The 70685-nt window shown below is 42.4% G+C and overlaps 3 protein-coding genes and 1 long non-coding RNA gene across 7 annotated transcripts; 3 read left to right on the top strand and 1 right to left on the bottom strand.

Moving 5' to 3' along the window:
- Nucleotides 1-13844: 13844 nt before the first annotated feature.
- MOCS3 (molybdenum cofactor synthesis 3) lies at nucleotides 13845-16161 on the bottom strand. The gene has a single exon (XM_060620174.3). The coding sequence runs from the start codon at nucleotides 16159-16161 to the stop codon at nucleotides 14752-14754; it is 1410 nt and encodes a 469-aa protein (XP_060476157.3). The 3' UTR covers nucleotides 13845-14751.
- Nucleotides 16143-36650, top strand: DPM1 (dolichyl-phosphate mannosyltransferase subunit 1, catalytic). The gene is made up of 9 exons (XM_060620195.3): nucleotides 16143-16610; nucleotides 19969-20068; nucleotides 25793-25826; nucleotides 27845-27921; nucleotides 28006-28031; nucleotides 29989-30084; nucleotides 33405-33473; nucleotides 34967-35081; nucleotides 35952-36650. The coding sequence occupies exons 1-9, from the start codon at nucleotides 16450-16452 to the stop codon at nucleotides 36054-36056; spliced, it is 783 nt and encodes a 260-aa protein (XP_060476178.2). The 5' UTR covers nucleotides 16143-16449; the 3' UTR covers nucleotides 36057-36650.
- LOC132670082 (uncharacterized) lies at nucleotides 20075-25244 on the top strand. The gene is made up of 2 exons (XR_009606413.3): nucleotides 20075-24247; nucleotides 24295-25244. It is a non-coding gene; the product is annotated as an uncharacterized LOC132670082 (long non-coding RNA).
- Nucleotides 36651-39260: 2610 nt separating the features above from the next.
- Nucleotides 39261-69996, top strand: ADNP (activity dependent neuroprotector homeobox). Of its 4 annotated transcripts, XM_060620150.3 has the most exons (5): nucleotides 40462-42189; nucleotides 43560-43630; nucleotides 62062-62174; nucleotides 63976-64068; nucleotides 65802-69996. In XM_060620150.3, exons 3-5 carry the CDS (start codon nucleotides 62067-62069, stop codon nucleotides 68907-68909), a joined length of 3309 nt encoding a protein of 1102 aa, XP_060476133.2. In that variant the 5' UTR covers nucleotides 40462-42189; nucleotides 43560-43630; nucleotides 62062-62066; the 3' UTR covers nucleotides 68910-69996. The 4 variants fall into 4 exon arrangements, with proteins under 4 accessions (XP_060476117.2, XP_078300077.1, XP_060476133.2 ...); XM_060620134.3 differs by lacking the exons at nucleotides 40462-42189; nucleotides 43560-43630 and adding an exon at nucleotides 39261-39974; XM_060620130.3 differs by lacking the exon at nucleotides 43560-43630.
- Nucleotides 69997-70685: the final 689 nt, after the last annotated feature.

Below are 70685 nucleotides of genomic sequence, written 5' to 3'. Positions count from 1 at the left end.
ACACACACGTACACACACGCCCTGCAAGACCCCGTTAGCCGCTGCCTCCTCTCTTCTGGGGCTTGGCTAAGGCATACACATTCTTTGTGTCTTAACTGAAAGGGCCTTTCCCCCAAGAAGTCTTCCCCAGACTAAGGCAGATCCCCTAGCTGTATGTTTTCATAAAACCCTCTGACTTTGGGGTTGGGTTTTTTTTTTAGACACGTATTAAAATTGTCATTGAAGCGGGACTTCTCAACCTTGACGCAACTGAAATTTGGGGGCGGATAAATCTTTGTCGTGAGTCTGTCCTGTGCATTATGGGACATTTAGCAGTGTCCCTGACCTCTGTTCACTGGCTGTCAATAACCCACGCCACTGTCCATCCCTAGCTGTGACATCCCCAGATACCCTACCTACCCCCTGTAATTGTGCTCCAGGCCAGCCGCAGGTGCAATCACATAGAGTCCCATATACCGTCTAATGCTCCGCTGTCTCCGCCGTGAAACTCTCAGCAGTGTTTGAATAGGGGCCCCGGAAATGATGTGGCTCGTTCCAGGTCTGTGCCTTTTTTTAAAAAAATGTTTCTCTCTTAAGGGCGCCTGGGTGGCTCAGTCGGTTAAGCGTCCGACTTCGGCTCAGGTCGTGATCTCGCGGTCGGTGAGTTCGAGCCCCGCGTCAGGCTCTGTGCTGACAGCTCGGAGCCTGGAGCCCGCTTCGGATTCTGTGTCTCCCTCTCTCTCTGCCCCTCCCCTGCTCACGCTCTCTCTCTCTCTCTCTCTCTCTCAAAAATAAAGATTAAAAAAATGTAAAAAAATATTTCTCTCTCACTACAACACGAGCTTTGGGAGTAAAGAGCATGCGATGTCTACCTTATTGACCGCACCCCCCTCCCCCCAGTGCTGGCACAGAGAGAGTGCTCAAAAAATATTCGAAAAAGACAAGGAGCAAGGCGGAGACTGACTCGAGGCCCCGCAGCCTCTCCTGGCTGCGGAACAGAAGGGAAATAGAACCTCGGCCAAGCCGCGTAAGCTGCTGTATTCAATAGCCTTCCTTCCCAAGGCTGCCGGAACATTCTTCTAAACTCCTCATGCGTGTCAAGCGGCAAGTGTACCCTGTGTGGTCTGTGGGGCTTTCACGTGGCTCTCCATATGCCATGTCAGCTGGAGCGAGCTCTAATCCCCAGATGTAAGAAGACAAGGCCGGGGTGAGAGTCCTAACACTGAATTTCTAAACTCTGCTCTTTTGAAGCAGCCTTTCACTTTGCATTAATTCTGGCCAGTCTAATTTGCGCCCCCGTCCAAAACTACGGGTCCACCAGGGTGCAATTCTTACAGCCAGATGAGCTAACGGCAGTGGGCCCTAGCTAGGCAGATTTTCCTTACCACTAGGAAAAGGCTTTTCATAGTAAGTCTACTTAAGAAGGAGACCAGGGGCACCTGGATGGCTCAGTCAGTTAAGCATCCAACTCTTGCTTTTCACTCAGGCCCTGATCTCACGGTTCGTGGGTTTGAGCCCCGCGTCCGGCTCTGTGCTGACAGCTCAGGGCCTGGAGCCTGCTTCGACTTCCGTGTCTCCCTCTCCCCCTGCCCCTCCCCCGCTTGTGCTCTCTCTCAAAAAATGAATATTTAAAGAAAAAAACAGGAAGGGGGGAAGGCCAAATTTCAGATTAAATAGCGGCAGGGAAAAAAGTTTCCTCGGGGCTTTCTCTTGAAAAATGAAAGTAAAAATTTATTTGAAAATATGTCTATGTATGTTCTTAGCAGCTTTCTTCGTAATAGCCCCAGACCGGAAATAACCAGATGAACAATTAAACCACTGCACGACACGCACCACGGACCCCACTCGGCAGTGAAAGGGATCATCGCAGCAACCTGGATGGGGTTTCTGCCAGTTTCCTACAACTGCCGGAAGCAATTACCATGAATTCGGTGGCTTTACGAAGAGGAAATTTATTCTCGTAGTTCTGGAGGCCAGAAATCCAACACAAGGTGTCCCCAGGGCCGGTTCCCACCACAGGCTCCGAGGGAGAATCTTCCAGGCCTGTCTCCCAGCTCCTGGCGGCTGCCGGTGACTCTTAGAACTCTGGGCCTTGTAGGTGCCTCGCGCCAGCCTCTGCTCTGTCTTCGTGTGGCCTTCCCCTCTGTGGGTCTCTGTCTCACTCCTCCCTCCCTTTTCTCTTACGAGGACACCAGGCGTAGGACTTCGGGCCCAACAGATATCCAACATAATTACATCCCAAGATCCTTAAATTAATTCCATCTGCAAAGACCCCTTGGCCGTATAAGTGTAGTCACATTCACGGGTCCTGAGGGCTAGGAACCGAGGCTTCTCTTTTGTGGCAAAACTATTCTACCCACGAGCGACCTCAGGGAAAGTACTCCGAGTGAAAAAGAGCCCGTTGCTAAAGGTTACGCGCTGTATGATTCCATGTATGTAACATTCTCGAAATCACAGAATTATTTCCTAGTGGTTGCCAGGGTTGGGAACGGGGGCGGGTGGGTGTGGCCATAAAAGGGTAGCTGGAGGGATCCCTGGGGTAATAGCACAGGTTTGTATCTTTACTGTTAGGAAGCTACACTTGATAAAACTGCAAAGATATACACCAATGAATGCACGTAGCTGGTGAAATCCGAATGAACTCTGGATTGTATTGATGTCATTTCCCTCAATTTGATATTGTTGCGTAGTTATGCAACATAGCAACTTGGGAAACTGGGGGAGGGCACATGGACTCTGTAGGTTTTTTGCAACTTGTGGCACATCGATAATTACTCCAAAATTAAAAAAAAAATAATAATTTTATTTAATAAAAGGTGGGTTATTGTGGACTATACTCTCATCCTTGGAACAAAGGATAGACGAGGAATAGGTTTTGGGGATAAATTTTCAACAAAAACCATTCCGTGTTCCAACAAACGACCACTTTACCCTCATAGCCCAACCATAAGGAGGGTTGTTTCTGGAATATAATTTCTTTTTCTTTTTTTCTTTTTTGTTTTTTTTAACGTTTATGTATTTTTGAGAAAGAGAGAGACAGAATGCAAGCAGGGGAGGGGCAGAGAGAGACGGAGACACAGAATCCGAAGCAGGCTCCAGGCTCCGACCTGTCAGCACAGAAGCTTTAATGTTTTATTTTAATTTTTAAAATGTTTTTATTTATTTTTGAGACAAAGAGAGACAGAGCATGAGCAGGGGAGGGGCAGAGAGAGACGGAGACACAGAATCCGAAGCAGGCTCCAGGCTCCGACCTGTCAGCACAGAGCCCGACGCGGGGCTCGAACTCATGGACCGTGAGATCATGACCCGAGCTGAAGTCGGAAGCTCAACCGACTGAGCCACGCAGGTGCCCTGCAATATAATTTCTAGACACTCCTGGAAATGATGTGAAGTTTCGCTGATGTTCTAAAAGACTCCTTTTTGTTTTCACATAATTCTCCTACACAAGTGCCTCGTCCTGGCACTTGTGCCAGGAGCTCCGACGATGCCTCGGAGCATCGTCCTGCGGATTTCCTCTTTGCTGTTGTCTTTCGGATCCTCGTGTGGCGCCTTTGGGAGCTTCGAGCAGTTCTCCAACATCACCTGTGTTAGCCTTGTGACGTTCTGTATCTTTTGTGAGATTTGCAGTAGATTTGATTTGCTGGGTGACTGTCATCGGTCAGTCCCTTGCTGACCATCAGGTGTCCCCAGCATCCAGCCAAGCGATCAGCCAGCCCAGAGCTGCAATGGGTGTGAGGAGGTGTTTACTTCTGCCTGGACACTTCAGCTTCTGCCTCCCTGTGCAACCTTGTGGCTGGGGAGCCCAGGCCGGGGGCGGGAAGGGGCGCAGGGAGAAGCCCCGGCGGGCATCCCTTCCGTGTGTTTCCTAAGGGTCCCCAGAATAAAGTTCCAGAGGAGAAGTTCCAGTACCCAGCATGCAGAAGAAACCAGAGTATTTGTGGAATGCACCAAATGTAATGCAGTCCATTCAGGTAAAATCCAGTGTGAACTAAGACAACTATGTTGTCTAGTCCTCCTTTATATGTCAAGGGGCGCCTGGGTGGCTCAGTCGGTTAAGTGTCTCACTCTTGGTTTTGGCTCAGGTCATGATCTCATGGTTCCTTGGATTGAGCCCCAAGTTGGGCTCTGAGCTGACAGCACAGAGTATGCTTGGGATTTTCTCCCCCCCCTCTTTCTCTGCACCCGCCCCCCTGCTTGGTCTCTGGCTCTCTCTCAAACTAAATAAACTTAAAAAAAATTTTTTTTTTTAATTAGAAAGTAAGTCAAAAACCAAAACAAAAAGAAATGAGATCCTAAGCTTCCATGCCAGTCTTCTTTACATGCTTCAGCTGCCGGAGACATTTTTTTTACATGCTTTCTGGACACCTGCTGAGTGTCAGCTCCCAGGAGAGAGTTGAGTGAGGAGGGGTCCTGGGACGAGAATCTGGGTGCAAGCCATTGATGTGGGAGGAGATCCCAGGAAGCTTTGGTAGTGCAGTGGAGGAGTGAGACAGGGGCTTGGAAAAGTACTAAGTGCTAAACCAGTTCCCATAGTATGCTTGTTTTCAAATCAAGCAACTCAAGTGTAAAATTATATCATAAATGTGTACACAGAGAATCTTAAATAAAATAGTATATGCAACCCATGCATTGGAAATAAAGAATATGTATCAGAAATATCTGAGCTTTGGGGCACCTGGGTGGTTCAGTCACTTAAGCATTAACTCTTGATTTCAGGTCAGGACATGATCTCATGGTTTACGGGTTTGAGCCCCACGTCAGGGTCTGCGCTGTGCAAAGCCTGCCTGGGATTCTCTCTCTCCCCGTCCCCTGCTCACGTGCATACTGCATCTCTCAAAATAAATAAGTAAACTTTATTTTTAAAAGAGAGAGAGACAGAGAGAGACAGAGAGAGAGAGAGAAATATCTGAGCTTAACTAATGGTCTAGGTGTCCTAAGTGCCCTGACCCCAACCATCTCCTCTTAAATTAAGACCCAACAAGAGGCCATCAGCAAAGGACGAACAGGACACAGGTCTCTTTACAGTGGCATTCATTGCTTACAATGTCCCGCCATGGCTCCAAGAAAAAGGTTCTCTGATGATGGTCAGGACACATAAAATATTTGGGAACAGCTGCAAATTTCACTCAGGCTACAGTAGAATCTTTTCTAAGACGCTCTACAGGGACAAGAGAGGCTCATCTCATTAGCAGCAGGACGATTCCACTTTGAGAATCAGCCTCCCTGCCAACTAAATTATTTCAAGGAAATCTATTATTGATAAGAACACACAAGATGACCCTGAAAACAAGAGATAGTTCCCTGTATCTCAGATAAAGAATTGATTCCCTGCTGAAGGATTAGATGAAATAATGTAGGTTAGAAATGCTCTGTAAATGACATGTATGAAGTTGTAAAATAAGGAAGGCAAGCCTCACATCCTAATTACCTTGAGTCCCCAGAACGTAGCCAGCACCTGGGACACAGAGGACTGTCACTATATCTGCAGAATGAAATCATTCAAAACCGTTTTGCTAACGAATACAGATTCCACCCCCCTGCCCCCGTGGTCTTTCTTAATTATACACATATATCAATAAGAATGAGATCACTCAGTAGAAAAATGAGCAAAGAATAAAGAACTTTCTTATTCAAAAACGCTTTTAAGCAAATGGAACACTACTCAAACTTATAGTAAAAAAATGTAAAATAACACAATGAGGTGTTGCTGTTTTTTTTTTAACCATCAGATTGGCAAAGATCTAAAAGTCTGAAAACACTAAGCTGGCAAGGGTGTTGGGAAACAGCCTTTCATAGGCATGTTGGAGAACATGAATATAGCCCCTTGGGAAGGAAATTTAGCACTGCCTACTCAAAATCAGAGCTTAGCACTCTTTTCGAAACAATACCATTTCAAGGAATTTATCCTACACATATACTCTCACAGGTGTTCCTAGAACCATGCTGGGCACATAGGAAGCGCTTGATTGTTTGTTAAATGTATTTGTACAAAGATATAAATATCAAGATACTCTTTGAAGCACTATTACTAATAGCAAAAAAAAAAAAAAAAAAAAAAAAAGTAAAAATCCTGAATGTCCTTCAATGGGGGAACTGGTTAAAGAAAGTGTAGAGCACAAAAGTAAACTCAAAATGGATGAAAGACCTAAACGTAAGATAGGAAGCCATCAAAATCGTAGAGGAGAAAACAGGCAAAAACCTCTTTGGCCTCGGCCATAGCAACTTCTTACTCGACTTCTTACTTGTCCAGGGACAAGGGAAACAAAAGCAAAAATACACTATCGGAACCTCATCAAGATAAAAATTCTCTGCACAGCGAAGGAAACAATCAGCAAAACTGAAAGGCAACCGACAGAATGAGAGAAGATAGTTGCAAATGACATATCAGATAAAGGGTTAGTATCCAAAATCTATAAAGAACTTCTCAAACTCAGCACCCAAACAACAAATAATCTAGTGAAGAAATGGGCAAAAGACACGACTAGACACTTTTCCAAAGAAGACATCTAGATGGCCAACAGACACATGAAAAAATGCTCAACATCCCTCATCATCAGGGAAAGACAGATCAAAACCACAATGAGATACCACCTCACACCTGTCAGAAGGGCTCACATGAACAACTCAGCAACAACAGATGTTGGCGAGGATGCGGAGAAAGAGGATCTCTTTTGCACTGCTGGTGGGAATGCAAGCTGGTGCAGCCACTCTGGAAAACACCGTGGAGGTTCCTCAAAAAACTAAAAATAGAACTACCTTACGACCCAGCAATACTGCTACTAGGTATTTATCCAGGGAATACAGGTGTGCTGTTTCAAAGGGGCACATGCACCCCAATGTTTATAGTAGTGTTATTGACAATAGCCAAAGTATGGAAAGAGCCCAAATGTGCATCGACTGACAAATGGATAAAGATGTGGTATATATATACAATGGAGCATTACTTGGCAGTCAAAAAGAATGAAATCAAGGGGAGCCTGGGTGGCTTAGTTGGTTAGGTGTCTGACTTCGGCTCAGGTCATGATCTCATGGTTCATGGGTTCAAGCCCCACGTTGGGCTCTGTGCTGACAGTTCAGAGCCTGGAGCCTGCTTTGGACGCTGTGTCTCCCTCTCTCTGCCCCTCCCCTGCTTGTGCTCTGTCTCTCAAAAATAAATAAAAGCATTAAAAAAAAAAACAAAGAATAAAATCTTGCCATTTGCAACAATGCGATGGTACAAGAGGGTGTTATGCTAAGCGAAATTAGTCAAAGACGAATATATGATTTCACTCATGTGGAATTTAAGATAGAAAACAGATGAACATAAGGGAAGGGAAGCAAAAATAATATAAAAACAGGGAGGGGGACAAACCATAAAAGATTCTTAAATACAGAGAACAAACTGAGGGTTGTTGGAGGGGTTGTGGGTGGGAGAGATGGGCCAAATGGGTAAGGGACATTAAGGAAGACACTGTTGGGATGAATCCCTGGAATCTACTCCTGAAATCATCATTGCACTAGATGCTAAGTAATCGGGATATAAATTAAAAAAAAAAAAACACAAAATTTAAAAAAATTAAAAAAAATTTAAAAAATTGGTAAAAAAGAAGTAAATGTTCAAAAGGATAATAAAAATCTCTTTTTCAGATAATTATTATGAATCACCTATCTTTCAATTTTTTTTTTTTAAGAAAACTTAACCCATTTAACCATACTCTTTTTTCCTGCTGTTATTAGAGGTTAATTTATGGGTCTAATCTGGCCTAAACACTATAGGGGGCAAATCTCCAAATATATCATGTAAACTCTCATTTCCATCACACGTGCCCATCTCCACTCCGATGATCTATTATGCAGGTACCTTTTTCTAAGAAATTAAATGCAATTGGGGCACCTGGGTGGCTCAGTCGGTAAGCGTCCGACTTCGGCTCAGGTCACGATCTCATGGTTTGTGAGTTTGAGCCCCACATCGGGCTCTGTGCTGACAGCTCGGAGCCGGGCGCCTGCTTCTGATTCTGTGTCTCCTTCTCTCTCTGCCCCTCTCCACGTCTGCTCTGTTTCTCCGTCTCTCAAAAATAAACAAATGTAAACAAACAAAAAAAGAAATTACATGCAACCACCAATTCATCAAAATACTAGGAAAAGCAGAGCATAGATTGATAGTGCACAAAACACCCCAATACCAATTTTTCAGTCTTTGAAAAATATCAATCTCAAACCACTTTATGTTATATTAAATTTACAAGGCATGAAAATGAACAAAAAAATATACTTGCCTTCAAAACTTGAACCACCTAAGATGACCAGCTTATGAATACAATATAAATGCAAAGCATATAATACAGGTGTTAAAATTGTTAAACTGCTGTAGGCTACTACCACCAACACTTAATTAACTTAATTAACTCCAAATGCACCAAGCTACATAAGACTCAAATCGTGTTTTGCTGTCATCTGTGTTTCTCTTTAAACCTAAAGCCTTTATCCAGCCTACAGGTATGTTTCCATTGGTAAAACAGTTTCAGAATTTTAAAATCCATCCTCAACATTCCAAATCAGGAGATTTCACAGAAAACTCCAAGGATCCAAGTTCGGGTCTCCAAACAGCCAGATTTTCTTCCTAATACTGAAAGATTTCGCAATACCATACCTGTATTCCTGCACAGGCAAGTGGGCTGAAGCTGTTTAGTGGTTTTAGACGTGCTGTGTAATCCTAGACCGCCAGGGTCCCTAGCTGGCCACCCTTCCTCATTTTCTTGGCTAGCCCCTGGAGTTATGGAGTTTACAAATCACTTGACGCTCCGTGCCAGATAGATATTTAACTGTTGTTCATTATGTCAAATGAAACTTGTGATCTAAAAGTCCTATTTTCCCTCACAGCTCTCAAGACTACCAAAAGGATGCTCCCATTAGTATAAATTTAAGGCAGTAGTCCCTGCTGTACAAAGGTACATTTAAAAATATTTTTCTAAGTGTTTATTTTTCAATATATAGGCTTTTTAAAAATAATTTTTCATGTTTATTTATTTTTGAGAGAGAGAGTGTGAGCAGGGGAGGGGCAGAGAGAGAGGGAGACACAGAATCTGAAGCAGCCTCCAAGCTCTGAGCTGTCAGCACAGAGCACAGAGCCTGATGCAGGGCTCGAACTCACGAACGGTGAGATCATGACCTAAGCTGAAGTCGGACGCCCAACCAACCGACTGAGCCACCCAGGCACCCCTGTTTATGTTTAAAAGAGAGAGAGGGGCGCCTGGGTGACTCAGTTGGTTGAGTGTCCGACTTCGACTCAGGCCATGATCTCGCCGTTTGTGTATTTGAGCCCCACGTCGGGCTCTGTGCTGACAGCTCAGAGCCTGGAGCCTGCTTCAATTCTGTGTCTCCCTCTCTCTCTGCCCCTCCCCCACTCATGCTCTGTCTCTCTCTCTCAACAATAAACATTAAAAAAAAAAATTTAAGAGAGAGAGCGCTAGCGGTTAAGGGGCAGAGAGAGGGAGACAGGATCTGCAGTGGGCTCTGTGCCGACGGCAGGAAGTCCAACGTGGGGCTCGAACCCATGAACCGTGAGATCATGACCTGAGCAGAAGTCGGATGCTTAACAGACTGAGCCACCCTATGCCCCCTTCCTTTTTTATTATCTTAAGACCTGAGATGAGTAGCACTCTTTGCCCTCAACAGTGCAACTGATGGTGTGTGTGTGTTTCTTAACAGTTACAAAGTTGATGGAGAGATGTGGCATGACTATGGTGAACAGATTTGAACCATATTTGATGGAAGAACGTGTTTAGAAAGGCGCGTTCCTCAAAAACTGCAGGGGAGGCTAAGAAAGGATATTTTCAGCCCTGCCAGTGTAGTGGAAAGTGGAACTGGGGAGGCTGTTGGGTAGACAAGCCAGAGTTCACCCGAGGGGATGATTAAGTCAAGATTGTAAAACACCACCTCCCCTTGTTCCCCAATTAAGCAAGCCTTGCTTGGGAGTTTTACTGGACTTAAGAGTCCCCTGTTTCAACTCACCTGAACTTTGGACTGTTCTATTCTAATACTTTGTCTCTGGCCTCCCTCATCTGGAAGCATTGGGTAAAGCACTGCTCATTTGAAAGCATGCCCAGGGGGTGTCTGGGGGGCCCAGTCAGTTAAGCTGCTGGGACCTTGGTTTCGGCTCCTGTCCTTATCTCACAGTTTTGTGGGTTTAGTGCACAGAGCCTGCTTGGGACTCTCTTTTCTTTCTCTCTCTGCCCCTCCCCTGCTTGCACTCTCTCTCTCTCTCAAAATAAATAAACTTAAAGAAAAATGCCCAAAATATCTTCCATCAATGTCACCCTACCCCTGGTTTTATAACCAAGGTGCCATCGAGGAGGTAAATTTTAAGACCTGAGACTTTTCACTTTCCCCCCCTTCGGCAGCTTGTTTGACAAATAGCATTCTGAGTAAGGAACGAAACACCTAGACAATTCACCATTCATTGTTTCTTACATTCTGAATAATTGGACTGAAGATTAAAAGCCAGAATCGGTACCACTATATAGAACTTCGTAATAAATGATATCCTATCTATTACCCCAATTCTGGGCTGGCTTAATGAGCTTTTCTCTCATATCCTGAGTGCTTCAGAGATTATAGTTCATCGAAGGTATGAATTAACCCTTTTTACCGTTTTATTTGCGAAAGACTTTACCACCCCTGCACCATTTTTTTTTTTTTTTTAATATTCCAAACTGACTCCAGAATTATCCTGAATCTTAAGGCAGGTGCACTATTTCAAATGATGAGATTTTATTATTACCTGGACAGGGCTACCTCACTTTACGGATGAAATCCTGAGAAGATACAACCTGTAAAAGCAAAGAAATCTTCTCCTGGGTGAAGAAACTAGGCTACATACCTGACCTCAGGCTCTGAGGGGGCCCCTCTGCTGCTGTGGGAGGGAGCAGCTAATTAAAAATAAACAACATTGGGGGAAAAAAAGTTGCTCCTCTCCTATGGGAACATTCTCAGGAGACTTACTGCCCTTTTTTGACCCCCCTCCTTGGCAAGCCTTCTATTTACCTTCTGTGACTCATGTTGAGACCTTATTTCTCAACTTCCTTGACCAAAGTGGCTCATTATTAACCAGACATTACCTAGGTAACCCACTGGTGTCAGAGGATTTCCAGGCTTTCCTCCCCTAGAGAGAAGTGTGCAAGCCAAGGGCATCCGAGTCCATTTCTTCTGCATCTGAAACCCAAGCTCTTCCCTTCTCTCAGGGCATGGATTGTTTTTCAAAAGTGAAACATGAAAGTTACAAAGTTCTCACTGAGAGGCAGTATAACATATTGCTTAGGGCCCTGGCTCTTCAGCCAGACCATCTGGGTTCAAATTCCAAATCGCAGTGTAAGTGCCCAAGAAATGTTAAGCTGTTATTTTACTTGGACTAAAAACCAAACTTCTGGTCTACTACCTACTTCATGTGTTCCCGATCTCCGTAAACCTTGCCCTCTTATACTCTCAATTGTTCACAACCCACTTGCTTCTTCAGTTCCTTGAACTTGACAAGTTTATTTGCCTCAGGGTCTTTCCACTTGTTTTTCTCCCGGTCAGGGATGTTCTCCCAAATCAAAACGGCTCATTGTCACCATTTACATTTGGGTTTCATGTGGACCCTTCTGCAAAGAGCTAATGATCCAAAATAGCTCTTCCTTCCCCACCCCCAAACAGCACTTTTCATTTCTTTTATGACACTCAACACAAATTTACTTGTTGATTGGTCTCCCCCCATTTACATGTAAATTCTGAAACAGGAAATCTCTTGTTCTTCTTTATCCCAGAGTTTAGAATAGTGACTGGTACACTTGATGTTTGTTAAATGAAAAGGAAAAAAGTTACAAATTAAAATCCCGTATGAATATTAAAAAACTGGCCACAATCCCCACAGAAAACAAAATTGCAAAGAATAAAAAAATCTGGATCCTGTAACAGATACCTGTCATGTCAGCAGCCCATCTTTTCCAAACAAAAAACCCAGATTGAGTTCTGCCTCTGATTGCAGACGTCAAAACTCACATTCCCAGCCGCTCTTGCCACTAAGATATAGGCATGTGACTAGGATTTACTCTAACAGACACACCTCAGAAGGCTAAGAACAATCGATGGAGGCGCCTGGGTGGCTCAGTTGGCTGAGTGTCCGACTTCGATCTCACGGTTCATGGGTTCAAGCCCCGCATCAGGCTCTGTGCTGACAGCTCAGAGCCTGGAGCCTGCTTTGGATTCGGTGTCTCCCTCTCTCTCTGCCCCTCCCCCGCTCATGCTCTGTCTCTCTCTTTCTCAAAAATAAAGATTTAAAAAAAAAAGAAAAAAAAGAGCAATCGATGTAAAGCCGATTCTGCTTTCTGTCCTGAGCTGTGGCTAAAGTGCTGGGCTTTCTGGGAGAGTAGTGGGGCCAGGTCAAGTAAGATCAGTGAGGTACCCTAGCAGTTTCCCCTAGTGCTAGATGGGGCAGCATTGCACAGCAAGTGGTCTCCGATCAGTTCTGTGCATGGCTTTGGCCATCACTCCTGGAATGAATAGCTCCCAGGCTCTCACCCAGATACTTACAAGCACCGTATCTCACTTTCATAAGCCCTTTTCCCACGTCAGCAGCTAGAGTCACCTGTGCTATTGACAACCAAGTTTGCAGGGACTACCAAAACTGCTTAACTTTAGGCCATCACTCTTTAGAATATCAAAGAGTTCCTACGTCCACTTTATTGTTTAATATGGATCAGAAGCAGCTTTTGTCCTGGAAGCAAGAAGCTGAGACACAGGCCTGCTATCTTTGTTCTCTTCTCCTGGCCTCAGTCATTCATTTCCACAACTCCTTGGGGAAAAAGCACAAGAAACCTGCTCCTGTAACCTGGGTTACCGTATTTCACGGTTAAAAAGTTAAGGGTGGGGCGCCTGGGTGGCTCAGTCGGTTAAGCGTCCGACTTCAGCTCAGGTCACGATCTCGCGGTCAGTGAGTTCAAGCCTCGCGTCGGGCTCTGGGCTGATGGCCCAGAGCCTGGAGCCTGCTTCCGGTTCTGTGTCTCCCTCTCTCTCTGCCCCTCCCCCGTTCATGCTCTGTCTCTCTCTGTCTCAAAAATAAACGTTAAAAAAAAAAAAAAATTAAAAAAAAAAAAAAAAAAGTTAAGGGCTATCCTAATTTTGCATTTGGTAAATAATACCATCCTTTTATAATAAACTAAGAGTCTATATCAGAGATTGCAGACTGCTGAGTAAATCTGACCTGCAGAGGGTTTTGTCTGGCCCACATAAACTTTGTATATATACTGTATATATTCTATGTATATATATTGTAGCCAGAGATACAAAGATTCCACACATCTGTGATTTCTGAGAATTATAGACTGGCAGGCAACAATCAGCTGGAGAGTGGAGGCTCTTTTGACATGGCATGTACTCAATTTGCCCCATATACTCACCAAATCTCTTCTTTTAATTTTGTACGTATTTAGAAGTTAGGCAGACTACCTTCCATCTCATGAAAATGTTGTTTAGTAAGTAAACATAAAAGCACCTACAATTTGTACTGCCATAAAATCCTGGAATAAAATAGATTAAATCAAAGTAGAAAGAGTAAATTGAAGGGGAGAAGTGGGGAGCTGTTTGGTGGGTGTTTCAGCCATGTGGGATGGGGGCTCCGGGATCTGTTGTACAGCGTGTGCATGTGGTTGACAATACTGTATTGTATGCCTGAAAGTTATTGAGGGGTAAATTGTGTTTGTGTGTGTGTGTGTGTGTGTGTGTGTGTGTGTGTTTTGCCACCATAGAAAGAATCAATGTAGTTTACTGCATTAACCGAAGTGAAAAAAAAGCAGCACATAATAATGCAGGAAAAGCACTTGACGAATTCAACCAAAGCTTAGCAAACTATACACGGAAGGAAAATTCTTTAATCTGATAAAGGGAATCTCTGGTAAAGCAATAACAAGTAATACTGGTCAAATAGTCAAGTTTTTCACCTGATTGTGAAGGAGGTAAGAATGCTCCCTATTCCACTTTAATTCAGTATTGTATTTGGGGTCCTTGGCCAGTACAGCAAGAAAGAAACATAACAGGTTGGATAAGGAAAAAAGGGCAGGGGAGGGCAGAAGGTTGGGACTTAAGCTTGAAGACATCAAAGCAAGCCAAACCGCAGTATATCATGTATACAACACTATAAGAAACATTTTTTCTAAATCATCAATTTGTAAGAGAAACTGACAGACTACAAAGTTTTATCTTGCTAAACTACAAATATCTCACTTTGATATTAATCCAAAATGTTTCATAGAATGACCCTTCCCCACATAATTAAAACAATTTACGTTTTAAACACTTACTTCGGTAGCAATATAGTCTATCCTTTGAAGTAGAAAAAAGACCCAAACAATGTCTTAGCAAACATTAAACTGACCTTAAGTATATCATCTGTGATCAATTTAGTAAAACTACGTTTACAACACTTTTCCAAGCATCAAAACGGACGATTTAAAGTACTGTTTGATTGAGGGAGGTGGACAAAAAAGGACACACGATCTATCAAAACGCAAAACCCTGTCACTTAACATTATAACTCACACGTTCAAGACCTCATCCGAGTGCTAAAAACACAAGACAGATCTCAGAAACAGTAATATAACTGAAAACGACAGCATCCAATACGTTACGACAACAAAGCCCCTTATATAAAGGAGTTGAGGTATTCAGGCTCTTCCATACGTTCCTGAAAAAAAAAATGCAAATAAATGTATCTTTTGGGTAACCCAGCCATCTTCCTCAGGTCAGACTCTCCCATCCACCTCAGTACTGCGGAAATGTTCCATCGATTTTGGCAGCCCAGGCCATAAGGCCCCCCACAACATCTTGAACTGTGAACGATTCTAACTCCTGGACTGCTGTCAAGGACTGCAGGATCTTCACGGCTTTCTGGGAGTCATTGCCCAGTTTGCAAATCACATAAACCGGGAAAGCTGCCCCTTCCTGTGTGCCCTGCTTCCCTTCCCGGATAGCTTCTCCTAAGAGTTCCAGGCTCTCTGCATCCCTCCGTTCCAAACGTTTCAAAGGGATGTGTAAGGCATGAGGCAAACGACAGATGTCCACCTCCACTTGAGGCCTAACGTCCAGCAACAGGTGGGGTGAGCCGGAATCCAGAAGTCGCTTATAGTCGGTGACCGAAACTCGCTCCTCTGGGCTCAGCAACCGCAGAGAGCGGCACTTATCAGTGGCTGAGGAGCCACAGAAGGCTTCGTAGTCCTCCAGGGCAGTCACTGTGGGCCGCTCCCCACAAGCTGCACAGTCAGGCCTGCGGCCCCGAAGCTGAATACGACGAAAATGTCCTCTGAGCGCATCAAAGATCAACAGGCTGCCGCTGTAAGACGGGCCCAGGCCTGCTGCGATCTTCAACACTTCCAGCGCCTGCAAGCAGCCCAGGACCCCGGTTACGACACCGAGCACCCCGCCATCCGCGCAGTTGGTCACTGTCTCCGCTGGAGGTGGCTGAGGGAATACGCAGCGGTAGCAAGGCCCGCCGTCATAGTGGTAGACCGTGATTTGGCCCTCAAAGCGCAGGGCGCTGGCTGACACGAGAGGCCGGCCGGCTAGCACACATGCGTCATTAACCAGGTAGCGAGTGGGCACGTTGTCAGAGCAGTCAGCCACCACGTCATAACGGCGGACTAAGTCTAGCGCCGTGGCTGGCGTAAGCGCCTCCGCATAAGGCACGCACTCCACCGCCGAATTGAGGCGGCGCAGCGAGGCGGCGGCCGAAAAGACCTTGGCCTGCCCGGCCAGTGCCTCGCCATGCAGCACCTGGCGGGCCAAGTTGCTCATTTCTACTACGTCGTAGTCCACAAGGCCAAGGCGGCCTACGCCGGCCGCTGCCAGGTACTGCGCCAGCGGGCAGCCGAGCCCACCGCAGCCCACTACTAGCACCGATGCAGCGGCCAGGCGCAGCTGTCCCTGCACGCCCAGCTCAGGAAGCACCAACTGCCGGCTATAGCGCAAAATCTCATCTCGAGACAGGGAGGCCTTCGGTGGCAGGGGTGATACCGAAACCAGCCGCTCTGGCTCCTGCTCCGCCAAAACAGCCGCCGCCAGCTTCTGCTTCAGGAAACTCAGCTCCTCCTCGCGCTGGGCAACTTGAGCCTGCAAGGCGAGTACCTCCTCCCTGGAAGCCATGGCGCCCCTCCCGGAAGTTGTCCTGAAGAGCATTTCCGCTTCCGGCTTGCCGTCTCCTAGCGACTGGAATAAACTAAATAATTTTACGGAGCTGGGGAAAAAAGCGAAAACTAGACATGCACCTCCTGAAGAAACCCTAAGATTCAAGTTTAAAGATTTATAGTTCCTGGATATTTCCAACGGAACCATGAGGAGAGCCTTAGGAGAACTAGAACCTGGCCACATGGCTGTCCCCCTCTTCCCGAATTTGGTACGGTCCGACCCGCCCCTTCCCGCGCCACGTGACGTCATTCCGTTTCCGGCGTCTCGCGCAGTTCCGCCATGGCCTCCGAGGAAGCGAGCGGCAGCCCTCGTAGGTCTCGGCGGGAGCCGGAGGGGCGCGTCCCGCGACAGGACAAGTATTCGGTGCTTTTGCCCACTTACAACGAGCGCGAGAACCTACCGCTCATCGTGTGGCTGCTGGTGAAAAGCTTCTCCGAGAGGTAGCGTGCCCTGCCGCCTTCCCTGAGGAATGAGATGAGCTGGCTTCGCCTGCCTGGTTGTCGGCAGTTGGCTGCGCGAGGAGTCCCTGCAGGCCTCCCTTCGGCTCTTGAGGGAAGCCTCGGGGAGAAGGCCACCCTGCGAGAAAGAGGCGGCGGATACTTCTGGGGTTCATTCTGTGTCTCGGGTTCTCATTCTTGCCCTTGGGTTTTATGAGACGTTCCTTTTATTGTACACTCCCATCCTCTGTCCCCCAACCCCACCCCACGCCCCTGGTTGTCTTTTTCTTAGTAGCGTTGCCCACCTTTTCAGTCGGAGCGAGGTTGAAAGCTTGACCTCACTCCTACTTCTGGATGGTCAGGATGCGGCAGGAGCCGGGAGACTAACCGAGCACGCTCACTCCCGCCCCCGTGCTGAGTGCTTATGTAAGCATGAGGTTTGATCTCTGTGGGTTAGGGAGCTGCTGCTGGCCTGGGCAACTTCGTTGGTCACTAGTGGATGTTTGGTGTGGTTGCTAGAAACTGGGGCTTTTAGAGTTTGAATTTGAAAGTGTTATACAATGTTTTTAAGATTTCGGTAGATCCTGGTATCAGTATGAAGTAGCTTTAGATCCAGTGGGATCGCGTATAGATGAAGATCTTTCTGTATCAACACATACAAACTTCGAAAATTAAGTAACTTTTATATGGCTGTGTTATAATTTAACCAGGTCATCTCCGTGAACACAGATTATTTCTAGAGCTTTCTTGTTTTTCTTTTTTGACTTTTGTTTTACGAATGAAAACAGGTACTTTGTTCACACCATATTGTCCAGCATTTAGAAGAGCGCTTGACACACACTGAATGCTCCTTTATTAAATGACTGTTACAGCAAACATGCTCATACTTTTACTAGTGTACTGGGGATAAAGTCTTCAGGATGGAATTACTGGGTCAACTGATGTGCTTAAAATTGACAGTTATTCCCTCTCCTGCTTGCATGGTCACGCTTGCTCTCTCTCAAAAAACAAAACAAAAACAAAAACTAAAAAAGCTTTAGGGGCACCTGGTGGCTCAGTCGGTTGGGCATCTGACTTCAACCCAGGTCATGATCTCGCAGCTCCAACCCCATACCTGCCCTCAGTGCAGAGCCCACCTTGCATCTTCTGTCTCCCTCTCTCTCTGCCCCTCCCCTACTCACTCTCTCTCTCTCTCTCTCTCAAAAATATAAAAATCAACAAATTGCTCGCAGAAAAAAAGATTGTACCACCTTAGGACTAGCATTATTTGGAGAGTGCCTGTTTCCCTACCAACCAGCCAACCTGAGCTTTATTAAACTTAACATTTTTGAAAACACTAATTGGTGAAAAATATTGCTTTTTTTTTTTTAAAGTTTATTTTATTTATTTTGAGAGAGAGAGAGAGAGAGAGAGAGAGAGAGAATCCCAGGCAGGCCCCACACTGCCAGCACAGAGCCCAACGTGGAGCTCAGACTCACGAATCATGAAATTACCTAAGCCGAAATCAAGAATCAGACGCTAACCGACTGAGCCACCCAGGCGCCCTGTAACTAACTGTCTTAATGTACATGGCTCCTTGCAGTTTTTGTACTCATATCTTTTTCTTTATTTTTTATTTTGGTTTTTACAAACACTTTGCAAATTAGAGAAATTATCTTAATATAGTTGATCTTGTTTATTTTGTCTTCTGATTCTCAAATATTTTTTCCTTTAATCAGAGTGATGTTTAATGAAGGAAACAACTATTTTCAGCTATGGTCAGATTACTTAAAGGGAGTTTAGCTTGATTCCTTTAAACTACCTTACCCTCAGGTGTTCTGGGCACTTTGAAACGAGAGAAAGGAATAATTTGCTTATGAATGACTTCATTTCTTTATGAAGTATATCTCTTTCAGCATATCAACTGGAATCAACATCTTAGCAGGTTTTGGCTTGTTAAGTACTAAAGCACCTAGGGGAGAAGGCTTAACAGATGGGCTGATTTTAGCCTTCTTTTTGGATTTTGGGGCTGACTTTTGAAAGCCTTTTAACAGAATGAATGTTTTCTTGCTGATTTCCTTACATATGTTTATTAAGACCAAGAGGAAACAGTGTTGTGGGGGTTTGGTGTGCTTCCTTTACTTTGTCCTTAAGTTTCCCAATAAAGTTGTCCAAAAAAAATCCAAAAGGGGGGTGGAGGAAGATGCAGTGATCACATGTACATCCAAGTATTGTGTTGGCTTATTTTTAGAATAGAAACTGTAACATAAAGTTAATGGAGAGCCAGCAGAGAGATTTTAATTTTGAAGCACATTAAAATCTTATGTAATTTTCTGTGCTCTTTCTAATGACTGAGATAATGGTACAACTATTTGAAATAGTGGTGTAAAGATTATGTCACCATTTTAAAGAGGGTTTTTTAACAGATGAAATGAAGTCCTATTTGTTCCTGATTATGTTATTTAAATTTATTTGGGATTAAATTTAAAAGAATATTCAGTCTAAGGTGGCTCAATGGGTTGTGGCCAACTCTTAATTTCTGCTCAAGTCATGATCTTGCGGTTTGTGTGTTAGAGCCCTGCATGGGTCTCTGCCTCCATGCTGAGTGCATGGAGTCTGCTTGGGATTCTGTCTTCCCTTCTCTCTGCTTCACCACCCCCGCCCCCGCCCCAATGCACACTGTCTCTCTCAAATAGAACATTAAAAATAAATAAAAGAATATTAACTCAGCAACTCAGTCAACTTGAGATATCTTTTTTTTTAAGCTTTTTTTTTTTTGAGAGACAGAGACAAAGCGCCAGCCTGGGGAGGGGCAGAAAGAGTGGAAGACACAGAATCTGAAGCAGGCTTCAGTCTCTGAGCTGTCAGCACAGAGCCTGACGTGGGGCTCGAACTCATGAACCGCAAAATCATGACCTGAGCCAAAGTCAGACACTCAACTGACTGAGCCACCCAGGCGCCCCTTGAGATATCTTTTAAGTGTACTTTTGAAATATTTTTTATAACTAAGACTTGATGCTAAGGTTCTATAATTCCACTTCCAAAGTAGGTAAGTAAAATTTTATGATATCCTATGATATATAATGGACGGATGTATATGTAATCGCTGTGAGTTTTTAAACTAAAGAGTGTGTTTTTGATTTGAGAATTTTTTTTTATCTCAGGACTTCATTGTAACATTTTTATCCATAGGCTGCCGAGTTTGGAGGTAAAGTACTAAATGTTTGGCATTTGTTTCATTTGGTAATTGAAGTTTTCTTTGGTGATTAATATGACATAAATTCCCACTTATATTGGTGAGGAAATAGTAATTTTAAAGTTATTTTTTAATTGGAGAGTATTGTCTCTGCAAGCAATACAGACTTTTTTTTTTTTATTTTAGTGGAATCAGCTATGAAATTATAATCATAGATGACGGAAGCCCAGATGGAACAAGGGATGTTGCTGAACAGTTGGAGAAGATCTATGGGTCAGACAAAATTGTAAGTCATGTGAACATTCTTCTGTCACATTAGTTGTGTTTGTAGGGGAAAGATGAGAAATGACAATACTTAAAAGGCAATCTGTTTTTCTAGAAACTGAAATGAAAAAGAACATCTTGCTTGAGTTTTTCCATGTCTTTGATAAATTGGGTCAGTAGCAATTTTACAGCAAAATAGTGAGCCTTTGGATAAAGTCTGTTTTCAGAACTTACTCTGCAGATGAGTTTTCTTGAAGGGCAAAATTAAAGCATGATATTGACAGGAATATTAATGGAACTAGATTGCAATTAGTAATATGTGTCATGATCTTTCTTGCTCCCCTTTTTTGCAACTATAAAAGCTTGTAGCTGGGAAACGTGATTGTTTCCATGTGAGTTGGCATCTTTCTATTTGTCAGAGCACTTGGCATCTTTCTTTGTAGAACAATCATCTGGGAATAGATTGACTCTCTGAGTCTTGAACTTTATAGAGTTTCCCACTGTACGTTAAAGGGTGTTGTTTTCTGCTGGAGTAACTTAGATGTAGAATTCATTTTATAATGGCTTTATAATTTTTATTTTTTATTAAAATGGTTTTTTTAATGTTCATTTTTGAGGGATAGAGAGAGGCTGAGTGTGAGCAGGGGAGGGGCAGAGAGAATCTGAAGCAGGCTCCAGGCTCCAAGCTGTCAGCACAGAGCCTGATGGCACAGAGCCTGACGGGCAGGGCTCAAACTCAGGAAGCTCGAGATCGTGATATGAGCCAAAGTTGGACACTTAACTGACTCAGCCGCCCAGGTGCCCCTATAATTTTTATTTTTGACCACTGGTTTATTTTTATAATGGTTTTTATTCATAAGTGTTTGAATACACTTGTGAGCTCTACTTTAGGTAATTTTGGGGCCCAAGCAGACAGTTGAATCCAGATTTAAACACATTCTGAGCATTGGGTATTTTAGAATTTGTATGGACCAGAGTTTCTCAGTCTCGGCACAATTGACATTTTGGACCTAATAATCCTTAGATGTGGGGGACTGTCCTGTATGTTACAGGACATTTAGCATCATCCCTGGACTCCATCCACTAGATGCCATTAGCAGCCCGTCTCCCCAGTGTGGCCACCAAAAATGTCTGTGAGTATCATCAAATGACCTCTTGTGGGCAAAATTGTCCACTCCTCCCAAAAGAGAACCATTGGTATAGATACGAAGAAAGAGGTCTCTTGGAGAACCTTTGTTGATATTTTCATCTTAAGAAATAGCAATTAAGCATTATAAAAAAAAAACTGTGGCAGGATGCACAAGTTGGAGGAGATATTGGTTGATGGAAGGGAAGCATTTAAGGGGAACATGTTCCTCTTACACACATAGTAAATCTCTCCTATATTAGTTATTCTTTCCATATCACACCTGGGCACCTCAAAGATCTATCACCCTTCCAATCCTCCTCCAGATGTACAGGAAGAGATTAAAAGTTGACAGATTTCCAGCCTTCTGTCAGTGACTTCTTATGATGCTAGGTTCGTTTTTTTGGCCACAGTCCCCCAGTTTTTCTTTTACAAGTTCCGGGCCAAAGCCACTAAATCACATGTTACATGTAGAATACTCTGAGTTAGGCACTTCTGTTTAAGCCAGGAATATCAACCTGACAATACTTTGAATACTTTTGCCATAGAACTTCAGCCCTGAGGTATAATTGATTGATCTTAGGGTATGTCTACTAAATTGACCTTTTCAAATGCTAAAACAATATGGCCCTCAAAGAGTTCCATTTTTCCCATCAACCAATAAAATTCAAAATAATGGGAAAAAAACTGCATTCACTATTACAATTTTCTTACAGTTCCTTTGTTATTTTATGATATTCAAATCATTTAAACTAGAAAAATTGCCTTTTTTTCCCCCTCAACAATATCAGGCCATGCCAGAAATGGCCCTTCTTGCTTTTAAGTGACAAGTGCCACAAGTTTACTTGGGAGAGAAGATGGGGAAGGATTATTATTGAAGCTATTTTACAATATCTCAAAACATTAAGCACCCGATGCTTTGTTTGCTGGTCTTTCAAACTGGCTGGAATGAATGTTTCAGAAAATGAAGGAAGTTTGTTTGTTTTTTAACTCTATGTGAAGAAACTGAGCCAAGAGGTTAAGTCACTTCCAATGTCATATAGCTAATAAATAGCAGAGGTGGGACCATACAAAAGTAGAGGCACATACCTTGAACTGTTAATGATGGTTATGTAGGTCAGGGAGAGCTGAGGTTGTGGAGGGCTTCAGCCTTTCTATGTCGAGTGCTTACATGACATTTGATTTACATCATCTGTTTCAGCCTCCAACCTGAGGTCAGATTATATCACCTATATTATTCCATAGTTTACTATTTTACAAGTTCTGATAATGTAATGCATCTTCATTACTTTTAAAACATCAAATATAACTAAGATTGAGAGGTTTGACTACTTAAAAATACCAAAATATTACCTCTGACGAAAAGATCAGTATCCTAATGAGATGTACAAAACCATAATTCATAAGAACTATAAACAGCCAAAAATGGAAAAAATAAAATGAAAAAAAAAAGGGAGCCTCATTGATAGTAAGGAATTGCAAAACAGGAGGAAAGTACAATTATTAGCCTTTTTTTTTATGTTTTGAGAGTGCGTGCGCGAGAGAGAGACAGAGAGAGAGAGAGAGACAGAGCACAAGTGGGGGAGGGGCAGAGACAGAAGGAGACACAGAACCCAAAGCAGCTCCAGGCTTCCAGCTGTCAGCACACAGAGCCCGATGTGGGGCTCGAACTCAAACCGTGAGATCATGACCTGAGCCGAAATCGGATGCCCAACCGACTGAGCCACCCAGGCGCCACTACAATTAGCCTTTCTTAGCTGAAGATTTATTTTCATTATGGTGAAAAAAAAAAAAAAAAGTCCACTCAAATACTGTTGATCCTGGTTTTTCTAAAATGTCATCAAGATTTTCTATAGTAAAAATTTTTTAGAAAATAAGTGTTTTACCAAATCATAGGGTCACATGAAGTATCTTATAAGCAGTTGTGGTGAGCATTCATCAGAGTGTGTGCCCAGCACTCCTGCACGTACTTTCTGTGAGTTCACACTTGTCCTGATGGCTGTGAGATAAGCTCTGTTGTGCCCTTTACTGCTTTGAGCCATCCTCATTGATGTGAGGGGGCAGAAAAGGAAGGGGGTGGAATTAAGGATTTGAAAGTACAGCACGCTAAACAAAACAGTGTGTTATTATGTAAGAAATGAAAAAACTACATTGTTGTCAAATGAAAAAGTTACTGATAAAACCGAAGTTGCCGTTTATGAACCTCCTAGTCCCTTCCCCAGGGGAGACCTCTGTCAGCAGTTTGGTGGGGGTGGCCTCAGACCTTTGTGCATGTGTGCGCATGGGTCTACATGTGGAGAACTGGGTAAGGTGGTGCTTTTGTTTTTTTAACGTAGATGTAATCTTCCTGCATTATTCTGTTGATTTGTAATTATAGCTTGGAGATCTTTTATTACTAAATTTTCTCATTCTTTTAACTGTAGCACAGCATTCTTTCATATGCAGCGTGGTTTATGTTTTATAAACACTTGAGAAAAGACTTTTCTAGCAGAAACATAGGATTAGAAGATCTAAGGTGAACTTTATTTTTTTTAATGCTCATTTATTTTTGAGAGACAGAGCACGAGTGGGGGAGGAGCAGAAAAAGAGGGAGACACAGAATCCGAAGCAGGCTCCAGGCTCTGAGCTGTCAGCACAGAGCCGGACGCAGGGCTCGAACTCACGAGCTATGAGATCATGACCTGAGCTGAAGTCGGACAATTAACTGACTGAGCCACCCAGGCGCCCCTCCCTGTTCAGTAAATTTTAATTACTGTACATGGTTGATTGAATGTCTAGTTCTCCTGTAAGAGCTCATCAAGCAGAAGTGTATTTTGTCTTTGTTCCTCCCCAAGACTTGCATGCAGTTTGCATGTAGTAAAAAGTACTACAATCTGTCCTGGTTGAATTGAACTGAAAATACTCTGTTTAGAGATTTGCAGTCTGAGGCAGCCTGCTTATAGACTGGCAAATGCAGAAGGGGACAAGATAGGCTCAGTAGTGAGTCTACTTGAGCCGTGTAAGAAACAGTAAGAAAAGAAAAAATACAATTTTTTTTGTTAGGAATATAACCCTAGGGGCACCTGGGTGGCTCAGGTGGTTAAGCATCCAACTCTGGGTTTCGGGGCACCTGGGCGGCTCAGGTGGTTAAGCATCCAACTCTGGGTTTTGGCTCAGGTCATGGTCTTGTGGTTTGTGAGTTCGAGCCCCACATCGGGCTGTCTCCTATCAGCACAGAGCCCACTCTGGATCCTCCTCTGTCCCCCTTTCGCCTTACCCCTCCCCCTCACGTGCTTTGTCTCTCTCAAAAATAAACATTAAATATATATGTATGCATATGTATATATTTAGGAATATAACCCTAAAGTCATGTAATTGTGGCATTAGAGAATGTAATGAGGTCATCCAAGGATAAAGTCAGGATAAGTTGATGGAGTGATGTCAGCATTTAAGATCATAAAAGGAGTTCAAAGAAAGGAGTATAAATACCCTTTCAGCCAGCGATTCAACTTTTAGGGTGCTAATTACAGAAATAACTGGACCTTGGGACACCTGGGTGGCCCAGTCAGTTAAACATCTGACTCTTGATCTCTGTTCAGGTCATGATCTCCTGGTTCCTGAGATCAAGTCCTGCCTAGGGCTCAGTGCTGATAGCATGGAGCCTACTTGGGATTCTCTCTGCCCCTTCCCCACTCCTTTTCACTCAGTGGTGCGCTTCCATTCATTGGTGCACTCTCTTTCTCAAAATAAGTAAATAAACTTTATATAAAAAAGAAAACGGGGCGCCTGGGTGGCTCAGTCGGTTAAGCATCCGACTTTGGCCCAGATCATGATCTCACAGCTAGTGAGTTTGAGCCCCGCTTTGGGCTCTGTGCCGACAGCTCAGAGCCTGGAGCCTGCTTCAGATTTTGTGTCTCCTCTCTCTGCCCCTCCCCTGCTCACACTCTCTCTCTCTCAAAAATAAACAAACATTAAAAAAAAAAAAAAAGAAAGAAAGAAAACAGGACCTATACAAGAGGATATATGTACAAGTGTCTTTGTTGTAGGTATATTTGTAGTGGCAGATACCTGGAACCAAACTGAATGCCATTAACTAATGAATGACCATATATTGTCTAACTTGTAATCTTAAGCCTGTGTTTTTGTAATTGAGAAAAATAAAAAGGAAAACAAATCAAGAACTAAAAACTAAATCATTAAAATCACAAAAGGAATTGGGGAAACAAATGTGGCTATCAAATATTCCAAGAAGATATGGAATAAGTGGGTTAAATCCTCAGTTTTCCTAGGGGAAGGAACCAGTAGATGTTGTTCAAAATGCTAAGTCATAGATATAATATATTGTTACATACTGTTTTCTGGTGGGTAACTCCAGGAAAAAAAAAATGTTTAAAATTTGGCCTGCAGTGTTGGGGTGAAATTTTCCAAGCTGTTAAACTATTTGATTTGTTATTAAATACTAAGCACTTTTTCACTTTGGCAAAAAATGTTAAGCATACTTTGCTTTAATGTCTAATATAAGGTCTAATGTATGGAACTATGTTTCTGTTAAAAAGGGTAAGTACCTATAAAAAAATAATTTTTAATAGTTTTGTGTGTGTGTGTGTGTGTGTGTTAAAATGCTGTTTCTTATTCTTGTAGCTTCTAAGACCACGTGAGAAGAAGTTAGGACTGGGTAAGTATAACCTCTCACCCCTCATACCTGCTCCTTGCCTTGGTAAGGTGATCCAGTATGTGTTTTCCCAATTTGGAACAGGGCCAAAATACAGTGTCCTCCCGTAATGGTTTTTAATGATCTTAATGACATTGAAATGGTTTAAGTTGAGTTGTCTCTATCTGTCAAAGCCCAGTTGGGAAAGCAGAAACCACTGTCAGTCTTTCAACGTAGGGAATTTAATACGAAGAATCTGGTTACGCAGGTGAAGGAATGCTGAGAAGCCAAATGGAACCGTGAAGCTACTCAGACTAGTAACAGCTAGTGGTTGCTACCACCCCTCGAAAGAAGCAACAATAGGAGATGGTGCTTTTGGAGCCCAGGAACCCCAGGTTATTTAGAAGGGGTTGGAATAATGGAGTGGGGGCTACCTGGCAGGAGCTGGAGCCATGGGGATACCCAGTCAGTGCTGGGATGCAGCGTAAGAGTGGGGACACACTTCGACTTTTCCTCTTCTCTCCTGGCAACTATCCCCTGGTGTCTCCCAAAGCGATTTGGCAGCCAGTTGACAAGAGCCCTTGGGAACTGTAGTTCCATGCAGTGTAGAACAGAGAAGGGGTCCGAGAGCAAATGTGTTGGGACCAGCACACCACTTTAGCTCTAAATCTTTGAGTGTTTTTTTAGAAGTTATAAACAGTTACTCTTTGTTTTTAAAAAAGAAAGCTTTTCCAGCTTTTAATTATAGGAGGTTATAGAAAATCTCAGATGAACTTGGTCCTTCCAAGATGAATATCTGAATGCCCTTATTTCTTTTCTTTTGGTTGTAGTTGCTTATATTGGGAAATAATAATAATTTTATTAACAAATTGAGAGCATGGAGGAAGCACAGTTCTTTTTTGTTGTTTTTTAATGTTTATTTGATTTATTTTAGAGAACGAGAGAACACAAGCAGGGGAGGGGCAGAGAGAGAGGGAGACACAGAATCCGAAGCAGGCTCCAGGCTCTGAGCTGTCAGCACAGATCCCTTGGGGGTCAAACTCATGCACTGTGAGATCATGACCTGAGCCAAAGTTGGATGCCTAACCGTCTGAGACACCCAGGTGCCCTGGAAGCACAGTTCTTAAAAATCGAGTACTTGCTGTCCTGAAGACCCTTAGTTCTCTGGCATCATAAAGTATCTGAATATCTGAACCCAGAAGTTCTTTGGGATTGAAGTAATCTGGAAACTGCCGTGAAAGCAACCAGGAATTACTAACCAGTCAGTAGAAATCCAAAAAGCTGTGATGGTGACTTTTGAGCAAAGGAAGTTAGAACTGAGTTCGGCCTTGGGGCACCTGGGTGGCTCAGTTGGTTAAACGTCTGGCTTCAGTTCAGGTCATAATCTCATGGTTCATGAGTTCCAGCCTCGTGTTGGGCTCTCTGCTCTCAGCACAGAGCCTGCTTCAGATCTTCTGTCGATCCTCTGTCCTCTCTCTGTCCCTCCCCTACTCCCGTGCTCGCTCGCTCGCTCACTCACTCTCATGAATATTTAGAAGACTTTGCCCTTACTAAGAAGATACTGTGGTGGCTTGGACCTAGAGAATGCAGGAATCCTCAAATCCCAATTTACCCTTACTTGCCAGGTCCATAGGGAACTTTTAGGCATGAGGGTGGCTAAATAATTCCTGGTTGTGCCTTTGACCCCAGACACCAGACCAGGGCTCTAGTGTATTAGGCTTACAGCATAGAAGACATTCACTGGGTAGCTTTTATGAAGATGGGGCAGGAGTGATGGGGAAGAGCAGAGGCAGGGCAATACTCGACAGGTCAGGATTCAAGCATCGGAAGATGGTGCCTGGGACTAAGGTGAAGTTGGAGATGAAAGAACGGACTCAAGAGATGTTTTTTATTTTGAATAAATAGGATTTAACGGTAGTTTAGTTTTACCTCTGGAGAACTGCTGTATGCTTTTCAGATGCTTAATTTAATTTCTCGCCTGTTCACGAGTATACTTCAGTGTTTCTGGTGATTTTCTTTAATGGATATGTTTTTGTTTTTAGGAACTGCATATATTCATGGAATGAAACATGCCACAGGAAACTACATAATAATTATGGATGCTGATCTCTCACACCATGTAAGTGGTATCTTTTTTTGTTAGCTATTCATGATAGGTTAAGCCTGTTTTACTGACTTCATGTTTATTTTTTTTTAATTTCAGCCAAAATTTATTCCTGAATTCATTAGGTAGGTATTTCTAATATTTGAAAAAATTCTAATTCAAATCATTTATCTTATGTTGATTTTGGACTTCTTTTCATTTTTTTCATTCTTTACTAATTAAAAACGGACATGCTATTTTGTTTGCTGTCAAAATGGATACCAACATATATATTTGAGGCTCTTGACTATAGATATGTGACTAAATGATATATTTTAGGAACTAAGCAACAGATAATTCCTTTGTTATCTAAATTCTTCCAGAATATGGGAAAAGATGGAAGGTGACTTTGTTAAATGGAATTAAGCCCTGCATCGTAAGGGTGAAACACCATGAACAAATAGGGTTTATTCCAAGAATGCCAGGATGGTTCATCATCAGGAATTCATCAACATAATTTATCACATTAACAAAGCATGATTGAGTCTATAGATGCTAAAAGGTATTTGACAAACTTCCTGGGTCACCTCTAATGAAAACTTGAAAGTAGAAAGAAAAGGAAACCACTTAAATTTGATGGAGAAATCCAGTCCTAACACAAACATCTTACTAATTGGTGAAATGTTGAATCATTAATAAATGCATCAAGTGAGGCATACAGCTGTTATTATACATGGATATTTTAAGTGACATATTAAGCATGTAGTATAAATACTGATAAGGGATACAAAATTGTATTTATTTGCAGGTAGTATAGTTGTATTCTTAGAAAATCCAAAACAACATGAAACCTCTCAGAATAAGAATGTGGAAGCTGTGCTCAGTGTAAGCTGAATATACTAAAACAAAACTAGGTAACGTTTCTCCCGTTTGGATCACTTCAGGCTCTTTTCTTTGCCCTTCAAACTGCTGTGTGATCTGGCCCCTCTGCCCCTCTCCTTTGGCTAAAATGTTCTTTCCTTTCTCCTTCATAGCCAACTATTCTCATCCTTTGATCTCTGCATAAAGTCCCTTCAGAGATACCTTGTCTGCTTATATGTTGAATACCCAAAAGCCCCTTTGACCTGTGAAGGAAATGAAACCAGGGGAATAGAAAATTTGTGAAAGACAGAAATAGGCCATATGTAGAAGAAAGCCCAATGGCTGATGAACCCAAGAGAAGATACCCTGGCATGTTGTCAGGGAAATGCAGTTGAAATAACTGTGGGAGTATTTTATTACCCGTTAGTTCGTCATAATTACAAACTGAAAGAGCAGCACATCTAGTGCCAATAAGATGGTGGGAGGCGGACACACAAATATTGCCGGAGAAACGTGAGTTGCCACAACCTTTTTGGAAAGTAATTTCTGGTGATATCTGTTGGAAATACTCCTAAGCTTTATTTTAGCAAATCTGTTATGTTCCACTTTGGGTCGTCTAAGCACCAGGATGTACATTTATAAAAACATTGCCACACTTCATTGTGGTTGTGTTGTTGGGGGTGGGGAAACCCACCATGAAAACAACCATATAAGTATGTGGGTTCAGTGTTCTGTGGGACATTTTTGCGGCTATTGGAAAAAATGGGGAAATTCTCTGCTGACCTATAGGGATGTCCATGGTTCCATTATGTATGTTGTTAATGGACACAAGGCAGTTGCAAAATGTACTTTTTTGGGTTCCAGTTTCGTTAAAGCAACCAGAAAGCCTGGAGTTCCGTGTGTCTTTATCTTTCTGCAAAGAGAAAGGTCTGGAGGGTTACCAGACTGTTTTAGCACTGTTTACTTCGTGGGGCCGAGAACAGAAAGGAGGGAGATTACATCTTAGGATGGTTTCACATGGTACAATCAGCAAGTACTATTTTTTTAGTTTTAGAAGTTAACAAAGGGGAAAAAAATCAGAATTGGAAATATTACATCAAAAGATTTCTTAGTGGTATGGTTCATGTTTTCTTGGCATTATATTTCCTGTGCAAGTCTTAAAAGTTCTTTTTGTATAACTCATGAAAATAACTATTGAAAGCTCAATAGCTTTTTCTAACTGACAACTGATTTTTTCTATAGGAAGCAGAAGGAGGGTAATTTTGACATTGTCTCTGGAACTCGCTACAAAGGAAATGGAGGTGTATATGGCTGGGATTTGAAAAGAAAAATAATCAGGTAGAGACATGTGCTATGGTTTCTCTCTTGTTTAGTGTAACTGGACGTATGTTTGTAACAGGTATTTGGATTATAAATCACCATGGTGCCTTGGGATTTCTGGGACCAGATCGTTAACTTCATATATACGTATGTGTGTATGTACATATGTATATGTGTATATATATAGTCATCTCAAATGTATGTAATCATTTCAAATAAATGAGACACTTCATGATCAGCTATTACTAAGCAGCAAAAGTAGTGAGGCTTTGGAGTCAGACCTGGGTTAAAATCCTGCTTGTGTCATTTAATCCCTGTGTCACATAGCATATTGTACCTTTTCTAGCCTCACTTCCCTCATCATAAAATGGAAATGAAACATACTGTTTCAGTTTTCTATCACTGTATAACAAACTGTGTCAAAGCTTAGTGACTTAAAACAACTATTTCTCCTCATTCTGTGACTTGGTTGATGGTTCCCCTGCTAGCTTCACCTGGGCTCATTCTTGCAGCTTCTTCAGCTGGAAGGTCAGGGTCAGGTAGGCTGAAAGATCCAAGATGGCCTCATTCCTGTATCCAGTCGTTGGGGCTGGTCGTTGTCTGGGGCATCTCACTACTGCACCTTCTGGAAAGCTTGGCCAGTGTCTTCACATGGCATCCTAAGGGCAGCATCCAAGAGTCCTAAGGCTGCAGCAGCAAGGCCTCCTAGTCCTAGGCTCTGGAGCTAACAGCATTCTTTTTTGGTCAAAGCAAGCCCATAATCAAGTGGTGAGGAAGGAGAATCCACTTACTGGTCTTCATCCACAAGGAATTTGGGAGCATATTTAATCTACATCACTTTTTTGTGCTTCTTAGGAAGATGAGGTCAATTTTAATCCATAAAGGATCTATCCAGCTCACTATGTTACACATGACGACATAATTTTATACAAATTCTTACTAATGTTAGTGTTTTTTATCACCCTTTTCATCCCTATTGAAGATTCTGTTGAGTTAATCTCCGTTCTGCTTCTTAAACGTGGAACCTTGGGCAAGTCATTTAAGACCTGTAGGACCCTCAGCCTTCAGTGAAATGAAGGGGTTGGATAAAGCAGAGAAAAAATCCTACACTACTTTTTCCTGTTCGCTCTTTCTCGTGCACACACACACACACACACACACACACACTATATACACCGTTTGAATGGATCACCACAGGTGGGGCAAAACCATCAGTATTTTCCACAGGCTCTCCAGATGATTCTGTTGTACAACCAACATTCAGAACAACAGATGAGTGATCTCTCTCTCAGACCCGTCTGAATTTGGTCATCGGAATTCTTATTTAAAATAAGGGAATCCCGATCAGATACAATTTACAGCTTTTAGTTGGATCATTAAGTTATATTGAGTTGTGTTTGTCATCACTTGTTAATGTCTGCTATGACTTAGTATATAAACTCCTGAGAAAGATTATGTAATCACTTGCCCAAGGTCTCATTTGTGTGATCCAGAATTAGAATTAGAATCCAAGTCTGTCTCACCCTTGCTGCATATTTTAAAACAAACCCCCATTTAAAAATGCATTATCATGACGGGCACCCTGGTGGCTCAGTCATTTAAACGGCAATGCCTGATTTTGGCTCAGGTCGTGATCTCAGTTCGGGAGTCCAAGCCCCATGTCAGGCTCTGCGCTGACAGCTCAGAACCTGCTTAGGACTCTCTGTCTCCCTCTCTTTCTGCCCTCCCCTACTCACGTGCTCACTCGTGCATGTGCATGCGCTCTCTCTCTCTCCCTCTCTCAAAAGTAAATAAATAAACATTAAAAAAAATACATTAGCTTGAATAGAGCTGCAAATACATACGTATACATACACACATAAACATATATGCATGCTTTCCTTTGATTAAACCCATCTTGGGGAGGTAAACTGTGTCCTAGAATTTTTTTGTTATCTATTAGAAGCATCTTGAAAGGGAAAATGTTTTTGAAATTAGCCATTATCCCAGCTATATGACTAATCATGTTATTTGTATAAAAATAATCTTTCCGAGGGAGGGCCTTGGTAGTTAGTTACCTTGGCTTTGGAGAGAAACTGTTCTTTCCAGTTTGCCCCGGAAAACTTTTTTTTCTGAATCGGAGTTTACTAAAATAGCTGCAATAAAAAAGCCACTTTTTCCAAGGGCAAGGAAAGTCTTTTTGAAATACTAATAATAGCTATTAGTAATAGCTTGAAACTGATACTTGGTTGTGTTGGAAGCACACATCCTGTCATTGTTGTAGACTGGATGTCTTTGCTAAAATTCATGTGTTAAAGTACCTTACCCCCAAAGCATTGGTATTTGGAGGTGGGGCCTTTGGGAGGTAATTTAAATATAGTGACCATGGGGCACTCATGGTAGGATTAGTGCCCTTTCAAGAAGAGACCAGAGAGATTGGCTTCTCTTGGCCTCCTCCCCTCAGCACATAGCATGAAGGCAGCCCTTTAAGCTAGGAAGAGGGTCCTCCTCAGGAACCAAGTCTGCTGCACGTTGATCTTGGACTTCCCAGCCTTCAGAACTGTGAGAAATGAATATAAGCCGCCCAGTCTGCAGTGTTTAGTTATAGTGGCCCAAGGAGACTGACACAGTCTCAGAATGAACCTTTGTTCAATTTCCACAGATTGCCAAAAACCAAAACCCTTTCCCACTTGTATACTTTCTTTAAAAAAAAAAAAAAAAAAGCCATATTTATGCAGACTGACCTGTTGCATTACTTGAAATCCACAATCCCTTGTTGCTGGTTAGAATCTGAAAAGGATACTCCAAATCCCTGATCCCTTTTGCTCTCTGAGAGATGCTCATAATTCTAAATAATTGCTGTTGGCAAATAGGCAAGTTGAATTTAAAATGTTACCTTTCTTACCTAAAATTTATAAGAATGATTGTTTTATAGGTCCCCTCTACGTGTCACATTTGAGAATAAAAGTCCCCATTTTCTGAAAAATGAGAATGCCAAATCTTTTACTGACTAAACTTTTTTATAAAATTAACATTTTTTTAAATGTTTATTTTTGAAAGAGAGGGCATGAGTGGGGTAGGGGCAGAGAGAGAGGGAGACAGGATCCGAAGCAGGCTTTGCACTGAGAGCAAAGAGCCCGATGTGGGGCTCAAACTCATGAACCATGAGATCATGACCTGAGCTCAAGTCAGATGCTTAACTGATTGAGCCACCCAGGCACCCCTATAAAATTGACATTTCTGTGAAACAGTTGTATTTATGAAATTTGTGTAGCAATTTTAGCACTCTGATCTCAGATGTGTTTCTCTTGTTTAAAAAATGTATTTTATAAAGAAAATCTGATTGTTTTATTTAACAGCCGTGGGGCCAATTTTATAACTCAGATTTTGCTCAGACCAGGAGCATCTGATTTAACAGGAAGTTTCAGGTACAGTAAAAACTTGTAATTTTATATTTTCTATATAAACTTTCTTGCTATACAGTGGCTTATTTAGGAAATGCTTTTCATTTCTACCCCATTTTTCTTCTGGAACACACAAAGGCCGACTGAAGTTCCTTCAGAGTTGCTAATGAGGCCTAAGCATCTTCTTAAGGAAAAATGTGTACTTTCCAAAGAGCATCCAAGGCAGGGCTTAGGTTAGTGTGTTTGTTAACATTCTCACTGGTGCTCAGCCCCTTGGGGGGCCCCAGAGGGCCAAGGTGGTTACTCAACTGCTTATTCAGAACATGGCTGTCACTGGTGATGTGCTCCAAAGAACACGTCTACCAGCAATTTTCTGCAATTTATATGAATATTTATGGCACAGTCCACAGAAAAGTTTAAAGACTTCAGTTACCTTGTTCTCCATATGCTTTCAATTAAAAAGCAAGCCTTGTTTAATTGGAATAAAGCCTCCTGCCAGGTTGGGAAGGGGTAATTTTTGTTTGGTTGGGGGGGGGGGGTATGTTTTTAATTTTTGAACTGCTATAGTAGATGAACTGTTTCGTATGACCATGCCAAATGACTAAAGACTGCCACTTTTTTGTCTCTGAAGCTAGAAGATGTCTGTTCCTCTACTTTAAGGCCTAAACCTCATGCATTAGTTGATAATTTATATTACTTGATACTTGCTCTTTTCTATTAAATGTCGATTCTTTTTTTTTTTTTTTTTTTTTTTAAGTATTGACACTCTAGGTTAAGCTAGGTTAAGACAGGAACTTAGGCATCACAGGATTGAGGCAGTCCTGGTAAGATACAGCTATTACCAATTAAGGTCACAGTTAGATATGTATAATGGACAGATGTCCAGCCCAACTTTAGATGGGCTGCAGGCCAAACAGATCCCATCAAATTTACAGAGTAAGACAGAGGAGCTAAGAAGTCCTTTGGGTGAACCCAGTCACTTTCTTCAGGAACTCTCCTTTAAGTCCCCTAGAGGTACTTCAGTTTATCCCAGGGAATTTATTTAGTAGATCTTGGGAAATAGAAACTGGTTATAGGCATTTGTGAGGAAACACCTGTTAGTTACTGAGTGTGTTCTGCTTTATAGTGTGGATTCATCATCATCTGTCAACTCTATTGTTGCAATATTTGGAACAGTTTCCCTTTGTTCAACCTGAAAAATAAATTTTAAGAAAATTTAAAAACTAAAAACAGTGCGTGGTTCTGCTTCAAGTGATTCACTTTAGCCTATTTTTATAACTTCCTTAAAAGACACTAAGAATTCATTTTCAAAATTATTCTAAATTATTTACCAAATATTTCATGACCATTCCGCTTCAGGACAAGTGTCATAATCATCAGCTGTGACCACTTTTCTGCATACAGATGGCTAGTGAAAGTTTTAGGTTTTATAAATACCAGTGAACTTTCCAAAGATCAGGTTACATGTAGGCAAGTGTATTTACCTAGGTGTTCATGTATATTTTAATTTCTCACAGGTTATACCGAAAAGAAGTCCTACAGAAATTAATAGAAAAATGTGTTTCCAAAGGCTATGTCTTCCAGATGGAGATGATTGTTCGGGCAAGACAGTTGAGTTATACTATTGGCGAGGTAGGCAACTGATGGTAAATAGTCCACTGTATTCCTTGTAAAGGAACAATAGGTTTAGACTTTTTATAATAAAAAGTTTAACTTGCACAACTACTGAATAAATGTGGAAAGCTTCCAGTTGTTTAGAATGTTCGTGCACTAAAGGATGAAAATTCATTTCACTTCCAAATTACTACCTACATTTGACCTAAGATGTAAAACCTTAATAGAAGGCAGCATTCTCTTTTAAGGGATTAAAAGCTACTGGTACCTTATTCATTTTGCTCTTTCTTCTGGTCACCCAGCCTTGTGAGATGAGTGTCTTTGCTCCTTTTCTTCTTGCCGTTGCCAAGAGCCACCCTAATGATGAATCCTTTTGCCATTTCCTAGGAGTAAATGAAGAGGACAGGAATATTTCCAGCCAGCTAGTGAGCTCTCAGGGAAGGCTCTCCTCACTTAACACTAATGTTTGTATTCATAGCAAGAAAATAGCTAACTAGATTGCCATTTCTCGTGTGGAAGTTCCAAGATTTTTAACTTAACACTAAAATAGTGACAGATAAATTTAATGGACTACTGAAAAATTGTACTTTTGGAGTATCAATTTTTCTTGAAGTACAGGCTGAAACTTTGGTAAACCAGCTTAATATTCAGGATCAGTGCTTTCAGACAGTTGGAGATTTGGTTCATATGACCGATTTTTACATAATGAAATGTTTAAAGATTTGGAGGTACACACGATTGCTGTAAGAATCCTCTAATTGTGAACTTACTTGAAGGACTTGGCTATCAGAAGTTAAATTTTATTTGTATTGTATTGGTGTATGCCTGCTATACTTCCTTTCTAATAGTTTTGAAGACTGACTTACCATATATATTTTTTTTAACTAGGTTCCAATATCATTCGTGGATCGCGTTTACGGTGAATCCAAGTTGGGAGGAAATGAAATAGTCTCTTTCTTGAAAGGATTATTGACTCTTTTTGCTACTACATAAAAAGAAAGTTATTCATTATACTTATCATGTTGATTCATTTAAACATAAAAGAAGCCTGGTTGCTGATTTTTATAAAATGTACTCTTAGAGCATAAATCATAAGGTAAGGTAAATTTCATACAAATCTTTTTTCTGAGGAAACTACATTTTATATGTCAAATTAAATTAGAAAAACGAGCAGTGTTCTCAATTTTCACTTGCATTTTGCTGTATTAAGACTTGTAAATAAATGTATTTGGTTTTTTTTTTTTCCCCCCCCAGAAAATACTGCTTTCATTAGAATATGAGTGCAGGATTTCTTACATGGGGAAGATTTTGAAGTATATAAAAACTGGATTCATAGCTCTTTGTAATAGTGTCAGAAGTAAGAAAAATGTTAATTTTATTCATGAAATATATATGGCTGTTTCTGTATGAATGAACAAGTAGACACATCTGCCCCTTCTTAAAAAATGTATCTCAAATTTCTTAGATAAAATAATATATCCAGATCACAATTTTAGAATTTGGCCCTTTGTAGCTGTTGTGTTGATGAAGCATTACATCTGTCAAAGCAAGTCTATTTAAAATACATACTGTGAATTGGAAACTTGACATCAGTTGATGGCATAGTTTTTTTCTCCCCTATCCTGAGCAGTAGCTTCTATCAGTAAGAAAAGAATACTGATGACATATTAAGGTATCGATGTTTTAATGACTTTTAAGACTTAGCTGCTATAGCACTTTTTAAACATCTTACTCTTACTAAGCTGTAAGTGTTCTGCCAGGTAAATTGCAGGCTAAGTTGTTCCTGAAAGCCAGCACGAATGTTCTGTGTACCTATCTTGTCTAACCTGGGTGTTTCAAAAACACTAAATTTCTAACTGTAGTATAGCTTATGGAACATACAGTATCTTTTAAGTTTGCAGGAAGTCATACTTTGAGCAAATAAGCTTAGAAACGAGTTGACTTGCAGATAAGAGACATCTCTAAGTTATTTAACAAGCATATTTATTGAACTGTATTCCTAATTACATTTTCCTGGCTTAATTTGGCTGCTAAAGAAACTCAAAGTCTGATTTTTCCATCGCATTTCTAACAGATACCACCAGAAATTAATACCAGGACGTAAAACCTTTGGTGTCATTTTGAACATTACCTTTTCCCATAATTGAATCCATAGGACACATTCCAGTAGGGCTTCTACTGTTCTGTTTCCCTTTTACACCGAGCTATGTAGCCAGCCAGCACACTACAGACCCACCTCCCTTGGGGAAGTGACGTCTCTTCGTCGTTAATAACAACTAGAAAGTTCATCACTGTTGGATGTAAAATTAGTTTTAAGCTAATGAAATACGGTACTTGCTGTTGTGGTTGAATGCTTAGAATCTCTTCTACTTCATCTAAACCCAGAGTTTTCATTGTCAGGTATGTGGAGCAGAGATGAAGTAACTACCTCAGAACTCACTAGAGTAGATAGCTATCTTCTGCCTTTTTAATCTTTTTGGTTCTTACACCCACAGTCATTACAACACTGTCACTATTGGAATTTATAGTAAAGAAAGTATTTGAGCAATGAAGACTTCATTACTTAGAAGTTATTTAGAAAATCTGGACTATTTAGATGCATGTTTTTTCGTAAATATGATGAGCACTAAAATATTCTTAAACATTTACATGTCAATCTAGCATCTCTTTTTACTTTGTAAATTAGGCCAAGGACGAAATCCAGATGTTTTCCCTTTGTATCTGTATTATCACTGTATGAAATCTAAGTATATCTAAGAAAAACTAAACTTGGGATAAAATTATTTTGCTTATTTCATGGTAGCTTTTGCCTGTATTCTGCAACGTGTAATTAGGTTTTTCATCTTTGTTTCTCTAAATCAGATGCTTTGGCGCCCCTCCCCCGCCCCCCCCCTTTTTTTTTTTTTTTTTTTACTTTTCCAGCTATTGTTTTCCCTTGAAACATTGATTGGGCTTTTAAAGATATATTTTATTACAATTTCAGAGATGGGGTTGGATGAAATGGCTTGTTTAAACCCGCTAACTGAAGTCTTCGAATTGAGCCATATAGAACCACAATTTGTACTATTTTGAATCACGTCAGGATCTTTTGGGATGTTAGGTATGGTTTGAAACTATTTTAACTTGAAATTTAGAGAAACAGCCCAAGATCAACGTACTTACAGAGCAGACCTTAAGAAAACAGGCTTGGTTAAACCTTCATGATTGGTATTCGTTACTCTCCAGTCTGTTTAGCCAAGGACATGCTCTCAGATGCACCTGCTATGAAAGGTGGGTTCGGAAATGTTGACATAATGTGTTGGTTGGGGTTGACCTAAATCGAGAGGCAGACTCTGCCCGTGTGCTATCCAGATTGTGTGCGCCCTAAAAGTGTCCCCGAGACTACAGTCGGCATAGTCATCGAGCATCTTGGGGAGGCCCGTTGGCAACACCCCTTCTCATCCTCAGGCTTCACCAGTCCGGTGGCCTCAACGCGCTAGGGATCCCGTTTGTCTTCTTCAAGCCAAGGAGAAGAGCCCATCACCGACCCGGAAGAATGTCCAGTCCCAGGGCGGCAGCCGGCCTTCTGTAAGACGCAGCCCCTGCCCACCGAGTAGCCCACCCCACCGGGACGGGGCCAGGCCTCCGAGGGCCCGTGTCTCCTCTCCAGTCGCTGTGTGAAGCACGAGGCCCTCACGCCTCATCTAAGGCGGGAGGCATCGCGCTTGGCCGCCCAGGTGCCCCTGCCCTTCCCGCGGCCGCCGAGCCCGTGAGAGCGCGGGCCTCCCGGCACGTGGAGCCGCCGGGCTGCCCGCACGCCCCCTCCCGCCAGATGTAGTCCAGGCCCAGCTGGGCCCGCGCAGGGATCCCCAGCACGGCCACCTGACTGAGTGCAGGGCGTGCTGCGGCCCGCTGCTTGTGCCTCCGCCGCCGGCGCTGCGGCCGGAGGAAGGCGCCCGCCGTGCACACGGGCCCTGGAAGCGCACTGCGGCCATTATCCGCGGCGCCTCCTAGTGGGTCAATGGCAAATCCTCTTGGTTCTCGCGAGAGCTCCCCCTCAGAGGGGATTATATAATTTCTCTTGGGTGGGGGTGCTGGTGCCACCCTCCCTCCAAAAAAGTTTGGTGCAAGCACAAGTGGGAGTGAGACGGTTGTCCCTGGGGGACATGGGGGGAAGGGGTAAAGCCCCCCACTGCCCCCCCCTACTTAGCTGGACAATGAGTCCTCTTATGCTAATGAGGTATTTACGTCACTTCCGCTCTTTCTCGGCCGCCATTTTGGCTAGGGCAGGTTCGGGGACTCGCTCCGAGGCGCTTGTATTGTCTGCTGAGGGGAGACGCGGGATCGGCCCCCTCCCCCGCCCGTTGCCGCCGCCGCCTCCGCCGGCCCGGTCTCCCCTCCGCCGCCCGCCGGGATCCATGAGCTGAACTCCCGCCCCCCCACCCCCCCTCCCGGCCGCCGCCATCTTGTGCCCCCTCCCCCTCCCGCGGGCAGCGCTAAGGGGGATTTTGGCGTCTCCTCAGACACAGCTCCCTCTCTCGGTCCCCGCTGCTGAGGAGCGAGAGGAGCGCGGCCGCCGCCGCCGCCCGCCTGCCCGCGCCGGTGAAGCCGCCTCTCCCACACCCTCCGTCTCCTCCCTCCGCCCCTCCTTTGTCTGCACCGCTCGACGACGCTGCCGCCGCCGCCGCCCGCGCGGGGACTGGAGGGAGCCGCTCGCGCCGCCGCCGCCGCCCGCCGCTCTGCTGCGCCCGCCGCGCCCCCCGGCAGCAGCCGCGGCCGCGGCGCGAGCCGGAGCCCGCCGAGCCGGAGCGCGACGAGGCCCAGGGCGCGCCCTCGCCACCGCCGTGCCGCCGCCATCCGCCCGCCGCCGCCGCCGCCGCCGCCCGGCCCCCGAGCACGCCGGCCCCGCGCGCGCCTCGAGGCCGAGTCAAGGTAAGCCCCGGCGGCCGCCGCGCGCCGACCCCGCCGCCCGGCCCCGCTCCCGCCGAGCCGGCCCCGCGGGCGCATTGTTGTTTCCCCCGCCAGCCCTCCGGCCGCACACGCTCCTTCGCCTACTCCGGTGCTGACGGAGCGCCCGCCCCGGCGCGGACCGCTACCCGGGCTCCGCTCCGGGGTCCAGGCGCCTCCTCCTGCAGCCCGACCCCCCTTCCCCGCCCCGTGAGCCCGCCGAGGCCAGCAGCCAGCCTGGCCCCCGGAGCTCGTGCCGCTGATGGCATCTCCCTCCACCCCGCCCCCAGCAAGAAGCGAGCAGCTCCCATCCCTGGAACTAATCCCTTCTTCCCGTCCTCCCCCCCCCCCCCCCAAAACGAGCCCCCCACGCACACCCCCAGTGCTTGGGACGAGCCTTCTGCCAGGTCTGCCCACCCTTAGCTGGGGGGAGGGGGGACAGATTGGGGGGCGGGGAGCATGCATGGCACGGGAGTGGAAAGTCTGTGCCTCCGCCGTGCAACCCTTCCTCCCTAACATGCCAGCTCCCCTCCTATCCTAACCGCGGAGTCCACCGCCACCCCCTTTTCTCAGAGTCGCAGCTGCCTGGTCAGCACGACCTCTTCCGAGCATTCTGAGCCCCAACTTTGCAGTAAGACGGTAAAAAATGGAAATTCAGAAAGCTGCGAAAAGATTTTTTTTTTTTTAATGCAATGAATGGGGAGGAGTTCTTTGAGCACCCTTTTATTCACCTCTCTTTCCTCTGGGCTGCCTGCCTGCCTGCCTGCCTTCCCCTCCCCCTCCCCCCAACCTGGATGCCTGTCTGCTGGAAAAGGCGCGATTGCTTCTCTTCCTCTTCTGCCCAAGATCAGGCACTAAGGTCTGATACCCTTTTTAGTTACACGTGTGTCCACACTGAGTCTTCTTGATGTTCTTGCATTCACCAGTTCCTCTGGACAGTTCTTGCCATAACCCCATTTCTCAGACAAAGGCTTAGGAGGGAAAAAGAACCAAACTGCTTCCTGTGTTTGCCATTTTAATGCTGTCCATCCCCACACGCCCAATTCCTATCCCTGATGTTTCTCGTGCCAGTGTCTTGAACCTTCAGGAGGAAACAAACAAACAAAAAAAATCTCCTGGGTAGCTTGATACAGTTTCTTTATAAATCTGCATTGTTGCTTCTGGTTTATGGCCACGAAGAAAATACCAGCCCCCACCCAAAATGCACCGCAGCCAAGTCGGCTAAAGGCGATGAGTGTTGGAGTCAGTAGGGGGCGCATTCCCTGCACTGGGTAAGGCTGCAGAGGGGGGAAGGGCCCCAGAGCTAGAACACAGGATGTGCTTCACAGCGCCTTCTACAGACCATGGGAAAATGGACCCAGCAAGACACACTCTCGCACTCTTAGTTGGTGAGCTGACAGCAACATGGCGAAGGATTAAGTGAGTCAAGAGCGGTGATTTTATTTCTTTTAAAGAATCCACCCAGCATTTTAGAAGTTCTGTCTTTTGACTTGTTCACAACTGTTGACCCTGACAATCCACATTTGTTCTTGGCACATCCTTGGTACACAGATTTCCTGTTCTCTGGAATTCTTCCACCTTAAGCTTTGAATGTGTCACCATGTCTTTCCAAGGTCAGGTGGTAAAGGGGAAAGTTTAAAACCTGAGAGTAATGGGTTTGGGAGTATTGCTGATAACCTCCTCTCTTCACGGCCCAAATCTTTCCCAGTCTTTGAGAGTTAAAAACCATTCTCGAGGGATGTTAGATTTCAGTGGGGTAGTAATTTTCATGAGCATGTAGATGGGTGTCATGATTTGCAAAGCCTTGTTGGTAAACATCGAGCCCATGTTGAGTTCTTCGTTGTCAAACTCAGCAGAGTTGATTGTCAAATTTTGTTGCCTTCCAACTTTGGACTTGTAATTGCCGTTCATTATCCTCAGTAGCCAACCACCTTTGCAAAAGTGTTGACACCGGTCTTCTGTGAGCACCCACCTTTTTAGGGTGTGTTGATTTCTATAGATTTTACTCCTCTTGTTATTTCCATAGGTGTGAGATGCACAATGCGAAACCTAGGCCCCAGCTTTTGCACCATGATGCACAGGGTTGTACTTTTTGTACTGAACTGATAGGTGGCCTAGTGGTTATGCCCTGTACTACCATTTTGAGGATCTGGACTCCGTTCCTGCCTTGCTCTTTGGACCACATTGTCAATTCACACCGGTGGGTATATTCATTTTGGAGGGTGGGAACTGCAGCAACAGGGAGGCCAGAGACTTCTTCCTCCTTGCTCACCACCAAAGCCAACACTTCCAAAATATCAGCCTAGCCACATTCCTCAAGGAACCGGTTAGAGCTGGTTGCAGTCGTGGGTTCTGAACAGAGAAATGACTTAATGGCTTGTTTAAGACAAAAATTTTTTAAGTTGCTAATATTGTTTGAATGGTTTGCATTCTGCACTCTTGTGTATAAAGTTAAGTTCTCAATTACTGTTATCTTGATGACCAGTCTCAAGAGTTGCTAAGCTTCTATAAACCTTGGAGATTCTCTGATCAGAACAGACTTTTTCCATGAACATGAACTCGCTACCAATGACTGACAGTGGTAGTTGATACTCAGAGGGTACTTTAAGACTTTGTTGCAAGTTTTATATAGATACACCAAGATAAATTTGTGGGGATATGAATGGATGTATTCTTTGATAGACACAGTTATTCAGTTGGTGCTTAAGGGAGAATTTTCCTTGAGCATTTGCTGCCAAGTAACATTTTGGTGAGTGAAAAGGAGGCAGTTTGGTTCAGATAGTCCATTTGGAGACAATTAAATACTGCTTTTGCAATTTTTTAGTGACTTCAAGAATCAGATACTAAATCTAAGTGGTATTATTTATAATTTTAAAAACTGCTCAGTATTTATTAAACAAGTATAATTTTGACCTGTACTTGGTCTTTGGTATATACTTGTATGAGTTTTTAAATGAGTAATTTGAAAACAACTTACTTGAGTGCATGTTTGAGGTGAAGTTTGTGAAGGTGCTTTTGTTTGCTTTGGCAAATTATACATACGATACAGTGTTAACTGATGTCCTTAGTGGTAATAGCCATTTTTCCCCTACAGGAAAACTTGCTGTGATCTCTTAGAAAGCATGTATTTTGCAGTTTCAAGGTTTCCTGGTTTTACTAGTCAAAATAAATAAATAAAAGGTGAAACAATTGGGCTTGAAGGCTGGAATTTAGGTAAACCTATGAGGGCTTGTTAAAAGTACAGAAAAAAAAAAAAAAAAAAAAAAAAAAGCCTTAATAAACCAGAGGGTGGGGATGGGTATTCTGTTTAATTGAACTTTTAATAGAAATTCCTAATTTATCTTGGACCTTGTTGGAAATTTACTGAAATTACCTTATTAGAGGCTGCTGTACATTGAACCAACCAAATCTTTGATTCTGGTTCTTAAAGTCTCTGTATAGAAAACTTAGGAGATTGGGCTTTGAATCTCTAAAGATTTCTGGCCCTGGCTATCCTGGAAGTCATTGGTTGTAAACATACCCACTGTGAATTTGTTTTGCTTAAATTTCTCTTTTTTTTCCTTAAACCAGAGTGCAGGAAAAGTTCTAATACTATTTATATTAAAATAAAACGTCACCATGTTGAACAGATTAAGTGTCAAGTAAGTTCACAATTATTGTTTTTGTTTTTTGATGACCCAGTCTGAAGAGTTGCTAAGCTTTTAAAAACCAGAAAGAGTCTCTGATTAGAATAGGCCTTTCCGTGAACATGTAGTTGCTACCAAATAACCAGCTAATAGGCTTTTATCAAGTAAAAATGGCTTTTGGTTTTTGTTATAATGTAAATGCACATACTTATTTGATTATGAAAAGGAGAATTAAATAAGGTCGCTTTACTGGTAACTATCCACAAAATTTGAAAAATATCTACTGAATATAGTTTTTAGTATTTTAAAATGTAGATATTTAGCAGTCTGTTGATTCACATACTTAAGATGTACACACACTGGCTACATGTTTAATTGTGGGAATTACTTTAACGAGGATGATATGGCTGATCTGTTAAAAAGGAGCAGGTAGGGATCGATACTTGGGTAGAGAGAGATTGAAAGAAAAACCTCAGAATTTCAGTAGTATTTTTGTCTTTTAGGAACTATATATAAGTAACAAAAATTGCATAAGTTGTAATAGACTTTGGCAGGTTGAGTCCATTAATGGGAGTGTGTATATATACACACTTCAAATACAACCCGCTTTTTTAGAGTTGAAAATGACTGGCCTGTTATTAAATACAAAGTCCATGCATTAGAGATGCGGTTGGGAAACAGTATGTTAACTATGGAAAAAATGAATTAGACGTTGTAGTTTTTTTTTTAATAACCTGTTAAAATCTTAGATGAACTTTTAAGAAATGTGAAAAGTACAAAAAAATGAAAAATTTTATTTTACGGTAAGATTAGAAGCTAATTTGTAGTTTTTACCAAGATGCTCAAAACTGTTGTGTGATAATCCACGTGTTCATCCTGGACTTTTAAAAGACTTTCACTTTAAAGTCTGTTATGTCTTCCAGAAGATAAAATACTTTTCATGGGGAGTTTAACTTTCATTTATTTGCCTAAGAGACATGAACATTAAGTAAAACTTTGCTCCCCTAAGTAAATAATTTATTTAGATTCACAGAGCCTGACATGTTCTTAGCCTCACAAACTTAGGAAGTTTTTCTTCCCCTAGTTTTCTAAGAGCCTGTGACATTAAGTCTGGGACAAATGGCCATATTTTGCTGCTGTGCATCACTGTCAGTTATACATTTTATGTTAGTTTGGAAACTTGGCATTTAAAATTGGTGAGAAACCACCCCACGCTAACTGAATTGATAATTTTGAACGTAGAAGCCATTTCTTATTTACTCATTGGCACTTTTCTGCCTTAATCACTGAGCTACTTTATGAAAGAGGCCATCTGTGTTTGGCCCAGCATGAGTGGCCACAATTCCATTGTGACTTTATGCTTTTTATAGCCTGATCCTGTTAATTACAAAGTGAGGGAAAGGCTGATTGTGCTCCCTCAGTCTCTCAGGGTCTTAGTACTCCTTAGACCTATGTTTTGGTTGTGACCTACCTTTGCTCTCTGGCAGTTTAGGAGTCTGCTTAAATGAGAATCCATATTCTGCTTCACTGGAAGAAGGCTCTCCTCACGTATTATCAAGCTTCTCAAACTGGGGTACAGAGATGTGTACTTGATTACATTGTGATATATGTGTCCTATCTTAGGAAGTCACAGATAAAATGTGAGCCAGCTACATAAAGGAACCATTTTGATTGAGGGCGCACATTTTCTAATGAGTGTAAAATGCAAAGTTCCTTTCATTCTTTCCATCTGGGTTCTGTCCTCTCCGTGTCTGCAGCAGCTAGCCTCTGCCTGTAGTTCTTTGAAGTGCACTCACAAGCTGCCTTGCTTTTGTTGATCCCTGGTTTAGTTCTAACACAGCAGCTAGAGAAATACTGAAATCTCCAGAATGTCAGCAGTGTTCCAAAAATGAAGGTTCAGAGATTAAGGAGAGCATGAGAACTTTTGGTAGAGTTTACTAAGGGAAGACTGCCCTGAACATATACTGCAGTTTAAGACTTAAGGTTAAGGTTTAACTCAAAAGCATGCACATGATCTACTGTAGGAGACTTGTGCATTGTTTGACCATCCCTTAGAATTAAAAATAAATCCCTACACATCCTAACTCCCTCTCCAGTAAGGGTATAGAGTTATAATTGAGTCACTCAGCTGTGGCTTGTTGCTGTTTATGTGTCACTTTTCACATGACTTGGTTGATGATTTTAGTAAGGGTGAGCTGTGAGTGGAAAGGCCTCTTTGCTGGCCTTTATGGTATTATAATATTAATGGTATGCCTGTTTTATTTGCCAGGCACTTTATGAAACCATTCTCAACCCTCTCAGGATTGTCCTTGTTTCACAAGTGGGCAAATCAAGGCACTGCGACATGCACTGATGAAGTGAGCTACAGAATGTGTCTGTGCCAGGCCTGTGCCTGGAACATAGGCTTTTATAGGCTCCCATGTGCTGTTTGGCTGATGAGGGCACACACGAATGCTTCATGGTGATGTTTTGTGCTTCTGTATCAGAGAGTACCCAAGGATCCTAAGTGGGCTTCACAAAGAGGCTGGCAAGAGAGCACCGGTGAAAATTGTGCTGGGGGGGTGGTTAGTTGAAGTAGTGTGTGTCTAGTTTGGAGTTGCCTGTCCAAGGATCTAAAAAGAAAGTTTGTTTGTGGTCCTGTTGCTTTTTCCAGTGTTTTGGTTTAGGGCAGTCTTATTCCTTCTCTCCTCTGAGCAGTTATTTTTGCTTAGACAGATAATTGCTGGCTTTTGCCCTTCTGCCTTTCCTTTTTCTGAACCCTCTGTGCTCCGTTGAAGAGTTTGGTGTGGAAACCTGTGCTTCCCTTGAAAATCTGCATCTTTTTCTGGTGGGAACTGGCAACAATTGAAAACCTGTATGAGTGGTTTCTTTTGAAATGTGATATATCTGAAAAAACTTCTGTCTGGTGGAAGTACAGAAAAACTCATTAAAATTTTAAGTTGGGGTTGTAAACGTAAGTCAGTAGTTGGAGTTCTTGCTCTCGTGAAAGGGAGACTGGAAGTGTCTTACACAGTGGGCTCAAAGTCCTGGTTCTGAATCAGTTAGGCTTAAAAACAACACCAAGAGAAAACTTGTCTGCAGAAGGTGTTGAGGGTTGAGCCAGCAAGTGGCAAAGCCTGCTGCAAGAATAATGCTTCTGCTACAAAGAAAGCTTTGCCTAAACTTTGACTCTTTGGAGGTAGCTTAGGAAAACTTGAGGTGATTCAAGTAAATTATTCTTTTATTCATGGATGAGGAGAAAACTAACCTTTCCCTTACGCTGGGAAAATTATTTGAGTAGTTTTGATAGAGCATGGAAATGTTACCATTAAGGGATTAAAAATAACCTGTTTTTCGTCTTAGGCGATTTAGATGCGAAGACAAGGACATGTCACTGGAATGATTAAAAGTAGATGTACCTAGATGTCTTCTTAGGCCCACTTGTGAATTGATTTCCCTTGTTCACATGTCTCTTAAGCCAGCTTGTCCACCTAAATTGACAGCAGCAGCACTAAGCTATGGAGTTCTTACGTAGGCACCAGAGCGTTGGAGTCGTGCCCCAACGCTGTGTCCCTGCCTTGCCGGAATGCCTGTTTAAAACGGAGTAAATTGGGAAATCCTCCCCGTCTCATACCTTCTGAAGTTAGATTAGGGTGTTAGAGATGGTCTCCATCCTTTTGGGGTGGGCGGTAAGCTGTGAGGCATCTTTCTCCCTGTCACGTAGAATTGCGTCTACTCCAGTATGTAATATCAGTAAAGGGTTAGGGACCACACCTCCAGTTGCTCAGCTGTCATCTTGTCCCTCTGGCTTCATCTCCCCTTCCATCCATGTATATATCTTAACAGTTTCAGCACACTCTCAGAAGTGCACCCTGAAAGCCATTGGTTCCATTGGTGTTCTGTAGATTCTGGCGGTCACAGCTAGGAATCTCATCTGAAATCCAAATACTCCCAAGTAATAGGGAGTTTCCAGTTACAGGCACTAGTCTTGTAGTCTGAAAGTCTTCTTAAAAGAGAAGTGACCCACATGCTTTTTAAAATAATAAATATGCAAAATCTAGGTCACACCTTTAAGTTTCTATGTGACTGTAAGTCACCTAGGCTTATTGTGGGTACCTGCAGATACGCTATTGCATAAACGTTTTAAGTGCCGCAGAGTTTGTGAAGTTAAGAATATGCTAACTCTTTAACATGAAAAGCTCCCATAAACATTTTCTGTGAAAGCACTGTTATGTGTGTGAATGCGCGTTATAATGTGTATAGGAACAGGTATATGGCAACCACGTCTGAATCTCAGGAATAATAGTCCATATTTTTAAAAAAGATTATATATACTGTGGTGTGAGCTCATAATTTTCAAAGTGATTATTCCAGTATCTGATCTGGTTTAAGATAATAATGATAACTGCTATAAATATTAACTGGTGTCATCTCATTTAATCCTTCTGGCACTTGAACAATGGGGATAGTGTCCTTCTGGTTATACCATAAGGAAACAGACCTCCAGAGGTTGAGTAACATTTTTAAGTTCACAAAGCTAGTAAGTGGCAAGAGTAAGGATATTTGGACACAGATCTGTCCAGCTCTGGAGCTGGAGCTGGAGCTGTAGCTGTATTCTTAATCACTACATTGTACCATCTTTCTTTTGAGCAGAGGAAAACTTTGTTGTGTCCCTATTTGTTACAGAAGTTTGAAGCTGTGAGGTAACAATTTTACATGTGGCTGATAGGTCAGCTAAATTTTTGTTCATAAAAACAATATAGTCTTACTGGAAAACAGATTTTAATGTAGGCTATAGGGTTCAGCCTTGAACTTCACCTTTTGCTATCACTTCAATATCGTATTACCTTACCTTACCTTACCTTGTACCTAAGGCTCTGGTGATTTTGCAGACCTTTCAGATCGCATAGGTCTGAAACGGGTGTAAGCTCTCTCAGGCAATTCTGACAGTTGCTTAGGCCTGGTATGCCACTCTTTATAGACTTCCTTTAGGCCTTTTTTAAATGGGACCTGCCGACCATGGCCAGATGCATTCTCTTAAAGTGCCATTAGAACTGTATCACTTCTCTACTTTAGTATCTGCAGCGTCTCGGTGCCTGCCAGACATAGCAGCAGACTCTAGCTTCACACTCGAGGCTTCTTTCCTGTCCCCGACCTACCCTTCCAACCCTGTCATTCGTTATTACTCAGAAGCTTGACATGTCAGCCATTCTGGACTCTGTGCAGTACTTCCTAAAACTCCTTTCCCACCTCTGGAACTGTGTGCCAGCAAGGGTTTGTTTGTTTGTTTGTTTTTGTTTGTTGTTTTTTTTTTTTTTTGCAGTGAATGCAGATTCTCAACCTAGTGGCCCCAGCTTAGCCTCTATTCCCACCTTCTCCTGAGCTCCCCTGCTGCGAATGAATTCTCCCTTTTATGAAACCTCAGTGCATTTAGTTTGTCACACATCTGACACTTTGCTTCTTTTCCTGTGTGTATTTATGGGGTGTCATCTCTGTAAGTCCTTTCTAGGCAGGGACTGTTCATTCCGTCGACGTGTGTTGAGTGCCTACTATGTGCCAGCCACCATTGTAGATTGCTAGAGATCTAGCAGAGGGGAAGAAACCGAGCAAGGTCTTTTCAATAGACTTTCTTTGCTTTGGATACTGAGATGGCACCCTTGTCTTCTTGCATATTTTAAGGGTTCTTAAGTCCATCAGTTGAGATCAGGAAGATCAGTCTCTGCTAAAAAATGATTCATAGTGATTGTAATTTACAGCCATGACTACCTCTTTACCACACTGTATCAATTATAATTTCAGGTCATAGTTTTACTAACTCTGAATTCGCCTGTGATGAGTATTTAAAATAAAACATTTGAGTCACAGTGTAATTGTAGTTTTGAAGATAATGTGAATGGGGCTGTTTCTTTCCCACTAGATTCGTGGTTTGATATTAGTGAGCCACACCACATGAAGAAAAGAAAACTTAGTAAACTTAAATTTTCATCACTGTGTCACCTTTGAAAAGCCTTCCTAATTTATTTTTGTTAGGACCTCTCCCCTTTTGCAGTTCTACCTTTATAACCATTTGAAAGAAATGTAAAGTCATTTAAAAATTTAACACACGGAAAATCTTTGAAAATCTTTTCTGTACTGCTACATGTTTTAAGTTTATTTATTTTGAGAACGAGTGCACGAGCACCAGCAGGGGAGGGGCAGAGAGACAGAGAGAGAATCCCAGGCAGGCCTGCACTGTCTGTGTAGCCAGATGTGGGCCTCAACCTCACTAACCCATGAGATCATGACCTGAGCCAAAATCAAGAGTCGGATGCTTAACCAGCTGAGCCGCCCGGGCACCCCTTCACTGAGATTTGTTTTGAGTACTCAACAGTTGGGGACCATTAGTATGTTACCATAGAGTCATTCATTTAATACTGTCCAAAAGGTCCAGAATTTTACAAAGGCCTTCAACGTTCCTGTACATCCAGGACCTGCTCTAGAAGATCTGTTCTGTGCAAAGAAATCTTAACAGATGCTTAATATTCACAGTTTTGGCAGAGACTCATCAATGATAAATGCCTCTGATTTCGAACCAGACTGTCCATGCTGATAAAATTATTACCAAACCTTATTTGGTTCCATATTCAGCATTGTTGCCTCAGATTTTCCAGTAGTGACATTTAGTATCTCCTATGAGTAGAATCACAGTATTTGTCCTTTTGTAACCAGCTTATTTCAGTTAGCCTAATGTCTTCAAGGTTCGTCTGTGTTTCCAGTAGCCACATTTTAACTTTTAATTTCATTTAATGTTAACATTTAATTTAAAAATGAAATTAATTGTAATGTGTTTTTAACCTGGTAAATCCAAAGTATGGTCATTTCAACATGTCAATATTTTTGAAAAGGTACTTACAAGATATTTTTCATTTTTTAATTCTAAGTCTTGGAAATCCCAAGTATATTTTACATGTGAAAGCATATCTTAAATGGGCAAAGACTTGAATAAACCTTTCTGCAAAGAAGACATACAAGTGGCCAGTAAGCACATGAAGATGCTCAGTACCCTTCACGGTCATTAAGGAAATGCACATCACATCTACGATGAAATACTACCTCATACGCATTAAGAGGGCTGTGATAAAAAATTAACAGATGTTGGTGAAGATGGGGAGAAATTGGAAGCATTGTGCACTGTTGATGGGAATGGAAGTGGTAGAACCGCTGTGGAGACAGAATTACCGTGTGAAAAGATACTTGTACACCCATGTTCACAGCAGTATTCATAGTAGCTAAAAGGTAGAAGCAACGCAGGTGTCCCATCAACTGCAAAATGTGGCACGTACATAGCATGGAATATCATTCAGCCTTTATTTTTTTTTTTTTTTTATTTTTTTTTTTTCATTCAGCCTTTAAAAGGAAGGACATTTGGGGGCACCTGGGTGGCTTAGTCGGTTGAGCGTCTGACTTCAGCTCAGGTCATGATCTCGCGGTGAGTTCGAGCCCCGCGTCGGGCTCTGTGCTGACAGCTCAGAGCCCGGAGCCTGCTTCGGATTCTGTGTCTCCCTGTCTCTCTGCTCCTCCCTCACTTGGGCTTGGTCTCTCTCTGTCTCTCAAAATGAATAAACGTTAAAAAAACAAAAAACAAAAAAAAAACTTTTTTTTGAAGAAGGAAATTCGGACACAGATTAACACGTACAAACCTGGAAGACATTGTGCAAAAGGAAAAGCCAGTCACAAAAAGACTTTGTGATTCCACTTACGTGAAATACTTAGCAGTCAAAATCATGGAGACAGTAGAATTGTGGTCGCCTGGTGCAGAGGGGAGTGAAATGGGGAGTTAATTGCCTAATGTATAGAGTTTCACTTTTGCATCACGAAAAGAGTTCCGGAGATGGGTGGTGGTGATGGTCAAATGGTATTATGACTGCTTAGTACCACTGAACTGTATACTTAAAAATGGTTAAGATGGTAAATTTTGTTACGTGTATTTTTACACAATATAAATTGATTTAAAAGCATCTCTCCAGTGCCTGGCTGGCTCAGTTGGTGGAGCATGCAACTCTAGATCTCAGGTTGTAAGTTGGAGCCCCATGTTGGGTGGAGACGTTAGTTAAGGTATAAAAAAAATTGTTTTTAAATAAATAGAAGCATACCTCCGTTCATTTCAGGCTAACCACATTTTATGTGAAGAAGAGCCATTTGTGCTAGCATTTACCTTGTTGGAAGGAAAGCACAGTTCTTAGAATAAAAATTTAAAAACTCTCAGCCAGCATTGCTTTTCTTGCTGCATGACTAAATGCTTGAGATGCATAGGTGCATTTCCTTTTAAAAGAAAAATTGCGGGGCGCCTGGGTGGCTCAGTCGGTTAAGCGTCTGACTTCGGCTCAGGTCATGATCTCACGGTCCGTGAGTTCAAGCCCTGCGTTGGGCTCTGTGCTCACAGCTCAGAGCCTGGAGCCTGTTTCGGATTCTGTGCCTCCCTCTCTCTCTGCCCCTCCCCTGTTCATGCTCTCTCTCTGTCTCAAAAATAAGTAAACGTTAAAAAAAAAAAAAGAAAAAAAAATTGCGTGTGTGTAAAAATCCAGAAGGATAAATATACCCAATGTTACCCTTGCCTTTGGGTATGATTATTTGTGTTCCGTGCCTTTTCTACATTTTGTTACATTAGCTCCAGTTGCCTTTTTCTTTTGTTACAGTTATACTGAGATGTAACTCCTACACCATGCAATTCAGCCCCATGAAATCTATGATTTTTTTTTTGTATATTCAAAGAGTTGTGCAGCCATCACCCCACAAAAGAACCAGGTCCCCATTAGCAGTCACCTTCAACCTTCCCCCCAACTCCTCTAGCCTTTGGCAGCTTTACTCTTTATGTCTCTGTAGATTTGCCTATTCTGCACCTTTTGTGTAAATGGAATCATATAACAAGTGGCCTCTGGCAGCTGACGTCTTTCACTTCTTTTACATTATATTTCATACGACGTTTTCAGGTTTCATCTGTGTTGGAGCATAGATCAGTACTTTTTTATGGCCGAGTCATTTCATTGTATGACTATACCACATTTGATTTATCCATTTAACAGTTAATGGAGATTTGGGTTGTTTCTCCTTGGGTGCTAATAATTACTGTGAGAACATTTCGGGTATAGGTTTTCATGTGGATGTATGTTTTTATTTCCCGGTTGCTTTTGTAACAAAAATGAATGGAACTTTATTTGCCAAAAACAGCCTAAGAGGTAGTTGAAAGCAGACCAGCCTCCTGCCTAACCCTGTTCTCCAGAAAAAGAAAAAGGATCACCAAAGCCTCTTCTTTCCCAAGCAGTTTTTGGAGTAGCATGGTTCGAGTATTGATAATTGGAAGGTGGTAAAAGAGAGACATAGGATACGTCTGTTTTTGAAAAGCTGTCATTTTACTTAGGGATACAAAGGTTGTGGTTTTCGTTTTGAAGGTATTATTACGATTTAAATGTCCTTCCAGCGTGACTGTTTAGTGAGTTGGCATTCATGGTGATGGTAAGAGCACTTTAGAGCAAGTGGTCTCAGAACTCAGTTCTTGTTTCAGTTCTCTGGATCTCACGGGGCCATCTGACCTGATATATGTGCGAATTCTTAATCCCAGTTTCACCTCTTGAGCTAGTTTAGTTGAGCTTGTATAAGGTCATTTCAGTCTTGAGTTTTGAAGTTTTGGCGCGTGGAGATGTATCTATTTGACATGCTCTTGTTTATTACCAATGTCAGACATCAGACCTTGGTCCAAATGGGTAATGGGAGGAGGGCTGCATCCTAGATCTGAAGATGACCTTGAGACCCGGCTCTGCTCTGTCACGGACAAACTGATCACCCTTGGGTCAGGTGCTTCACCTCAGTTGCTAATCTGTAAAATGAGAAGAGTTTAGATTAGGCAACCCTGAGGCTCTTTCAGTGATTCACAGTGTTCCACTTTAGAATCGGAATACTCTTGCCCCTTCACTTGAAAAGATACTTAAAGACTTGATAATTACTTCCCTTCAAACCAGACGTGGACTCAGTACAGATTTTTTTTTTCTCACCAACTGAACCACCTAATACTGAAACACGCAGCACATATTTAAAAAAAAAAAAAATCTTGGTTAATCGTCACATGTGAGGTGGCTGCCACCAACACAAATAACACCTTTCAGGAGCATTAATTTAAAAATAATATCCAGGGCATGCCCAGTGAGTGGAACATGCGACTCTTGATCTCAGGGTCATGAATTTGAGCCCCGTGTTGGGCAGAGAGATTACTTTTTTAAAAAATAATAAAATTTGAAAAAAAACCCCAGTAACATCCAGAACTAGAGAAGTGTTGTCCCATTTGACCTTCTGATTTAGCATATCTGGGATAAGTTTATTCAGGGCACCAAAGACATTGACAGACTGGAGCCTGTCCACTGGAGATTGGCTTCTGTGATAGCAGAAGCAATAGTGAAAAGAACTGAGTGTGGGTAACTTGGAGAAGGGGGAATATTTGGGAGGAGAAAGGGTCTGAAAAACGTGGAAGGCTGCCCTGTGGCTAGAGGATTAAAGATTTCTGTACCCGGACTGAGAGCTCTAGGCTTGTGGACAGAGCTTTCGGGCGTGGGACAAGCTTCCTGGCAGGGTCTGTGCTGTGCTCACTCAAGGTGATCAGGCAGAGAGATGATCTTAGAGCAGGGCTGCTTGTGGGAGGGATTCACCCATGGTTCGTCAACAGTGGCCAAAAGTGTTCCTATGACCAAATGTTGTACAGGATGCTATATTTGCATAAATATACTCATGTTGCCATCTACTTACCAAAAAAATAGTATGAAAGCTTAAGGAATTTAATCATTGATTTGGTTAAGACTTGAAGAACATCCAAAATGTCTTTTTCTGGAGGAAGTTTTGTATTTGACAAGATTAACTCCATTGGGATTTATTATTATCAGAGAATAGTAAAAGTCAATGCAGTTAGTGGATAAGAATAAAACAGAAATTGGTTACATTTCCTGCCTGCTTCTTTATTAACAGGGTTCTAACATGATTATCCTAAGCAAAATAATTCATTATTCAGATTTAGTTTTTGGTACAAGTGTGTCTTCATTTGCAAAGTAATTTCTCTTTCTCATCCTCCTGGGCTTTCCTAATAAACCCCTGTTGTGGCCTCAACACTACTTCACAATTTCTGTTAATTAAGGAGAAGGGAGCCTAAACTTTGTTTTCTTACCTCTCATGCTGCACAGTTTTATCTGCTAATCCAGAAGAGCATTCTGCTCCTGGATTATCAGTTACATTCTCTGGTATTTGGGATTGAGAAAGAGAGATGATAATTAGAGCTGCCTTTCTATGAAGAGCCTCTGGCATCTGCAAGGTCTTTTGCCCAAGTTTATAGGAAATTGAAAGATTAGCTGCTTCTGTTCAGGACTGTGGCTTTAAAAAAAAAAAGATTGAGCAGGGTGATTGCTTCCAGACTGAATGTTAGGCTCTGGGCTCTCAACACTGTCACTCATTGGAAGGTTGTTCTAGAAAGGCTTTTACAGGGTTTATTTTTCAAAATACAAACATACAAACTTTTTTACGACTGGTTTAGTTTAAATGTAGGACTTAGTGACACCCTTAAAAGCAAATAAGATGTGTCTGTTCACTGCTTCTGATCCCAGAATTATCAGGAAAGATAAGCACTTAACTGATTATAAAAGAAACTGTGTTTTACAATAACCACAGTTATGCTCTGTGATATCGACTGGTATTAAATATGTTGCTGAGGAGGTGGTAAGAGGAAGAGTGAGCGCACAAATATGGAAATGTTTTCTTTCTGCCTAGTTTTTATTTTAATGGGTCCTAAATGTTTCCACAGAGATGTCACAAGAGCTGTTTTAAAAAAAAAGTACATCATAGGTAGCATGAAGATTTCATGAAAATCTTAAAACGTCTGTGCTTCCTAAAAAATAAAATTTAGTTAGCGATTTAAACTTAAAATATATCTGACCCTTAAACCCCAGTGTGGGTTATAAGATCTTTATATAAATAGTTGAATCCTTAGAACATTGGAATACTTTGTTTTCTTAATATCAAGGGTCTGAATTTCTTCTTACATGTTAATTTGGACTGAGGATGTTTTCAAAAATGTAATTGTTTATATTGTAGTAGTTTGAATGTCTTCCTAATTCTTTATTAATTTAGAAAATAACAACTGCCATTTTTCTTCACTAGTAATGGCATAATTTCCGGCCTTTGATCCCACCCCCAGCCCCCAGTAAAAGATTTTCCCAGATGTGTATTTTTCTTTACAGCTTGATGTAGAAAGGTTTAAAAGACAACATCAAAGTATAAACTGTACTTTAATCCTTAGGCTTATTGTGGGCTTCTGATAACCATACTCTGATCAGACTGTAATTTTAGGTAGCGGAGATTTTCAGTAAACTACTGGAATTCTGCTGTAGCCATCAAACTTCTTGCTTTGGGTGATTGCCCACCAGGTCCCGATTCTACATTTCACAACTGCCACCTTGGCATATATATTTGCTTTAGAAACAGTTTAGGCAAGTAACTATTTCAAGGAGATTCTCGGGAACAGACTTTTCCTTTTTTCTCTTCCCATTTCAACCTGAGTCCCTCTACTTTTTTATAATTCAGTTAAGATTTGTTTAGAAACCAGGGTTTCCTCTTCAAAGGGGGTGTCGGGGGTGTTGAAAACCCTGGTTTTAGACTAAGCAGCTTATGTTTAGGTGTTACCAGGAAGAAGTAACCATTCCTGGCTAGCTCTCAGTGCATTGTTAGAAACATTTGCTTAAGATAATTACAAGTTATAATCACTCACATAACTGATGCATTAGTTGTCATTCGGGTATGTGCTTAGATTTTGGTTCCCAGATACGAGAAAGTTGCACTTATACTTGGGGGTGATGGAAACTAGGACATGCTGTCGTATTTACTTCCGTATTTTCTGGCATGTTAAATTAGCACCATATGTTCTTATTAAGAACTTGGGAAACATAAGAATGCACATAAAAATATGAAGAATTGTAATACTGAAAAATCCCATGTTACATCCACACTTGAAGGAAAAGTTTGATGTGGGGCTTTTTTTTTTTTTTTCTTCTGGCTTGTCTGATTATCTGTGCCTGGTCAAAGGTTTAAGGTTGGGTTTTTTGTTTTTGATTTAACTTTCTGTGGGCACAGTTATGTTTTCTGCTTTTCTTGTACCCCTAAAAACAGAGACTAAAGGATGCTATCCTTGATCTGATGGCTTTGTGAGGGACCTTATCATACATAGACCAGCCTCATTGACTCTTGGTACATCAGGTCCTGCCAACCTTGCCTTGAGCCAGATAAACTAGCACCGTCTGTCGGATTCCTGTTCGTCTTCCTAACCCAGGAGAACCTGAGTACGACACCTAGCTTGATTCAAGTCTTTCGGCAGAGATTTTGCTTCCTAAAGGATAATTCTTTTTCTCAGATAATGGCTTCTTTGCTCCTAAGGAAAGTTCACAGTGAGGTAGTATTGTCCTTCCTGTGTACAGATTCAGCCTGTATAGATGGTACGTCCTCATGAGACACACTCACTCTGCCTCATTTACTCTCTTGGTATGTGGAGTAGAGAAGTGTTTTTGTTTTTGGTATATGGAGGGGTAGAAGGAGTATGTATTTGGTGAGTCTTCAATACGTGTTTTCATTTCATCTCTAGCTCAGATTTTCATTTCTGCCATCTGACTCGTGCTTTCTAAGAAAGTGCATGAGTAGGAGTTTGGCCAGGATTATTACTAAAACTTTAATGTGTTGGCCCCAATCAGTAGGTGTGGATATAATTCTCAAAGATCAATAGGAAGGAGTGTGGCTGAATCATTCAGCAGCAGTGAATTTAAATCATTCTCAAAAATTGATATTTTAAGTCTAGTTCATCAGATGGCATATGCTTACCCAAATGCTACTTATTTTCAGTTGTTAATAAAATACTTGGAAATGTTAACTCTTATTAATAGGTCATTTAGGGGCACCTGGGTGGCCCAGTCAGTTAAGCATCCAGCTCTTGACTTCGGCTCAGGTCATGATCTCCCAGTTCGTGAGTTTGAGCCCTGCGTTGGGCTCTGCACTGACATTGTAGAGCCTGCTTGAGTGTCTCTCTCTCTCTGTCTCTCTCTCTCTCTCTCTCTCTCTGCCCCTCCCTCCCTCACAGGCTCTCTCAAAAAATAAATCAATATAAAAAATAAACAGGCCATTGAGCTTTTAGAATTTAGAAAGTGATTCTTTTCATACAGTGTTTGTTTTAATGAAACCAGGGGCCACATCATCTTTCAGAATGACTGTCTTCCTGGCAAACTCTTATTCTTCCTACTAGACTTAATTTACAAATGTAATCGCTTGGCATAAAGTTCTTCATCTTTTCTCTTGCTCACTTCCTCTTCTGTGTCCCACTGCCCAGTGGTCTACTGAGATTTTTGGTTGCAAGGGACATGAACTAAGCTTAAGCAGAAATGGGCATGTACTTGGCTCTTGTTTAGGAAAAGTCGAACAGGTGTCCTTCCTCCCTCTGCTTTCTGCATGTAGTAGTAGGTCCTGAATCCTTTTCAGCATCACTGTCAGTCTTGTTTGGGCACATGTCCAAGTAACTCTACCAGTCAGTGTCTGTAGAGCTAGAATACTCTTAATTGGTGTACCTGAGTCCTGCACACTCTGCTCTAATGGAGGAAGGGCCTCCTTCCTGATGGCACATCATTTGTACCGGGGGTGGCTCCAAGGGGGAACGTTAGCAGGTAAAAACAACCATCTTTTTTATTCCAGTGCCCGAGTGCCTACTGTGTGCTCTATAGGTCCTGTCCCTTAGACACGATGGATTTTTGAAGGGAACGACTAGGTCCTGTTCATCTCCCTTTTCTGAAGTGACAAACAGGTGAACTGTGGTTCCATTCTATTATACTGGATATTATCCCCTTTTTTTGCCATGAGCTGAAAGGATTATGGTATGACTGAAGGGAGCTCTCCTTGGTATTGAGATAATGGTGCAGACCTGGTGAAATAGCCATCCTCACGGCCAGGGAGGTTCAAGAGAAAGAACTAGCCACGTGGGGACAAATCTGGAGAGGAAGACTATCCTGCATTCCTTTGAAAGCCCATCACCAGACAATTTTAACATTGTAAGATATCTTCCTCCCTAAGAGTAATTGTTGTAAACACTTTGTTTTTAGCTAAGTGAGGGAACAGCCCTTAATCCCAGTTGATTTCTTATTTACTCTGTTCCTGCCCCTCAGTCACTTAAGGTATGGGCCCCTTGTCCAGGTTTCTAATTTAAAGGGCTTTTTAGGGGTGCAGAGGAGGCCAGGAGTTACTCTTATAGAAGTTTTAAAGTATGAATCAAATAGATAACATGGGTGAACCCTAAAGCCGGCAGTTGGAGTTTTTTTGTTTTGTTTTTTGGTTTTGTTTTTTTAATGTTTATTTTTGAGAGGCAGGGGAGGAGCAGAGAGAGGGGAAGATACAGAATTTGAAGCAGGGTCCAGGCTCTGAACTGTTAGCCCAGAGCCGGATGCGGGGCCTGAACCCACGAACCGTGAGATCGTGACCTGAGCTGAAGCCCACCTTAACAGACGGAGCGGAGCCACTCAAGGCACCCCGAAGTTGTTTCCTAACAGCAACAGGCTGGGGAAAACAACAACATAGGGCTCTTGAGTTCTTTTTCTTATCATCCATACTAATCCTAACATTCACAGATAAGAGTTTGTTGGAAATGTTCTTTTGGAACCTTTGGCTTGTAGAAAAGCTTGACATAACGGTGGCCCCTATAGGAAGGAGGAGAGCTCCATTGCTGGAGGGCAGGAGTAGGAGGGAGGCTTCTTTGCTTATATTCTTACACTGTGTGCCTGTTTTGTGCAGTGTTTTACTTAAAAAACAAGAGTCTTTGTAAATGTTTTTGATAGTGCTAACACGATGAATGAATGTGTTATTCTCGCTCCAGATGGACATAATCTTGTAAGTGATCTCCATAAGCAAGATACATGGAGGGTACCTCCATCTGGGGAAGGGGGTAGAAAGGATTCCCCAGGTAATTTTAAAAAAAGAGAAAAAAACAACTGGCATTTTTTAAAGTTTATTGTTTATTTTGAGAGGGCATGAGCATGACTGGGAGGAGGGGCGAGAGAATACCAAGCAGGCTCTGCACTCCGTGCTGAGCCCGACACGGGGCTCAGTCCCCACGACCTGTGAGATCATGACCTGAGCCCAAATCAAGAGCCAGACGCTTAACTGAGCCACCCAGGCACCCACCCCCCCCCCCCCCAAAAATGCCAGGAATCTTAACTCCGAGTATTCTGTATCTTTCAGTGTAAACTTAGGCTCCTCCTAGTTGCTAATCATTAAAAAACCATTTTTGTACAACATTTTCTGGTAAGCAATGTTCACTATATATCTGTTTAATTCAGCCTAAGTAAACTTGAGATTTACTGTATGGCTGAAATACCAAGTTTTATAAATTATAAGTTTCTTGTAGCTAAGCTCCTTTATGAGCATACTCACTTTTTCAGACCTATAGGTTTATAAGTCGGGTACCTACCATGCAGTGAGGTGCTTCAGTTGGAGGTCTTAAAACAATTTTGCTTGCTGTGAAGGGTGGGCACTTAGGAGAATGAGTTTTCCTTTATCCTCTGCAGCAGTTGAGCTCCCCTGGATGTTTTCTGTGTAGGTGGGTGGCTTCGGTGGTGGCGACATTTCCAGATCATTGGGCATTTGTTTTGCTGAGATGTTGAGCTGCTTCTATCCAGGAGGCAGGGGAGACCAGTAATGGCTGCCTTCTGGGCCCATCTCTCCTCTGAAGTAAAGCAGGACTGACTAGGGAAGTTCGGAAAGAACTGCTGGGTTTGGGCCCACAGAGTTTATGAATTGAATAAACAAAAATGTCCCTTCTCAGACTTGGGTGCTTACGGGCATCTGTTTGATGCCTGGGCTCTTCAGAATTAGCCTGTTACATTTTCTGTTATTTCTGAAACATTTCTATCAGGTGGCTTTCTCCAAATGACCTAGTTTGGGGAATGGTTTTATTAAGCAACTAGTTAAAAAGTTTCAAAGAGATGATTTAAAAACAATTTAGCAATAAAATTTCCACAAGGAATAATGGATTTGGTCTTGAGTGCACATTAATTTGTATGCAAAGTGACTTCTGAGTCCCCTGTTAACCACTAGGCTGATTAGTGGAGGGCACAGTGTGGAGGGCACCGTACTCATGCTTCTTAGCTGATAGAGGAGTTTGGTGTTGAGCATGGGAAGGCTGATTTTTTTTTTTTTTTGTTTTTTTAGTGAAGTGCTTTGCTTTTTTGACCTCAATTACACTTCAGTACTTCATGTAGAATATTTTGAAACTTCTAAGTTCTGGTGACATACCAAATTCTAGGAGTTACTATTTGCTTTGGTGTAGGCTTCACACACTTCCATTTTTCATAGTCCACAATATTGATTTTTGGATTCGAATGATAAATGAGGCAACACGATACTGTATTACATTTGGATTAGTTGATTATGGTCGTGCTAAAAATGGTAGTGATGTTAGCGAGTACCTGCCTTTATTAATTAGAAACCCAGATTTGCATGTATTAAACTTTTAATTCCTGATGCTTTGGCTTTCAGGTTTGCCTCTAGTTTGGGGTTTTGGAACTCTTTGATATCCTACAATATTCATTTGGACTACTAGATAAGTTCTTACCATATTTTATAGGAAAATATAAATGATCATGTTGAAAGCCATACAAATAACTAATTTTATTTTCTTAACTTTTGTTTTTTAAGGAACTTGGTGAAGTGGATCTAAATTTCTGCTTTAATGTGTTAGGTCATTTAAATAATTTTTCAGTTCCTTCACACATATATAGGCTTTTCCTTTTTCAAAAGGATCCCCTAAAATCTGTAACACAGCACCTGCTCTGATGCTGAGTGCCTAGCTTTCCCCATCACCATGAGTGAGTGCCTTTGTCCAGGTGTGGTGCTGGCTGGGGGGCAGGCTACACAGCCGTTAGTGTCTGTAGTTGGGATAGTATATGGAAACACTGAAGGAGATTTCTTTAAGAATATCATAGCAGCATGCAGGACGGTTCCCAGAAAACAAACACTTCTTTTCCCTGGCACTCAAAATTATGTGGCAATGATGCTGGAATGGTGAACATTTTTCTATTTTCAGAGGCTCAACATCACAAGGAGAAAAGCACTCACACTCAATTTTAAAATAATCGGTTGGTATTATTAACCTAATTCTCCACTTTAAGAAAACCAGTGTGGTGATGAAGTTAAGCTCTAGAATTGTGCCAGATTAGACTCCTAGTCCATCTATGATGTAAAATGTCCTGTTAGACAAGGTCACAGAGCACTTATTTTGCCTGCCTGCTCTAAGTATCCGAACAGACTAGGTAAGGGTGTCTGCTCACCTTCTTTGTCAGTGGGCCAGGGTTTGTGGTCCTGCCATCAGTGGAACTAGGAAATATTACAAGTTGTACGTGTTTTGACTTGACTTAAATTTTTTTTTCCAATAGAAACTATGTTCCAACTTCCTGTCAACAATCTTGGCAGTTTAAGAAAAGCCCGGAAAACTGTGAAAAAAATACTTAGTGACATTGGGTTGGAATACTGTAAAGAACACATAGAAGTAAGTAGCATGCCATTTTTTAATTTTAACATGACTCAGCTTCTGATCCATTACTTTGTGTCAGCAGCCAGGATGGTTAATTCTTAGCTGGGATTCTGAATTTTAACTGCAGCATTAGCTTCCCCAGAGCTTTCTCAGTTGGCTAAACTTGTTCCCTTCTCCCTAAAATGGGCTTTTTCATCTTTGCATCATGAAGCAAAAGCAGTTCTACCATTGAGGACATAGTTTACTAGGCGCTTTAAAATGGTCTCTAAATCCAGATCCTTAGAACAACCCCTGGGGGAAATGTAGGAATTCTCATCCAATTTTCAGATGAAGAACCGGTAAAGAAATAGGTTCACCTCACAGCTGAGCGTATGGCAGGGTCTGTCTGCGGGACTCCAGAGCCTGTTCTCATTCTGATATGCCTGAGTGTTCTGGTTGACCTTCTGATTGTTGAGGCGTGGTGGTTTGGGTGCTTGTTGTCTCTTTCCTTAGGATTTGAGCAGTCGTTGGCCCTTTTGACCCATCATAGACGATTATCTTCCCCTTGTGTAACAGTTTGGACTTTTGCAAACTGTTTTTCTAACCTGTTTATTCTACGAGCTTTTAACAGCCCTGTGGGATAGCCAGTGTGCTGGTCTCCTCCTTTTCCAGATCTCCTTGCTCCAGATCTTGCTGGTTAGTTGGTCAAAGCCTCTGGTTGAAATATTTAAAGCCGTTTTCCCCTCTAGCCTTTAAGTTCCAGCTGGCCAGGGACCAGAACTACCTTGCCCATCCACGTATAGCCAGCACCAAGCGCAGTGCTGGGTACATAATAGGCACTCAGTAAACGTTTGGATGGAATTGAAAGTTAAAAAGTGATTTCCTTCCTACAACGGGTTTTCTTTTCCGGATTCCCATGAGTAATACTCTAGGGGTGTACGATGAAGACTGAAGCTTCTCAAAAGTGGGCTTCTCTAGTTACGTTGTCCCCAAGCGTGGAAGTTCACTGCCTCTCCAACCCCACAAATTCAGGTAGATCTGCCCAATGAAACAGTCCATCCGCTTCCACTTTGCACTCAGTTGGGTAATCTGCATAAGAATAAATGCAAATGTGAAGATACCTTTCCTATCCTGCATTTGATGTGTTCCTCCTGTTACTACGCCCATTACATCCTCTGGAATTTATACATACTTGATTTTTCCACAGGGAACTGTGAACCTTTTAGGAGCCAAGAGGAATTTTCTCCTAAGACTTTGCTATCTTCCTGGCCTGGGGGGAAAATGGGCCATTAAATTTTTATAGGAGAGTATAAATTTAACACAATACTGCTTACTTTCTTCAAATAGCTTTCTTTCTTCCTTTTGTGGGTTCAGAAATCGTGAGTTTTCCTCCCAGTCCATTTCTACCCACCCCCCAACCCCTCCCCCCCCTTTTTTTTTCCTGCAGAAACAGAGTATCACATCCATGGTGCCTTAAGCAAACATTGCTAGTTTATATTCCATTTTAATACTACAATTGATGAGTTACAATACTCTAATGAAAGGGGCTTTGGTATTAATATGTGGCTGAATTTTTTACTTAATTAGAACTTCAGTTGGTTTCCTTGGAAACCTGGCTGACCATTTAGGGGAATGTTTGGTTGTTAGAAGATGTTGAATGCAACTTCCATGTGCCTTTTCTATTTCCTAATAGCCTGATCGTTCCTCACTTTTAGTTCTTGGTGGGGTTGGTTTTTCTGTGTGTCTCCCCAGCTCTAGCTAAGAGATGGGATTGGAGTCAGGTTGGGCCAGAGTTGGTATCATGATGTTTTTGTAAACTTCTTTCACTGTTTTCTAGGATTTTAAACAGTTTGAACCTAATGACTTTTATTTGAAAAACACTACATGGGAGGATGTAGGACTATGGGACCCTTCACTCACAAAAAATCAGGTAAGTGGCCGAGGGGACTTAACGACAGCATCCTTGGTACACCCCCTTGTCAGCTCTAGGCTTTTTCATGATGATGCATTGTTTCGTAGGCAGCAACCTGGTGTGGAAAATGTCCATTTCCTAAGTGGCAGGGAAAACTGGGAAGAATTTGTCTTTTTTGTCATTGGACGGAAACTTCAAGTGTGAGAAGAGGAAATTTTGTTACTTAAAGGTTCTGAGGCCCAGTGTGCATCAACATTCCCTCACAGAAGTACTTTGGCTCTTTTGTTTCTGTTTCTAAAATGTTCCCTCCAACATTCTGTTCATCTAGGTCATCCATCATTATTTTTGTGTCTGTCACAATTCTTATTTTTTTGGAGAGGGTATTTTTTTCTAGGTTGGTATCATCCGACCGCTGTGGAGCAGGGTGGCTTTGTCAGGATGGCAGTGACAGGTGTAGCTTAAATTTTTACAGATTGGAATTAAAAACACTATTAGGTAGTTCAAGGCACCAGCAAGTGTCAACAGGTGAAGATGTGACAGAGAGAGTGGTGTAGGTGGTAGTTCCTGTCCCACAGGGAGAAGTGATTGTCACTGCGGACTTTACCATTAACCTATTTCAGTAGCGATTGTAACTCTAATTATTGATCTGTTTGTCCATCGGAATATACTTAGGGAATTACTACTTTTCAACTCTGTGTCAGAAATCTGATAGTATAGTTACTTGGTTGTTTTCTTCTAAAAGGTATTAACCAGAAGTCTTAGAGTGTAAAAGCTTTCCAGTGGGACATGTCACTTAATTCGGTTTTATGAATCCCAGAGCTTCGTATTCTAACACTAAATAAGGGTTGAGCTTTAAGGAAAAGGGGAGTATTTAATATTGCCGCACACCAGCATCTGAAACAAAGTAAGTTTCTACGGAGGAAAGGTGGTCTCTTGCCCAGCTGGTGTTTCACCGGTCTTCAAAGGACAAACTGCACAGGTGCTAATGAGCATAATTCTGGAAGTTGCTCTTTGAAGTCAGTATATTCTGCAATACTCGTTGGCTTTTTAACACCATGCGTTGCTCATAGTCTATAGGAAATTTTTATTTAACTTCTTAATTTGAGTCAAAGCAGCTGTCACTTCATTACTTCTTTTGAAGCTGCTCTTGCTTGAGAAGAGAGCATGGCTTCTAGAAGAAAGCAGACTCTTCAAATCAGTAGCTTTTTGATCAGCAATGAAATCTGAATACTACACTGTACTTCGATCAGAGGGAAAAGATGTTCTGAGATTTTTGAAGATTCTCCATGATGGGAAGGATAAAAGGTGTATCTTTATGTCTTACTGCCTAATTGCACACAGCACTCTGGGCCCTGTTACTGATTCAGGGAGTGAAAGTGATTTCACAGGGTTTATTCTTGTCGTATCTAACTGTAAAATGTTTATCTTTGAAGCCATTTGTCTTTGGCTTTTCTAAAACCAATCAGCAAATAGGACTTTGATCTTTTCTAAACATTGAGGAAAACTGGAACGGGGTATTTTGTTTATACTCTGGAAACAAAATTATTAGATTTCAAACTGCTTTTCCATCTGGGTTTATATTTTATAAATCCATTTTGCAGAAGGAAAAATAATTAATGCATTACAGAGTTTCAGTTCTAAAAATATCATTATATCTCTATTAAAAATAGAGGATGTCTGGGGGAAGACCCAGAACTTGTTAGCGCCTATCTGAAGTGGCATTCTCATTCCAGTTTTTGTCTTTTCTTTAGGACTACCGGACAAAACCTTTTTGCTGCAGTGCTTGTCCGTTTTCTTCAAAATTTTTCTCTGCCTACAAAAGTCATTTCCGGAATGTCCATAGTGAAGACTTTGAAAATAGGATTCTCCTTAATTGCCCCTACTGTACCTTCAATGCAGACAAAAAGACTTTGGAAACACACATTAAAATATTTCATGCTCCAAACGCCAGCGCACCAAGTAGCAGCCTCAGCACTTTCAAAGATAAAAGCAAAAATGATGGCCTTAAACCTAAGCAGGCTGACAGTGTAGAACAAGCTGTTTATTACTGTAAGAAGTGCACTTACCGAGATCCTCTTTATGAAATAGTTAGGAAGCACATTTACAGGGAACATTTTCAGCATGTGGCAGCACCTTACATAGCAAAGGCAGGTGAAAAATCACTCAACGGTGCAGTCCCTTTAGGTTCAAATGCCCGGGAAGAGAGCAGTATTCACTGCAAGCGATGCCTTTTCATGCCAAAGTCCTACGAAGCTTTGGTACAACATGTCATCGAAGACCACGAACGCATAGGCTATCAGGTCACTGCCATGATTGGGCACACAAATGTGGTGGTTCCCCGATCTAAACCTTTGATGCTAATCGCTCCCAAACCTCAAGAGAAGAAGGGCATGGGACTCCAGTCGAGAATTGGTTCCCTTGCTTCTGGAAATGTCCGGTCTTTGCCATCACAGCAGATGGTAAATCGACTCTCAATACCAAAGCCTAACTTAAATTCTACAGGAGTCAACATGATGTCTAACGTTCACCTCCAGCAGAATAACTATGGAGTCAAATCTGTAGGCCAGGGCTATGGCGTTGGTCAGTCAATGAGACTGGGTCTAGGTGGCAACGCACCAGTTTCCATCCCTCAGCAGTCTCAGTCTGTGAAGCAGCTACTTCCGAGTGGAAATGGAAGATCTTATGGGCTTGGGTCGGAGCAGAGGTCCCAGGCACCAGCAAGATACTCCCTGCAGTCTGCTAATGCCTCTGCTCTCTCATCAGGCCAGTTAAAGTCTCCCTCCCTCTCCCAGTCACAGGCATCCAGAGTATTAGGTCAGTCCAGTTCCAAACCTACTGCAGCTGCCACGGGCCCTCCCCCAGCCAATACTTCCTCAACTCAAAAGTGGAAAATATGTACAATCTGTAACGAGCTTTTTCCTGAAAATGTCTATAGTGTGCACTTCGAAAAAGAACATAAAGCGGAGAAAGTCCCAGCAGTAGCCAACTACATTATGAAAATACACAATTTCACTAGCAAATGCCTCTACTGTAATCGCTACTTGCCCACAGACACCCTGCTCAACCACATGTTAATTCATGGCCTGTCTTGTCCATATTGCCGTTCAACTTTCAATGATGTGGAAAAGATGGCGGCACACATGCGGATGGTTCACGTTGATGAAGAGATGGGACCTAAAACAGATTCTACTTTGAGTTTTGATTTGACATTGCAGCAGGGTAGCCACACTAACATCCATCTCCTTGTAACCACATACAACCTGAGGGATGCCCCAGCTGAATCTGTTGCTTACCACGCCCAAAATAACCCTCCAGTCCCTCCAAAGCCACAGCCAAAAGTTCAGGAGAAGGCCGATATCCCTGTTAAAAGTTCACCTCAAGCAGCAGTGCCCTATAAAAAAGATGTCGGGAAAACCCTTTGCCCTCTTTGCTTTTCAATCCTAAAAGGACCCATATCTGACGCACTTGCACATCACCTACGAGAGAGGCACCAAGTTATTCAGACGGTTCATCCCGTGGAAAAAAAGCTCACCTACAAGTGCATCCATTGCCTGGGTGTGTACACCAGCAACATGACCGCCTCGACTATCACTCTGCATCTCGTTCACTGTAGGGGTGTCGGAAAGACCCAGAATGGCCAGGATAAGACAAACGCACCCTCTCGGCTTAATCAGTCACCAGGCCTAGCACCCGTGAAGCGCACTTACGAGCAAGTGGAATTTCCCTTGCTGAAAAAGCGAAAGTTAGATGAGGATAGCGATTCGCCCAGCTTCTTTGAGGAGAAGCCCGAGGAGCCTGTTGTGTTAGCTTTAGACCCCAAGGGTCACGAAGATGATTCCTACGAAGCCAGGAAAAGCTTCCTAACGAAGTATTTCAACAAACAGCCCTATCCCACCCGGAGAGAAATTGAGAAGCTGGCTGCCAGTTTATGGTTGTGGAAGAGTGACATTGCTTCCCATTTTAGCAACAAGAGGAAGAAATGTGTCCGAGACTGTGAAAAGTACAAGCCCGGTGTGTTACTGGGCTTCAACATGAAAGAACTTAACAAAGTAAAGCACGAGATGGATTTTGATGCCGAGTGGCTGTTTGAGAATCACGATGAGAAGGATTCCAGAGTGAATGCTAGTAAAACTGCTGACAAGAAGCTCAGCCTTGGGAAGGAAGAGGACAGCTCCTCAGACAGTTTTGAAAATTTGGAAGAAGAATCCAATGGAAGTGGTAGCCCTTTTGACCCTGTGTTTGAAGTTGAGCCTAAACTCCCTAACGATAACCCAGAGGAACACATACCGAAGGTCCTTTCTGAGGATGCTTTAGAATCGGAGAAGCTAGACCAAAAAGAGGAGGATGGTTCAAAGTACGGAACTATTCATTTGACTGAGGAACCAACCAAACTAATGCATGATGCTTCTGACAGTGAGGTTGACCAGGATGATGTTGTTGAGTGGAAAGACGGTGCTTCTCCGTCTGAGAGTGGTCCTGGTTCCCAGCAGGTGTCAGACTTTGAGGACAACGCGTGTGAAATGAAACCAGGAACCTGGTCTGATGAGTCTTCCCAGAGTGAAGATGCAAGAAGCAGTAAGCCAGCTGCCAAAAAAAAGGCTACCGTGCAAGGTGACAGAGAGCAGTTGAAATGGAAGAATAGTTCCTATGGAAAAGTCGAAGGGTTTTGGTCCAAGGACCAGTCACAGTGGAAGAATGCATCTGAAAATGATGAGCGCTTATCTAACCCACAGATTGAGTGGCAGAATAGCACAATTGACAGTGAGGACGGGGAGCAGTTTGACAACATGACTGATGGGGTTGCTGAGCCGATGCACGGCAGCCTCGCCGGAGTTAAACTGAGCAGCCAGCAGGCCTAAGTGCCAGGCTCTCTGGCATCGGGGACCTGCTGCAGCCCGGAACTCTGCTCTCCTGGCGGCAGGACTGCACAGCTGTACTCTCACTGGCACTGCCTTCTGAGCGCTGGGTCATCGGGCTGTGGGGACGCGTGGCCACTGCAGCCCGGTGGTGGTTTCCAAGTCTGTGACACACGATCGGCTGATCGGGCTTCAGAACTTGCTGTGACAGACACGGTAAATAAATGTGAAAACCCAATAAGCTGGTGGCTCACGAACGCACGCGAGGAAAAGCAGAGGTTTACTTTTCTGCCTTCTCGACGTTTCTTTCCCTCTGTAAAATGTTTGGTTGGATGACCTTGGGAGGCGTTCTCCTGATTCGCGTGGTGGTGCAGGGCCAACAGACAAGCTGCCAGTCCCGTGTGTATAGTAGACTTTGGGGAAAATCAATTTTTTTTCATGTATTCATTCTGAATAGTTGAAATGTATATTTGTACAGTCTTTTAGACCTATTCAAGTGATGCCTATGATATTGTTATTGTGTACCCATCATAGATTTTTTTTTTTTTTTTTTTTTTTTTTAAGTGTTGCCCTTGCTGTGTAATAAACGCTATACCTAGTTTACCTAGCAAAAGCTTGAAACTGCGCTAGTATGGACCTTTGGACAGACTTAGTTTTTGCACATAACCTTGTACAATCTTGCAACAGAGGCCAGCCACGTAAGATATATATCTGGACTCTCTTGTATTATAGAATTTTTCTTGTTCTGAATATCCTTGACATTACAGCTGACAGAAACAAAAACTGGTATTTCAGATCTGTTTTCTGAAATCTTTTAAGCTAAAATCACATGCAAGAATTGACTTTGCAGCTACTAATTTTGACACCTTTTAGATCTGTATGAAAGTGTGTTGTGTTGAAGCAGCAAACCAATGAGTGCTGCGTTTTTGGATATTTAGTTTTATCTTTAGTTAAACACCTCCCTGGTGTATTCATTTATACCATCTAATATATGACACACTGTTGTAGTATGTATAATTTTGTGATCTTTATTTCCCTTTGTATTCATTTTAAGCATCTAAATAAATTGCTGTATTGTGCTTAATGTAAATATTTGCTTTATTACACATTACAGTCCTGTGTCCATTATGTCTTGTGCCAGCCGATGCCATGGCTCACTTTCATCAGAGACGAGCCACGGCCACTGAGGAAACTTGTGAAAGACCACAATGTGCCATTGGCATAAAAGAATGCTTTCTCTCAAGGCACCTGTTACAAAATCTTTTGGTTTTGTTTTCGTCTTTTTCCTTTTTTAACTGCTAAAATAAACATCCTTGAGTTTTTCGGTTCCCCTTTTTTGAAGGAGCAGAGCCTGCTTGTGTGTGTAAATGTCTCCGTGATAAAAGGATGTAAACAGATTGGCATTAACGTGCAAGCAGAATGTTAATGCCCTGGCCTTCTTCTAAAGGAAGTAAATGTTGGTCTTCACCTTATAATGGGAACAATTGTACTCAACAGGCAACTTCTGTCAGCTTTTATTGTAATTCTCTTGACCATCTTGCTATTAAAAAGGCTTTGGAGATCACACACTTGGAGGACTAAGATGGAAGGAGCTAGCGTATTTACAGATTCCCAATAGCAACGTGGACTAAAGAACGGTTACAAGGAGGCAGTGTTAGGCAACATTTTCAGTAATTACAACTATGATCCAAAGCTCCAGTCCATACAAAGGGCAGAAGCACAGCAGGCACCTCTCGGGGCCATTGGTCTCAAGAGTTAAGTGGCTGGCTTCCATAACTT

Source organism: Panthera onca, chromosome A3, assembly GCF_046562875.1.
Source record: "Panthera onca isolate mPanOnc1 chromosome A3, mPanOnc1 haplotype 2, whole genome shotgun sequence".
Taxonomy (NCBI): domain Eukaryota; kingdom Metazoa; phylum Chordata; class Mammalia; order Carnivora; family Felidae; genus Panthera; species Panthera onca.
Note: the sequence above shows the minus strand (reverse complement) of the source record. Positions and strands in the feature narration are given on the sequence as shown.

Excerpts from the sequence above, each read along its gene's own strand:
- MOCS3 (XM_060620174.3), bottom strand. The coding sequence starts at position 16,161 with ATGCTCTTCAGGACAACTTCCGGGAGGGGCGCCATGGCTTCCAGGGAG.
- DPM1 (XM_060620195.3), top strand. The coding sequence starts at position 16,450 with ATGGCCTCCGAGGAAGCGAGCGGCAGCCCTCGTAGGTCTCGGCGGGAG. Across the intron at positions 20,069-25,792 it reads TCTATGGGTCAGACAAAATT|CTTCTAAGACCACGTGAGAA; the intron begins GTAAGTCATGTG and ends TTATTCTTGTAG. Across the intron at positions 35,082-35,951 it reads TGAGTTATACTATTGGCGAG|GTTCCAATATCATTCGTGGA; the intron begins GTAGGCAACTGA and ends TTTTTTAACTAG.
- ADNP (XM_060620134.3), top strand. The coding sequence starts at position 62,067 with ATGTTCCAACTTCCTGTCAACAATCTTGGCAGTTTAAGAAAAGCCCGG. Across the intron at positions 62,175-63,975 it reads ACTGTAAAGAACACATAGAA|GATTTTAAACAGTTTGAACC; the intron begins GTAAGTAGCATG and ends ACTGTTTTCTAG. Across the intron at positions 64,069-65,801 it reads CTTCACTCACAAAAAATCAG|GACTACCGGACAAAACCTTT; the intron begins GTAAGTGGCCGA and ends TCTTTTCTTTAG.